Source organism: Phaenicophaeus curvirostris, chromosome 6 (genome assembly GCF_032191515.1).
Source record: "Phaenicophaeus curvirostris isolate KB17595 chromosome 6, BPBGC_Pcur_1.0, whole genome shotgun sequence".
In the NCBI taxonomy this organism is placed as follows: Eukaryota; Metazoa; Chordata; class Aves; order Cuculiformes; family Cuculidae; genus Phaenicophaeus; species Phaenicophaeus curvirostris.
The window spans coordinates 60,422,952-60,495,040 of record NC_091397.1 but is presented as its reverse complement, the minus strand read 5'-3'; the positions used below and the strand labels follow the sequence as shown (position 1 = coordinate 60,495,040).

Below are 72,089 nucleotides of genomic sequence, written 5' to 3'. Positions count from 1 at the left end.
TGCCCAAACCCATGCTCCAACCGTTTCCCACCTAGTTCCAACTGCACAATGTTGATTTTAATAGTGGCACTCAAAAGTTGACTAAAAACACAGTAGAAAGACAGTGTTCAAAGTCTTTATCCATTCATATTATAGTCTTGAATTTCTCCTTTGTCAGTAATAATTCTAGGGGTTGTTTTTAGACCAAATTTTAAATCCAACAACATACACTCTCCTTTTTGCATCCCAGAGGCAGCAGGAGAGAATATGAATGAAAATATGCCAGATTCTAGAAGTTGCACATTCAAGTGTAGTGTCATCCAAGAGAGCTTTCCCAGCTTTAACAGACTGCATGTCACCTCTAATCACGTATAACAAACAAAAAGTAGAATCCCAAAAATAAAGAACTATCGCCACTGGATTACTGAGAGAAGCTTAACATCCAGATACCTCAAAGTAATCTTGTTACTAAAGTAGTAATACTGCCAGTTTCAATAGTCAAATATCAAGAACTGAAGTATAAACTCAAACTGCATGAGTATCAGTTTTTCTACAATGCTCATTAGTGACATTTCACCTCAACACAGACATACATGGTTACTCTAAGTTGATGTACCATGCTGCAAGGAAAGGTCCTGATTTAGTTCAGGAATCTGATATTCCCTGTCACCCTCCCACCATACAACCTGACAGAAGTGCTTACAGTAACAGAAAGCAAACAGAAGGGGAAAACACAACATTTAACAAGTGCATCTATATACATTTTGCACCTTTTCCCTCCTTGCATCTAGAACGAACAGGTCACCATGTTCGCTATACTTTACATGCACACAGTCTCCCCTTCACATAGTACCAGTCCTATTCAAAGGATCTCTGCAAGCATCAACAGCAGCCATTCCACATTAACCCACAAGTGCTTTTATTGCGGAGGCTGAAGTACATTTAAATATTCTGACTGGCCCAGCTGGTAGGTTGTGTTTCCTCCACAGTCCACATACTGGTATCTCTCCTGGGATATTTGCTCAGAGTGGCCAAAGTAAGAAGTTGTCACCGTCACTCTTGAAAAGACAAAACAAAAGATATTTGTTTTGTAAGAGGCTTGAGTTTCCTATTTTCAAGATCAGTGTTTTTACATTAGTAGGATTTTTGAGGAAAGAGCTTTGAAACAAAATAAGTTTTATTTAAAGTTAAAAACAATACTAGTTTTCCATTACAGATTTTCTCCTTGAAAGACATTTGGTTCCCTGAGCACTATTTTATCTAATGAAGATTGTAAAGCTGAGGTTTACTCAATAAAACCTTGCTTTGAGAGGAGAAAGCAAATGATTAAGTGAATGAAGTTACAGCCATAGTTGGTCTGTACCTCCCCGACCCATGCTGCTATTTATACAATCAGTCATGATAAGCAGACTCTGGCAGAGTAACTGCCTGTAACTGCTTCAAGATCTCAAAAATCTTGGCAAGTTTTGAACAGCAGCTGATACACAAACTTATTTCAAAGTATTTGAGACCTGTAGCTCTGCGGCTACAAGCCAACAGCAGAGCAGATACAGTAATAACAGTTCTGCTTATTCAAGTGTCCTTATGCTATCAGAACCTGCCAAGAGACAGTTCAGTTTCAAGAACTATGAAGCTACAATAGAACGTAAGCAGATTTCATTTTATCTATGATACACAGCCCCAGGATTAAGTATTTGTTCTGGTTTGAGTTAAAGTAGGAACAGTTTTATACCTTCAGATAAGTCTCAGGAAATGAAGTTACTGCATGTTTTTCAGACAGTGTTTCTCTCTAAAAGTGGTAACAAGGGGCACTGGTATGCAGAAAGGCCATTGCTTACACTTATTTCTAGAGAAACCAAGGCCATCTTCAAGCTGGTGCACTACCCTCAAAGAGGTGAAAAAGCTCACACGTGCAAGAAGGGGTGAGCAGGACAGGTGACCCCAAATTGACCGATAGAATTTTCCATCCAATATACATCACGCTCTCTACAAAATAGATAGATCGGTTGGACTCAGTGATCCGGTGGGTCTCTTCCAACCTGGTTATTCTGTGATTCTGTGATCATGAGGGTCTCGCTCTCTTCTGTGATGGCCAACATCTGCCGGTTTGGCCCTGATCCCAGATCTGTGTATTCCCGAATCCTTTTCCTGTGTCCAGCCCTCTCCTGCTGCTGACCCCTTCTCCAACTTGTTCTGCAGCATTTGTGGCGACGTATAGTCATTGAGAGGTGGGGTCACAATTTCATATATTTGTATGTATTTTATTATTTTCTTATTATTGCCATTATTATTACTATTTTATTAAAGTTGTTTTAGTTTCATTTTCAACCCACAGGTCTTTTTCCCCCTCTCATTTCTCTTTCTTCTTTCCCTGGGGGTGGGCAGAAAGGAACTGGGAGCCCAACTGCTCAGTTTTAGCTGCTGAAATTGGCTGGGTCTAAACTGTGACGGTATTTCTGAGCGATATTTCAATAAGAATTACATGGCTTTTAAGGTTGTTTCCAACAAATAGGAAGTTTCCATACTTACTGCATCATCACCACTATGTTATGCACTTTGATGGACTCTAAAGTACAGAAGTCACTGCAAAAAAGAAAAACAATTATTAGATTTGCATCGAGCTTTTATAGGTAACTATTTAAAAGGCAAGAATTGTGGCATCAAGTAGAAATTCTGCTATCTGTATATATATAGAGACAGAGTTGCTAGTAATGGCAATCAAAACTTCTTGAAAACACTGCCCGTGCCTGTATACTCACCTAGGTCTACTCTTTTATACATAGCCTTGCTTTCACATGAACTATATTCACATGTGCTTGCTTACAGTGTTCACTCCATCTTTCAGAAGATAACCAAAGTTAACAAGAATCATTACATTTAAGCATGTCAGCATCACTTTGTCACCAATGAAGACTTTTACTATGAAAGGATATAGATATAATTTGCAATTTCGCTTCATGTGAAGTAAGAGATCAACGTTATGCCAACTTCAGCATCTTTTCACATTAAAGCAGCATTTTCTACGGAAAAAAGTCTCACAAGCTTGCTCTGCTATTCTGGCTCAAGAAGTATCAAGAATATAGAAAAGTCCTTCTTTCTTTTTTTTTTTTTTTCATTCATTCACTTCAGTATTATGCAATCGATCTGCAGAGATTTTGAAGTCAGAGTAATTAGAATCATAGAATCAAAGAATAACCCGGTTGGAAGAGACCCACAGGATCACTGAGTCCAACCATTCCCATCAATCACTAACCCATGCCCCTTAGCACCTCGTCCACCCGTGCCTTAAACACCTCCAGGGAAGGTGACTCAACCTCCTCCCTGGGGTTCTGTTCTGTTGCAAAATAGTCTTTTCAGACTTACATCTTCTACACGCACCTACATACCAGCTATACTGAGCACTATGTAAGTGTATACTTTTTTCAACTCCCCTCTTTAAATCAATTGCTCTTGCATGTTATCAGTGCAATTAGACTGCACGGCAGTCATTGCAAGCCATGGTGATTCTTTTCCCTGGCACCAAACCTATGATGAAGTATTAAACCCTGAATGAACACAAGTGATCCAAAGTATATGAACATACAAATAAAACAGTTCGGCATTAGACATTGTTTTATATTGGTATCAGTAGTAATAATTATTTTTATGTTTTCCATAGTTAGACTCTAATGCCAGATATTCTCAGTGACTGTAGTTTTCTAATGCAAAATACAGACAACCTGTAACATACTATAAAACCAGCTCCGTACCCAACAGCACATCCTGCCTGAGAAGCAGAGAGATTTAACGCGCTGGTTTAAGTCCAGATTATTTGGAAATAAACTGTTTAAAAAAACCCAAACAGATCAACTAAACAAAACCCCACAAAAAAACCCAAACACCACACAGCACAAACTGTAGATAGGAAGCTACATTGAGGGCGAACTTCACATTGAGCCAGCTCTCTAAAATAAATGTGTGGAAATGCCCCACATGATGATGATTTCATCATACAGGTCTGCTGAATTCAAGACCTCCTATACTTAACTCAGATGATTTTACAGGACACATACTCTCCAGGATCCAAACAACTAGCTAGTTACAACACAAGACCTCATTTGATTAGAAATTAGCCTCTAATCAAAGGCTAATTGAGTACAAATTCTCTCTGCTGTCAGAGAAATTAAAAGGAATGTCACCAGAGAACTTGCTAGGGAAACACACCTGCACTTCCACCTCTCAAAGCAGCGAGTCCTAGCTATTGCCAAGGCCTGAAACACTGGGATAGAGATACTGAGAACCCGCAACAGCAAGCTACTATATGAAACTATTGGAACAACCCTGCTTTGATATTTTCCAGTACTATTAAACTCCCACAAAGAAAATGCCATAACATCTCTATAAAATGCATTTCTGCAACTGTGAAAAAAGTCAATTTTCACACAACTATAACTTTTAATAAGACCTATGTGATATTTAGAGGTTGGTACACTTACTACATGTAGCTCATGACTGTGGGCACCATATAGTCAATCTGAAAAAAAAAAACCAGCAAAGATGACACAAATGAGTAGATTTACATATCAAGATTAACATCTATTCAACACTGAATATTGTATTTACCTGTTTCATATCCAGAGGACTAATGGTGGTGATGTTGTTTAACCGTGCTTTGCCAATAACTGTTTTTGAAAACTGAACTTGGGCTGTGATATTTGCCACTTCAACAGAATAATAGTTGTTGTTCGTTATATTTAACGTGTTCTGAAAAAAAAACCCACAACAACAAAACAAAACACAAAACGCTAACAGCTATCTATTCTGTGTATCTGATGAGCACATACTTTAAAACTTGTGCCTAAGACAGTCACACCTGAAATTATGCAAGTATATTTTCCTGCCTTCTAGGACTGAGGAGGAGGAGGGGTGTAAGGTACTGTCAGTTTAACCCCTTTCTCAGTTCTTTGTGAATATATTAATCAGCACAAACTTCTACACAATTTCCTTAGTGACCACCCTCCACTGCAAATACTGTATTTATTTCTATCCTCAAGTTATTCTTTCCATGAAATTTAGGCATTATAGGACCTTTTTCTCCCATGGCTGCTTTGCTTTATTTAAAATAAGTAACTCTACTAAAAGTCTTTAGGCAATTCTGTATTGACTGCACTACCAAGAGGTTGAGAAGCATGTGGAAAGAACTAAGTTTTTCCTCAAAACCATTTTGACAAATGCATAAAACCAAGACAGCAATTAATAACATTCTTACAATACACACACTACATTTCATTCATATTCCAAAAATAATGCAGAGAACTCCAAAGTCAGTGTTCTCATGAAGCCAGAAGACACAATGGTTGCATGCAGCTACACCTCCTCTATTAGCTATAGTTACAGTAACCAGCCTCAGTCGGTCCAATGACATTTTTTCAAACCGGTCACTACATCTGCCTGTATTTCTTAAGACACTAAGCTTATCAACTAGACCACAATTTCTATGCATATGAAACTGTCACAGTAGTATCTCCTGTTGCATTTATAGATTACAAATATCCAGATAGCTAGACTTACCGTAATATTTAGATATATTATACGTCTGCCCTCTTCGTAAGAGACATATACTGACTTCACACCAATGTATTCAACATCAATTGAGCGAGGAAACAAGAAGAATACAGCCAGTCCAGAAAGCAGTAAACATACAGTTACAGAAGCAGTCACATAGAGCTTTCTGGAGGGGGGAAAAAAAAAAAAGCCTATTTCAGAGTCAAAAGCACATTAAACAATAGTAGCATGTTATTTTAAGTGATAAGAGGCATGGCAAGACAATACAACTAGTTCAGACTATTTCTAGCTTCCATTAGTTTCCAAAAGGGAAAAAAAACAAACAAAACTATGCTGCACTTCATGTCTATGTGTCTATGTCTCAAACAGAGATGTTACTTTTGCATATGCATCAGGAAACGAAAAGTGGTTAACCCTACATCTATAACTAAAAGGAAGATGGAAGTAGTAAATATTTACTTGCCTTGAAACTTAAGCACTTCCTCTTAAATTTTATTTATAGCAGAACTTTTGTCATTCTGTGGAACTCTTGCACAACACACCCAGAAGAACAACAAAGAACTTGTACGCCTTCCATGGGATTCTTTGTTATAAGAGACTTTCAGAGAAAGTATTAGACTATAATCATGCTATATCAGAATGGTGAATCTGATGATTTTGCTAGCTGCTCAGAGCTTTACAAATTAATTTCTAGGCAACTTATTTGGAGTAGTGGCCCCAAAAAAGCTATCACTTCATTCAGACTTTAACACTGAAGATTTATCTTATTAGATCAATTAAGACGTTACAGAGATTGGTATTGTAGACATTCATATAAATGCTCTATGATCTCTTCATGTAGGTATTACTCAGTTCTGTAAGACATAGTGTGATGGGACTACCGATACTGCTCATGAGCTGGGTCTTTCAATACTGAATGCAAGAAAACATTCCAGTGATTTTTGCTTGATTCTCCTTCACATAATCTTTAAATTGCTGAATTTTAACTAGAAGAGGAAAATTAACCATAGATTCATGTGTCACAACTAACTATTAACTTACGTTCTTCTTGGCCTCAGTCTCTGATCACTATATGGAATTAATGCTACCAGCTGATTTTCCTGCCCTGGAAACAAAAAAACACACTTTCAGAATTCAAACGAACAAGAAATAAGTTTTGTTGCAGTTACTTCAAACAAGAGTGCCCATTATAACTTAATGGCACCAAAGAATAAACACTCAAGAGAAACATTTAAATTCCAGATTAGGACCCAAGTGGAATATTACTACAGCTTGTGTCACACAACAAATTCTGCCTCTCAGTCGCATACGTGCACAGGAGGTGGCACGCCTCTGGCACCGTTTCCTCAAAAGAAACAGAGGCAACTAACAGCTTCCAACTCTCCATGCCAGACAATATAAAGCCACAGGACATTCAGAAGCTCAGGGAGCAAGAAATGATCTAGAAGGTATTCTACACATACTCTTCTGAAAAGCAAAATTTAGGTTTAAAAAAAATCCTTAAACTTATCAATTTGAGTGGCTATGGCAACACTGGTTATACATGTTCTGCACTGTGGAAAACCACTGGTAAATACAACCATTTCTCACAGGACTGAGATGCAGCACCCTGGAAGTCAAAAAAAAGGATCTACTGGAATGTCTCCAAGCGACAAATTACTTTGCTATGAAGCATTTTTTTAAAAGAAGGAATCTTAGCAGTAGAAATAAAAACCAAAGGCACAGATAAGACGTTGAAAATACATGGACTACCCCTGCCTGTACAGCTTTTGCTATTTGCAGTATAGGAAAACAGAATTGAGATTCACCTGTCTGAGATCAGTGAGGCCTCAAGAACAATCACATTTGCATTTTTTAAACCAAATGCAGAATTTGACCAGCATTATTACTTAGCTGATCAACCATTTAGAAGTGATTCCATGATGAATCACTAAGCTGAGCAAAGCATGCTCACTAGTCAGGTCATAGTACGTAACATAAGCCTTCTAAAAAAACCTCTACCAATTTAAAACAGATTTTCATATCAGTTTCAATGAAGCATCTTCAACCTTTGGACAAAACAGCAGTCTTATTTTCATATTTCATCATATTGAAAAGCTAAAGATGTTCAAATAACAGAAAAAAAATAATTCAAGAGTTTACTATACAGTTGAGCTATATACTGTGTTAACAGTCTTCCCTACCACACATGCAGTGATTCTATGAACACTTAATTTTTGTCCTCTCCCCTCAAAAAAACCTAAACATATCTTTTTCTAAAGTAAAGAGGAATAACAAAGCAATAGCCCTAAGTGTTCTAATAACTCATTTAAAGTTCTAGGTTTGATCACATTATTTCATTAGAATGTATTGATAACATGCATATTTAATAGTTACTGCAAAATGGTTAATAAACAAATGCAAGTTAATTATCATTAAGAATTGCATCCAAAAATCCTACAGTCAAAGAAGGTTTTGAACATATAAATCCTCCTATTACTGCATTTTAGCTAGCACTGTTCTGAGTAAAACTTGCTATTGATATTTTCAAGCATTTCAAGCTAGCAAGCTAACACAACAAACTTTCTTCTCCATAGCCCTTCAATTAAAATAATTCTTGGCCGCATAGCTTTCCCACTCTTCAAATTTGCTGAATTCAGAGGTACTCAAAGGATACATCACAGGATAAAGCTGAGCAGCTAAAACACTTACATGTGTAAATCTCTTACAGTACTTGCAACCAATTAGATATCCTGTGCCCCCTGCCACTTATTCACAGGTGAGACAGAATTATTTGTGAACTACACCAGAACCTAATCTGACAGACACACACGTACAAGGGCAGTACAGCACAGACACCATTTTCCCCTAAGTTGCTGGTCTAAATTACTTTTAAGAGCTTTAATATTAAATAATCTATTTTGGATAAGAGCTCTGGCAGCAAAGCAGTCCCAAACATGAAACCTTCTCATCAGTTCCTCCCCCCTGAACAAAGGGAAGATCTTACAGCTGAAGCAGAAGGCTGTACTCTGTCACACTGCATTTGCTGCTCTCTCCTAAGAAGTTTCAGATGTCCTGCATGCTCCTTTCAAAGGCCTCTTACTAAAAAAAACTATTGAGGTGGCTTATTGTATAGGAGAGAAGTTTAATAAAGGAGATTTTTTCATTAAAAGGAAAAGCAAAGGATGAAGACAGCAAGCAAACAAAACTGTTAGGCATGAAGATCAATGCTGTGTAGCCTACTCCTTTCCCAGGGTAGCCAGAGATAGAAACACAGAATCACTAGGTTGTAAAACACCCCCAGGATCATCAAGTCTGACCATTCCTATCCTACCTGCCACTAAACCATGTCTCTGAGCACCTTATCTACCCGCCTTTTAAATACCTCCAGGGATGGTGACTCAACCACCTCCCTGAGTCCTACATATTTTCAGCTCTGAGCTAGGGCCCTCTCCCTAACAGGAACAGATGGGACAAAGGCAGGGCAAGGAAATAAAGGGGAACTGGCAGCATGAAAATTCACTAAAATTTACCAAGGAAACAGCATTTTAGCACAGTTCTAATTTTCACTATCTACATTTGCAGCTATTTTTGTAAAGTTATATATTGATTCAAATATTTTAAAATAGGTAGTATAAGAAATGGCACAAAAATAAAGGCCTGGAAATTCAACTTGTGAGAACTAGGTTATGTGTGAATTTAAAGCTGAGAAGCAGACAAGGGAAGAACCAACAGTTAACAGCCAAAACTGACTCAATTTGTTTTATACATCCAGAGCAACGGTAACAAAATGCTTAGTGCTAAAAAGTCAAAAAGATGAAAAAATGTCATCTGGACAGCCATTTGTTACAGATTATTATAGTTACAACTGCACATGGTTATGAGGTAACTTACAGGATAAAAAAAACCCCAAAACTCACCTCGTGGAATTCTTCCTGTCCCCTGGCAAGTTGGGCAGGTGACACTGTCTCTTCCTGTAAATTCCACATAGGGAAACTGTGATACATCTCCAGGTCGCCCATCTTCATTGTGTGATTCCGAGTGAACCAACCCACTCCTCATGTTATCAGACACTGTGCCTCCATCATAACCATCTTCCTTGCCTGTGTGTATAGGCAGGTGAGAAAGTGATTTTCCCATGTCTAAAATAAAAGACAGAAGGAAGTTTTCAGGGAGAAAAATTCAAACACAACTTGCATTTATTCCTCCACAACCGATAACTGTTAAGTCTCAAGTCATTACTCTGACAAGGGTCTTGTTGCCCTCTGTTCAGACCCCTTAAGACCAGCAAAGCGCTACGGTTCTGTCCAGTTGGAGCCAGTCTCAAGCTGTAAGAACCTGAACTGGGAGCTCTGTTGAGATCCTCCAACATATACACGTAAAAAAGGTGGACGGATGAGAGGCTTTTGAGTTAGAACAGTACAATTGCTGCCAAAAGACTGCAACAGTCTAGTTGTGCATTTCAAAACTTTGTTATCATAAAGACTTTCACACAACACATTGATCTTCATATTAAAAAAAAAATAAAAATCAAGACTTAGGAGCTCTAGAAAGCAAGTTTGCCATTTTCAGTGGATGCTATATACACCACAGACCCAATTCTAATAAGCTTTTTAGATTGGACTTGGTTTGAGAATACAGAATTAGCTACTAGTTTCCATGCCAGAAATGGATAACTCCAGGTGTTTAATCTGATAGAGTCCCTTTAACCCAGAAGAGGGCTGACTCACAGGAAAGTCATGGGGAAAATGGGAGTTACTCTAACAGCTGCTGGCAATATGCAATGTTTATAAACACAAGTTAAAAGGAAAAGTATTAATCACAAAAGCATTTTTGCTACCTATGCAAATTCTAAAATTTTATCATTACTGCAGATTTTCAGCCATGACACTGAAGCTACCTTGAAACAGAGCTGTAAATTGTAATGATTGTGATGAAGTGATGCAACCTTCCTAATTTGCAACAGGGGGAAATCAAAGTCAAAGTTAATAAAAAAAATAATTTGTACAGCAGTAAGCAATCAATTGTTCAGCTTATGCCCATAACCTGCGTGTTACTTGACACACTCAATTCATCAGTGTCTCTGGGAACTGGATGATTTAAAAACAGCATGCAAAACTTCAGGTTTTTTCTATTATAACTGGCATTTTGAATAATCTGCTAGTAATTATCACCCTGGTTCACCGAGAAAAGAAGCCTAAGTGGAAAATTAAGAGAGCACACCAAACAACCACTCAAGACAGAACAGAAAAATCTCTCATATGGTGTTAGCAACATGAGCACAAAATTAATTCACTATATTGCACAAAGGCTAGGTGAATGTACAAGGGGAAAAGTAATTTAAAAAATGCCAGCAAGTCCCAGCTACTGTTCTAGCAAATACGCACCATTATTTTATTCATTTAATTCACTGAAGACTTACAAGTAGGAAAAGTATTGATTCTTATGTTGCTACAGCATTTTTAAAACATTCTAATTCTGTGAACCATTTGTTAATGGAAATTGTTGAATTGAAAATTAGAACTATTGAAAAAAAATCTGATAAAGCTGTTGCCAATTATTCCATGTGGGGCTCGTTTTTTTGCTCACTGTTCTCCTTGTAGCTGACCTACAGACTTTAAGCAAAGAAAATTGAGTCTTACAGCTTAGGCAACAGATGTCATAGTTATAGGTCTGAAAGCTCAGGGATCAATCCCTGGTGCTGTTGTGGTACACCTGTATTCAACCTACCTGCTCTAGCTACAGCAGACTCAGACTATGTCTACATTAACAACTAAACACAGAACAAGCAGTGTCTCCGCAGAAATAAACGGTTATTGAGGATCCAATGTCCACATGTGTTCGCATATTTATTTCATGCTACGTCTTGTCTATGCTGAACGTTGACTAAGAACTGAAGTGCACCTTCTAGTTTTAGCATCTTCCAAAAGGAAGAGTTCATGCACTCCAAGATTACACTGTGACGTGAACCAAAATCATAGACTCACTAGCCTGGAAAGGACCCACAGGATCACTGAGTCCAACCATTCCCATCAATCACTAACCCATGTCCCTCAGCACCTCGTCCACCCGTGCCTTAAACCCCTCCAGGGAAGGTGACTCGACCCCCTCCCTGGGCAGCCTCTGCCAGTGCCCAGTGACCCTTTCCGTGAAATATATTTTCCTGATGTAATATTTTTTCCTGATGCAAATGCAGCAAGCAAGGATGACTGGAATTCATTTCAAGAACACACCCTTTATTTGAATTAAAATTCCAGTGCAATTATGGCATCCAACACCAACTGTACCTGAGCTTCAATAGTTACAATTTATAGTGCTGTTCTACTGCCAGAGACTTAGGAGAGAGAGTTTTTAGTTCAGAAATGAGGAATGAGACAACTACCTGCAGGTGAAATGTGATCCTCTAACACGCACTCACTTCCAAACAAGCACTGATCCTTATTGCAACTGGACAAAGCTGAAGAACACTTTGTCTTTTTATATACATTTATATGCAGAAGAGGCGTTGTATATTCTGAGACAGTATATTCAGAAAATATACTGTCTTCATATGCAACGTGCCTCTGTATAGTCAGTAAAGTCACAAATACCCCACAGCTGTGTTCTGGCCTATTCTCTCCATTGTGACCGATGCAGACACTCCACTCTCCTTGGATTTAACCGGAGCTCCATTGAACTCACACTCTGTACACGGCAGGGGAGTTGGAACTAGATGATGTTTAAGGTCCCATGCAACCCAAACTATTCTGTGATTCTACAAATTAACAAGCGTCACGCTAACCAGCCGTTAATTCCGAGCCCGCCGGCCTGCCGGGCGCTGCGGCCCCACAGCCCCGTGAGCCCCCCGTGCCCCCGCGCACAGACCGCCGGGCACAGCGCTCCCTGACAGCGCCGGGGAGGTTATCTATAAATTCAGCGAAACTTTATAGAGCAAAATTAGATCGCTTTACTCCTCCAAAGAACCGGGGCGTCACCCTTACCCCTTACAGGCAAACACAGAAACCTGACGTTACAAACGACGCCGCAGACTCTCCGGCGCGACCGCCTTCGGCTCAGTCACAACCCCCACGGGCTCCTCCAAACCGGGAGAAGCCGCGGGAGAAGCCGCAGGACGGGGCGATGACTCGGCATCGCGCCCGCGCTCGCGTCCTTTCAGCTCCCCTTTAGAGACGCAGCTCCCGGGCCGGGCCGCGCGCCGCCCCGCCTGCCCTCCCGCACCGAACAGCGCAGGGGGCCGGCAGGGCCCGCTGCCCCGCCCGAGGCCCGGCGAGCTCGGCAGGGGAGGGGAGGGGGGTCGGACCGGGCCCCGCTCGCGGCCCACCTGCAGCGCGCTCCGCCGGGCCCCGCGAGGCCGGAACCGCCGCGGCCGCCCCGGCGCTAACCCCGGATCCAGGCCGCGCGCAGGCGCGGGGCGGGGGCGGAGGGGGCGGCCCCAGGGGCGGGGCCCCGTGGGGGCGGGGCCAGGGGCGCGCGGGAGGCTGTGGGGCCGGGGGCTGTGGGGCCGGGGGCTGTGGGGCCGGGGCCGGGGGCTGTGGGGCCGGGGGCTGTGGGGCCGGGGCCGGGGGGCGCTATTATTTGGTCAGGAACATATCAGTCACTTGCCATGTTGTACCCTGTGTCCTAGCGCTGCTTTGAGTGGCTGCACTAAATAAATAAAGAAATAAAAATGCATATTAAAAAAAAATCCACTGTATTAGTTTGGATTCTTAAAAAGTTCAGGTTTGAAGCATCCTTTTTTTCCCTTGTGAAGGATTGTCTGTCTCAGAATTGATGATCTTAATGGTATTCTGTGGTAAATAGAAGAGGAGGCTGAGGGGAGACCTCATTGCTCTCTACAACTCCCTGAGAGGAGGTTGTGGAGAGGAGGGAGCTGGGCTCTTCTCCCAAGTGACAGGGGACAGGACGAGAGGGAATGGCCTCAAGCTCCGCCAGGGGAGGGTCAGGCTGGACATTAGGAAAAAATTTTTCACAGCAAGGGTCATTGGGCCCTGGCAGAGGCTGCCCAGGGAGGGGGTTGAGTCACCTTCCCTGGAGGGGTTTAAGGCACGGGTGGACGAGGTGCTGAGGGACATGGGTTAGTGATTGATGGGAATGGTTGGACTCGGTGATCCGGTGGGTCTCTTCCAACCTGGTGATTCTATGATTCTATGATTCTATGATTCTATGAAATACTTTTAGACACATTTGATACTTGAATGTAGTTTGTCACAGACCCTTCGTTGCGATGTGCTCTGTGCCGGCGGGGCCTGCGCGCTGGGCCGTGTTCCACGAATAAAACATAAACAGCTTTATCACTGACTTGTTTCTGGCATATTGCACGGCTACTGGTAACTGTCCCTCCTGCAACACAACGCGAGTTGTGCTCTGCGGTTTATGCTTTATAGATTCTCTTTGTTCATTACAGGCGCACAAACCTTAAATTCTGCATTAGTTGACAAATAAATGAGGTTATTTCCTATAAGAACATAATTTTTGCCCATCTCTCTACAGTTCTGATGCCACATAGGAACAGTGGCTCGCTTGCTGCAATACATGCTTCCAATATTTCCTGGGGAAAATAGCTCCTGTTCCTCCTCTTTACATATTCTCACCTTTCTTTAAAAAAAAAAAAATTGAATATTGATGAGGTAAAAATAAAACTGACAACAATCCACAGCTCTAGACAAAGAATAATAAATCTTCTGATCGATTGGGTGAATGACAGAGTGATTACACTTAAATGCCTTTGAATAGCTTTTTTCAGAACAAGGTTTTTACAAGTGAGGTGCAGAAACGTTTGTCTTTCCCGTAGAGAAGCGGCCGTGGGCGGCAGCCATGCCGGCCTTCAGCCACACACATGGACACGGAAAAATACTTCCTGAGCAGCCCCATTGATCTTCGGCTCATCTCATTTGTGTATGATTTGTGCTGCAGCTTCTGATGGAGTAAAATGCAATCAAGGGGATTCCAGCTTTATTATTTGTAATGCGTGGCTTGACTAGCTTTAATCAAACGGGCTATATCCAAAGTTAAAGCTGTTACTGAGAGGCTTTTTCACTTTTACAGCTCCCCAGCGGGAGGCCTTGAACAACCAATGGAACATTTGGCCTTTTGGCATTCAACTTTATTTAACTTAAAGGAATACACTTTTACATACATTTGGGAAAAGTAATGGCATATATATAAATTACATAAACCTCTGAGAATATCTGAGTTCCTGCGTTTGGAAGGTTGTGTGAATGATGATGACGCAGCCTGTCACTGACTTTGTTAACACAGCAGAGATAGTATTTCACAGGGCAATAAATAAATGGGGTTTTCTTATTGTTTTATTTTTATGGAACTTGATCAGCACAAAGAAAATGCACTTATATCATAAAAGTTTTCGTACTCTTTTCCTAAAACGTTTTGGGAGAAATCTGGTATTAAGTCCACTATTTGTCCTTTAGGACTTTCACCTGGTTCAAGGCTCAGGAGTCAATCTCTGCAACCTGGACAGTTTATTCCATCATTTATACACAGAAATTTATTTATGGCATCAGTCCAGTGGATGCATAAAGTACTTTTTTGAGCCACTATTAAAATATGAGAAATGGTACCCGTAAAAGAAAAGTAAAAGATAATAGAAGATGAGGCATCGGGAGCAACAGTGTAAAAGGAAAACATTGAGGAAATTATTTCAGATGCTGAAGCCAGATTGTTCCTGGCTTTTTAGCTTAAATGTTTTTAATTGTATATCTGTCAACAGTAAATAACATATTCATCAGTAACATGTGTTGACACTTCAATAACCTTCCTACTGTAACAAAATGATGGACAGTTTGGACAACATTTAAAATAACTTCAAAATTGTTAGCCTGCCAGATAACCTACTTTGAAGAATATGTGTATTTTTGGACTACTATTCAAAACATTAATCAGTGTGCTGATCTCATCTTTCTAGTCATGTCTAGCCACACTCAGCCCCTTCTGAAAGTTTGCCAGGTAAAGCTGCCAGGAGATGTGATTTTTTATTTCTTGGAAAATGGATAGAGGCAACCAGTTCCCAGCAGTTATTTACATTTTGAGGGGTTTAGTTTCCAAGTGATTACAATTTTTTCTTATTACTGACTAGACCAGAGTCAGAAGCTTTATAAGGGAGCTAAAATTGGTAAGTGTCCTAGATATGAAATACCCTGAATTCCCTCACTTTTCAACAGGGTCTTCCATGCTGATGGGCATTTTTCATTTTTCTGCTTAGCTGACTCTTTAGCTTTAATAGTTTATTTAGTAAACAAAGCTTTCTTTTTTCTATGTCTGTCTTTTATATTAATAAAACCTTTCTTTATATAAACCCCAGCAGTATGGTTTTTGAAGGCAAATAAAAATAACTGAATCTTTTTAAAGTAACAGACAAAGATAGTATTTGGAGGTGCTTTTTCTTTCTTCAGAAAAATACTTTCATAGTAATTTTTAATAAGGATATTTGCTTTGCAAAAGTGCTTCTGGAGACTATGTTTCTGTTGTGATATGTCCTGCAGAATTCTAGTGGATACATATAGATGAGATGGAATTAGAAATTAATATTTTAACTTGTCGTCATCTGAAAAGTAATTTGTCATAAAAAAGATTATCATATAATTGCCTTGCAATTATCATAATGAATATAATCTGTTATGTCTGATTTTTTTGTCCACTTCTGCACTTCTTTGAAATAGGATCATATAACATATTTTTCATTACTGTCATGACAACTGTGTCAAAATATTTTATTGAAAATTTAATCACCCTATTACTGCTTAGTCTCTTATTGCAAAAGTAGTTTGGTCTGAATGGACTTTTTTCAAAGATGATGCTCCTGAAAATACTATTTCTAGTCAGTACACAATGGAAATGTATTTACTCCTATAATACACAACACAATTTTATTATTTTTAAAGGAAGTAGAGAATTCCATTGCAACAAAGACCAATGCCATCTTTAAACAGGATTATATCATATGAAATTATACTTTCATTCTTTGTTGTTGGGTGACACTGTAGAGATTTGAAAATGATAGCCTTAGCTGCTTGAAGATTTAACTAATTTTTCTTTTCATTTTTTTTCTGCAATGGACCAAGCTTCTAAAAGACACGTAGTGTTCACAGGTCTCTCATTCGCGATAGAGTTTGCCACTCTGTGAGGAAAATTGCTTATTAAAATAATGGTTTTGAAAGTTTAATAAAGGGCTGGAATCCTTCAAATTTATATTTGTTTCAGATGAATTAAAATAGGGCCTCATGTTTTGAAGTCAGGGCTAGGTGCACTAATGGTGACAATCTGTATGGAGTCCATAGAGGCCTTTAATTGTGGACACCACCAGGAGAGGTGTGTGACAGTTCTGGATGAATGTTTCTACACAGCCGGTACATATATAATATCTCCGCTCACCCAGTTCACACAGGGGCATGTTTGAAAATAAACCCATATATCATTTCCCTTCTTTTAGCAGAGTTATAGTGTCTTTCATACCTATTTTTCAAATGCCACTGTAGCCCACTTGCACTGAAAGACAGGTCAGTATTCAAACTGTCAAGAAAGAAGATTGATGTTGGTCGTAAGTCCCTATTATCTGTAAGATTTGATGTGGACTTGATTTGGGATACAGCTTTGATCAGTGCTACTTAACTATCATTACTTGATGGCTCATCCATACATGATAGAATGGAGATCAAATTACGCTGAAAAGTACTTATAAGTATGGGTTCTAACTGTGGTGCTACAGTGATAAACAAAGCACCAATTCTGGATGACATGTTATTAGATGTAATTAAGTAGAGCGCTGAGCCCAGCTATAGCAGAGCAGCTATGATTGGCAGAGCCTCGAACTGCACACACAGTTTAGAGCTAGGGAAGAGGCATAATACACCTCCTATTACCTCCCGAAACTGCTCGACTAATAGCCTATTGATATTTTATTAGATTATTGTACATCACGACTGCACAAGCACCCCATAACATTTTCTATCCTGAATTCTAGGCTTATACTTGTCTTACAAGTCAGTCCTTTTTAGAGCAGGTTGTGCAGTATTATGGCTGACTCGTAAATTCCCATGGCACATGAAGGTCTGAGCTTATACTTCTGGAGTATTTTTCCCACTGTAATGAAATAAAAATATTTGAAATAAGCAAGAGACACCTGTGCATGCTCTAGGGTGGCCAGAAGTGGGGTATGGAGTGGCCATGGAGTTGTGGGCGAGCCCAGACCTTCGACCAGTTACAGGGAGCAGAGTACCAGACTCCCGGTACGCCCCATCCTTATTCACACCATAAGTTGTGAGTGCTTTAGCTCAGATTAAAAAGCAGTTTTCACTTCTTCCTTCTCTTCTCAGGACTGGACAGATGTACCTCTCAAAAGACTTACTTACTTACTATGACTTAAGACTTACTACTGTCTATGACCTAGGCAGCCAGTACTGCAGAAGTTGTTTGCACTCTCTCCTTCGCTGTTTCAATAAGCAAAAAATGAGCCCCTGAACGTCCTAGTCCTACAACTGCTTTGTTTTGGTTTTAGTTTAAAACTAAGTATCAAATATATTCATTAAGACATTAATGAATGCATGTGAATTCTCTTTATCCAACTCTCTACTTAGAAACTCCATTAACTGCTGTCGTTTTTTATCAGATTGTGTATCTAAGGCTAAAGCATGTTGGATGCCCGGAAGCATTTCTGTTTTCAGTGAGAACCCCTGTTAACATAACACAATCCCTTTAAAATGCAGGCATGCACTCAGCAAATTTGATAAGCCCTGAGATGAATTTAGATGCACAAAGATGGTGAAGCAGTCTAATCCTTCCTACAGAAGACAATGTTTAAACAAATTTATTTCATTCAATGAAACACCTGGTCAAGCTTATTTAATATACTCTTTGCATTTAATTATCTCTGCTGAAGGGGCACTTGCTATATTTCAAATTGTGATGATTATCTTTTGTATTATTTTAAGAGCCTTGAAGAGAACCCAGAGAGAAATAAGAAAAAGGAGGGCTCTTAATTAACCTGAACCTGAAGTCATATTTTGGAATAGGGAAGTTAGGATATGAGACTGAAAATAAATAGTACTTTAAAAATCAGACTGTCTACATGAATAATGAAGAATAGCTGTTAAACCTGAAAAGAATTCTGAATTAATAAATTGTTGCTAGGCATTAATATCTGAAAGACACACTTCCACATTAACAGGACAAAGGACAAAAAAGGAAAAATAATTCTGTGAAGAACTCAGTATGGTTAAAATTGTTGGCAGAAGTCAACAAAGTGTAAAATTATGATATACCTAGAGAACAGTACAGCCCAGAGTTAGCATCTCAGTTATTTTCTTCTCTCTTCTTTTCTCTTATGAGGTTGGCATAATCAAAGCTGTTCCTTTTGGGAAGAATATATTCTCCAATATATTTCAGGGAAACAATTCTACCAAGAGTGCTCTCATTGCACTATTCAATTACTCTCATACTTGCAAGAGGGAATATCGTGTGTGAAAATAGGAGACTCTCTTCTTCCCACCACAAACTGGAACTGCAATACAAACAGGGTTTAGATGGGTTTTTTATCTAGATAGCAAATTTACTGACTATGGAAACTTACGCATGAGTAATCAGATCACTGCTTTCTTTGCAGCACAAATACTACGTGAAAGGGTATTTGCAACCTGGGTTTGCATAGGGTAAATGTAATTGTATGTTCGTATCATCTAAGAGTTGCTTTGGTTGCCTCGGCACAAGCAAGAGCGGAATTGTCCCCATTTCGGGCAATTATTTAGTACAGTGCTTCCAGGCTCCTCTTGTTTAATCATTTAACATGTTACTTTGCTCCTTGACAGGCTAAATACAGTCTTGCAGAGATAACATTACGTGTGACTTGATCTTCGAAGAAGCCAGACAGCACTTCACAGTAAGATTTGTGTTGTTTTACTCCCTCTAGGAACTGTATGTTCCACGCTATGTAGGTATGAAAAGGTATCATCTTAAAGTTGCTTTGGTTGCCTAGGCACCAGCAAGGTGGGCATTGTGCCTGTTTTAGTCAACTATTTAGGGCTGCCCAGCGGCTGCTCCTGTGCCCACAGTCACCCCCAGCCTGGTTTGTTCCAGCCCTGCGGGAGCCCTGGCACCCAGACAGGAGCCGGGAGCCGCAGCCCCGCATGAGAAACACTTATTCACTGGTAAAATACTGAAAAGGACAAAATCTTTGAAGCAAAGGCAATTATGTTTTTATTTTCCAATTCAGCGCTGAATTGGATGTCCTTCTAAAATTGGCATCCCATCTTACAAAAGCAGGGGGTATATGTACTAGTTTTAGACAAAGAACCGTGTAAGTCCTCAAAGGATGTTTATTTAGGTTATTCAATCACGTCTGGAGAATTCCTTCAGGTTATCTCTTGACCTAAGACAACGACATTTTACAAGACAATTGAGCATTTAATAAATTCTTGCAACTCTAAAAGAACGTTTATTCTTTCAGGTTATTCATCCATGTCTGGAGACTGGAGAACAGGCCTTACGAGGAGTGGCTGAGGGAGCCGGAGTTCTTTAGCCTGGAGAAGAGGAGGCAGAAGTATGCAAAAGTAAACACTGGACAGAAGAGTTTCAGTTTAAACTCCGTTGAATGCAATGGGCCAATTTTCTAATTCCTTTCTTCAAAAGTTTAACTACAGATCATTGTGGCGAGTAATTGCTAAAACCCACTAGCTTTTCAGTTTTTCAGTTTTGCACTGTGCTTTTTTTACTTGAAGTGTCATATTATTGGAATAGTGGGGTATGAAAAGTATTGGTGATGCCGCTAGGCTTTTCTGACTATTGAGATGGTTCAGAGGGAAAGGAATAAAATCTGTTCTGTAACTAACAAAAAGTGAGGTGAATTTGATGAAGGTTGAAGGCAGTTTGGAAAAAGTTATATTTGCTCTTGTTTTAAGCAGGTTAGAAGCTAAATGGAACTTATTACATATGCAGATGCTATCTTCAGTATAGGTTTTGAAATACCCCAGCCTGTGGGGTTGCAAAATACGGGTATAACAGAGGGATAAAGTCGGGCAAGGCTTTCTCTAGGACTGGTTCTCTGTAGCTGGGTGGGTTGCTTAGAAAAGAGTTTTTCCTGCTTACCCTCTTGCTCAAAGAGGGATTGCAATGACAAGGGTCAAGTCTAGCGTAGCTCTGGTGGGCTCAGCTGTGATACTTGTGCGCAATCCCAAGAGGTCTCTGAACACAGGGGTATTGTAAAACGTTTCAGAATGCTTTCAGCATAACCCTTATTCTGGTGAGGCCACTGGTAGCATCTTGTGCTGTGAAGCTTCAGGTCAGATCCCTCCTGTTCATTGGAGCGACGATCTTGCTTATTCTTAAAATTCTGGGAGATGGAAGCACTGACTTATTTCTGGAGATGTTTTCAAGAACAGGGATGCCGAAATGAGCATGTAGTTTTTCTAGGAAGGTATGTAGGAGCCCAGTAAAGACTTAAGTTGATATTACGTCTTAGGAATCAGAAGGCGTCACTAAAGCTGCAGCATTTTTTATTAAATCATTTCTTCTTATCACCTCTTTTCTCACCTGTCATTTCTAGACTGCAGTTACCAAAAGCTTCCCCGTCAGTCCAGCTGTGTCCCTTTGTTCCTTTTCAGTATGTTCCTTTTCAGTTCTGTCTATTCTGCCTAGGGTCCAGAAGCTTCCTTTGTTTTGAGCGTTAAAAGCTTATAATTGAGGAGTGCTCCTAGTGCAGGGAAGCTATTTCACCTGACTGGCAATGTGAAATGGTAGGGCAAATGTGAAGACTAAAATAACACAAATTTCCTATGTACTTAGGTAGCAATCTTGGAAAGCCTCACCAATATTTACCCAAGCTTTGTTTGTTGTCTGTCTTGCAGCAACATGTTATCCAAAATGCAAAAATGGCAGGGAGTGCCTCAGACCTGGAAATTGCAGATGTTCTCCAGGCTGTGAGGGTAGATACTGTCATAAAGGTGAGTAAAACCCAAAGAAGTGATAGCTTGGAAAGACAAGAAGTTTGAAAACATTCAAAATTAATTTGGAATTCCTCAAGTGTGGGATATAATGCATTTTGAAATAATGACCTAAATTCCTTGGACCTCTAACCTTACTGTCAAAAAAAGCATCGCCCAGAGGATCTGCATGCTTGCAGGAGAACGAGGTGGAGTATATGAACAAAAATGTGTCGTGAGAATCTGAGAAAATTTTGTCCTGTGGAAAATACCTTCTTTGAGTGTTACATAAATATTCTGTTCAGCTCTATACAAGACTTTTTCTAAGTAATGTAATGACACGATATGTATAGAGATGTATTTCTGCATTAGGTGCTTCTATAGTATCAGCAGGATGGTAATATCAAGGGCAAGTTGTTAAAGGTATGTGTGGCAATGTATTATTGATAAGTAATGGGAGAAAACTGTTACATTTATGCTTGTGGAAGGTTGCATTTGATTGTACAGAGCAGTAATTATGCCATGTTTCAAAGATGGCACATACCACAATTGATACCAATCATATATCTGGCATAAATAATGCTTCATTAATGAGACCTTCAGGGCTTTGACATATAGAACGGTTCTGGAATGCGGAGGCTTACTTAGATAGTTTGTTTTTGGGGAGGCACTGCTTGACTCTAGTCATAGGTTCATTTGTCAGATTAATATCCCCTTCTCTTCTTCCTCTTGTTGTGTGCAGATCCTGTCAGGTAAGGAAATATGTGAATCCTTGGCCGCGTGTTATCAACTTGCCAGCTGCGGTTTGGCGAGATCAATGAGAACAGGCGTGTTAGTAGTTACTGTAGTGGAGCTGTCGAGCAGCGGTGTCGCTGACAAACAGCTGGTTCACAGCTGGGGAGGGGAGGAGCTGTGCGCAGCATAATCATGTTTGTTGTTACTCTCCGGCTAAATGCTAAACAAGCTTTTAAACACATGCTTAATTTTAACTGCATTGTGAGCTGGCATTTGCAGACGTGGCTCTGTCATCTTCACTCTCTCCGTATGGAACTGTGCCTTGCTCCGAATTGCAGAAATTGTAGTCTTTGCAGATGTGATAAAACAAGCAGATGATGATAGACCAGCTGTTTAAAAATAATTATTTGAAGTCCTACGCTGCTACTGAAATGCACTGCATATGCTGTTCCCCCACAGTTAGCTGTGCAGGAGGCTGTCAGAACGGTGGGGAATGCATCTCTGTCAATGGAGTTGGGAAGTGTCTTTGTGCTTCTGGCTGGACAGGATCAAGATGCCGAGAAGGTGGGTGTCTACATTCACATGCTTTATTTATACCACTTAAATGGTAACAGTCCCTAAGGCCTGTGAACAAGTCCTGAGGGCAGCCTGACCAGAGGGCACTGGAAACAGAAATCATTTGGGAGGTATGTCGTTGAAGTCTCAGCTTTTCATGTTTGCATTCCCAAGAACGAAGTTTTTAGTGCACTCGGTTTGTGCAAAAAGCATTATACAACCCACAAACCGAATTAGACCCTGTCTTTCTCCTGGGGTAAAATTTTGAAGGAACTCTTCTCTCATTTAAAATGGCTGTATTAATTTGCTATTAAGTATGGATAATAAGGTAACATTATCATGGCATGGGTCATTCACAGTACCTTGTGCATTTACATAATGGAAATATTTATATTGCTTAGAAATATAACTGCAATAACAAAAACATTTGAAAAGGATCAAGAGGCCAATAACTGGAAATGTTATTGCATTACTATAGAAATGAAGGACCTCCATTATTGACATATACTCAGATAAAATAGTTTCAAATAATATTTTGCATTGAAGTGTACATCTATCAACATTTAAACCAAAATTCTTAACACAGTATCTATGTATTCAATATCCGTGCTCCTGGAAATGCTGTTAGACCTACACAGTTGAGCATCTGGCCTGGAAGAAAATGCAGTTTGCTATTTTGATTTGTATCATCCTGAATCTTTCATTCTGTCAAAATTCTTTTAGATCAGCTTTACAAATCCTGCTTAGTTACCCACTCTTTTCTTCTAGCAATTTGTCCTAAAGGTTGTCGGAATAATGGGGCTTGTGTGGCTCCTGGGATTTGTAGCTGCCCAGCTGGATGGGTTGGTGGAGGGTGTCACTTAGGTAAATGTCTTCTGACATTTTTCATTTATCCTTTTCTCTACTTGTTTGATTTACCAATACAGTGTTCAAATCTTTAGTGCCCAACAAGGCTGCTAGGAGTATCTTAGAACAGTAAATGAGAACTGCTTCTGCATACTTCGGCTCTTACAAGTATCGTAAGGAATACATGGCTTTTCAATGTGGTCAGAAAGATAGAACTTTTCCACTTTTAGGTAAATTTAGATACAGGTTTTGATTGTCACTGAATTCATTAATTGATATGTCTTATCAGTATTTCTGAAACATTTTCTGTAAACCCCAGTACAAAGAACTGAAAATGGCTGTTAGAGAAACATTATTGCTATTGATGTGGGTTAGGAGCTTCATTAAATTTTATGGACATGGAAAACTGAAACTTGCTTCTCACTTTGAGGATAAGTCGGCAGAATCAACTCTGGGTACTCTTAAAATAGTAAGAGGAAGCCACCTATAATCAGGATTAGTACCTATCGACATTCTTGCTGAACAGCCATTTGCATTTTCCCAAATTTTGATACACAAACCAGGTGATGATTATAAAAACTTCAATCCGCCATTCTCTGGCAGGGCCTTGTATACTTATAACAGGACTGCCCCGATGCTAAAGGCAATAACCCTGAGACCGTCAAAAGGAAAGTTTTTTTGGTTTGCTCTCCCTTTCTTTGAGAGAAAGCTGATTTAAGCCCTGCTTCTGAGCTCAGTATTGTGGGTGGAAAGTCTCAGGATTAAGCCCACTGCATTTGAAATTTTTGTGTGGCTGTGGGAATCTGGATCAGCTAGTTTTAGTTCTTCTGCAATATATATAATCAGGCAAACATTAACAGATAATGCATTCCCATTTGACCAGCAAAATGCTTATCCTTTGTTGTTCATCAGTGTATCGAGATAGAACGTAATATTAAAAGGTAAGTATGGGAGATGCAGAGAGCTTACGAAACGCTTAGGTCTATTTCCTGCATCAGTAATGATGATAGAAGTGTTCAGCCTTTTAATGTCAAAATAATAATTGTTCCCAAACTAGCTAGACCTGCACCCGGTTTGACTTCTGTTGGTGCAGATGATCATAAGCAAATTGCAGCCTCCAGCTTGTTCCCTGAACTGGTGTGCAGCGAGGAGACAACTAAATCTGTGTCCCCTCAGTCCTCCTCTGCCCTTCTTTGGGGGAGCGGGGAGACCGAAGGGCAGTGCGTGAGCAGCACCTTGTACGTGGCAACTATTTTCTCATGGATGTGAATCCAATAATGAGCTTGAATTAGTTTCAGTAGGAATTTTTATTGTTCCTTCACTTTCATGGAGACATCCATCTCAAAAATAGCCTGTGCCTTAAAGAACAACAGGAATTATAGTATTTTAAAAGGAGAATGGCGTATGAATAAGACTAGATGTACTATGGCTGTATTCCAGCAAAGGCCACGATGCCATAAATTGAGAGGCATTGCTTTTCTGTTCTTCCATTATGCTTTTATTTATACTGTCTCAGTGTGGTCACCAGGGAACAATTCTGCTAGCACAGCGAGACAAAAGAAAAATGATCCTGCGTTGTGCTGAAGACGTACTGTGTATCTGGTGTCTCATTTCAGCTGTATGTAAACTACGTTGTCAACATGGAGGAGAGTGCACAGCTCCAAACGTGTGCAGATGTCAACTGCCACACTCTGGTCCACACTGTGCAAAGAAAAGGAAAGAACGAAGCAACTTCAGCAAAGATAAGCTGTATTTTCTTCATGTGACTCTTCATATAGAGATGAAGTCTGCAGCAGTAGGGGACCTTAAAAAAAACCATGGTAACTAATTCGATTTGGATAGCTTTTTGTCTCCAGTATATTAAGTAAATGCTTTTCTGTAGGAAAGAAAACTATTGCTGACTGTAACAAAGCTGTTATAAGTGTCCAAGAGTGTGCAGTGTATGGCACATGTTCTCTTCTGTTCTCATTTTTCTTCATAAGCGCAAGTATTATGCCTTGGTTGATACAGCTGACCTTGAAATATAATTTACTCTCCAAATAAAGTACTTCAGAATAGATCTATGTTCCTCTTTTTGATTTTTTCCCCCTTTGACTAGAATTATTAATGATGTGTTTTTAAGAAGCATACAAAACAAAATGACCTTAATTCTGATCATCAGAAAAGGCTCTGAGTTCAAGTATAATTTGCCTTCAATGAGATTACACAGACACAAGAGGAAACGTGAAGAGTTTGCATTTTTCTGAAATGTCAGCAAACTGCAAAGCCCTTTATTAAAATCCTGGTTATTGCTATATGCATGATCGCCCCCCTTCCTCCCCAGTCAGGTTTAGATCTTGACCAGTTAAGCAGTACTTAAAAATCCAAGACACAGTCCTTGTTCAGACAGTTCCACTGATACTTTCTAAAAGCTTCATCCATGCTGATACTCAGGAGTCCTCATCTTAACTCCTTCCACAATCGTACTGTTGGATCATCTCTCAGCTTACAACTATCTCTTTTCCTTATCCCAGTAAGATAAGGAAATGTGTTCATCTCCTCCCTCCTGGAGAGGTAGACATCGATGATTTGTTCCTGTTCAGCACTGTGTTGTTACAGAACGCCGTGTCTGTCACAAATCACCGGTGAGGAGGATGCTGAGGTTTGTCTTGACACGTTCCAATTTCACCTTATTTAGGTTTTGCAGCCTTTTGAATGGGCTGCAGATCAAACTGAATGAACTACTACGTTCGTTGTTCCACATCTCATCTGTGCTGTTTCTTGAATGCTACAGAAGAGAAAGGTTTTGCCAAACCATGCAAGCCAACTTTCTTAATCATGCCTAAATTGAATTTTTTTTGAGACAGATTGATTTTCTTCTAGGCAAAACTGGAATTTTTGGTGGGAGAATTTTAACTATGCATTACTGTAACCTGTTTGCCTGTGTGATATTTTAATCCATTTGATGGAATAGCTTTCTGTTTGTATATAAGGTCCCTTACCAGAAGATGCAAGTTTCATAAGCAGAGTGACTTTATATGGAATTGTTTCTCCAGAGATTACAAGTCACTGAGCACTGACAAGAAGCAAAGGAAATGGGGTCATCTCGGTTAGGAACCTTTTCTAAAAGAGAGAACCCAAGCATACAGAGGGCAAATGAAAGACAATGCTAGAGTTCATAAGGCTCATGTTTTCTGTTATGAGCAATTGCTCTGTTGTGTATTTTGAGAAACCTTCCTCCTCTCGTGCTCTGGAGGCTGTTACGTTTGGTTCAGATGAATCTACTATGAATATATATTGTACAGGTTTTGTTGCCAGGGGAACGCAATTAAGAGGAGTGTATGTTTTTTGTGCTGCTGTTTCTGTGATACACTGGATATTTTAGATGTGCTGGTGAAAAATGCTGGTTTTTAATGCATGGAACAGGATTATTTCATCAGCAGTTCTGGAGTGAGCTTTATGATGCCAGAATTCTGTGTCTGTGTCACGGTTCACTACAATAATCACACCATTGTTTAGAAACTCAGGAGTTGAGCACCTTAGATAACATACTGCAGGGAATCGAGTGGAAGAAAAATAATTGCCTTAGACACAAGATTCAGAGTGATTGAGCAGGAGTGTTTAAATGCAAAGAGGCATAATAGCCAAGTTTGTTCCTGAAAAGACTGACCTGTACTAATAGAGCCCAAAGTGACAAGAATGGTGATTAGAAGCCAAAAGAGATATTAGCATTGCTAGAAGCACAGACCAGAAGCTGTCACTGAGGGAGACCTGCAATTGGTGTTTCTGAGCAGCCCAGAACAAATGCTAATTTAAACAGTTCTTTATTTAGAAACAAGTGAATTAAGGAAGCAGTTATTTGATGGCACGCAGACTGTCATAGCATAGCAATACTGCTTGAATGTAGCACCATCTGCTGCCTGCAGGTGTTTCTGTTGCGGTCTTTTGGGGTTTAAGAAAAATAATTTAATTTTCCACAATATTTTAAGTGAGTGTAAAAGTGAATTTTCTAATAGTTATTTTAAAGTAGAACAGACTCAGAATGTATTATTAGTGTCAGTCCAGGTCCCCAAATTGTTATTTCCACAGTTCCACATATATTACCTAAAAAAAAACTTGTCAGTATTCCTTGTCTTTTGTTTGTTTCCCGCTCACTGGAGGACTGAACATACTAACTAGTTACAGCATGTGATGTTTGGAGCTAGATGTGTCTTCCCATGAAAATCTATTTATGCACACAGCTCAAAGGTTTAGAAAAATGACACAGAACATGTTACCTCCCTTATTTATTAAGAGGTTTCTCTAACGCCTTATCCAGATGCTCTGATTTTCATTAAAAACAGCTGGAGAAATTGTAGGGATAGTGCACTAGTTGTGGGTTTTATGTTGTGTTTTTAGAGCACGTGTGGAAATGCGAGAAGTGTTTCTTCTTTTTAATTTACTTACATCCACATTTTACCATTTATATTTTTTCTTCAGCTGTACGTGGTCGTAGTAAGAATGGAGTTACTTGGTTTTCTGTAAAATATCCTTTATCAGCTAAACTGAGCCGTGGGTGGAAGGTGAGTAAAATGCCATGCAATTTTCTCTCTTGCAGGAGAAATAATATAAATGTTGTTAGTCATTAGTAAAATTTTCTAACCTCTACATTTGGTTTTATGTCCCCAAGTGTTATGTTTCACTGAGAATTTAAAGTTTGGATTTTCCTATTTAGGCAAGTAGTGGAATGGATACAGGCGATTTGTCAGTAGCTTTCGTATATACTTTAGGGTTTGCGCTGATCCTTATTCATGGGTTTGCTTTTGGTAGGTGGAAATGTTAACTTGCTTTCTACTCTCAGCTATAAGAATAGAGCTTTCCACATGGGGACCACTTTTTTGATGGTTTTTTTTTTCCAAGTCACAGCCAACACTGATATAAATATAGGAAACTGAGTCCTTGCTAAGATCTGTGCTGCCTTCTGTGATAAGAGCCCTTCCTTCAGATAGTTACACTGCATTTTAAAGATCATTTCAAGATCATGGGCAAAAGTCAGTCTGGACTTGGGAAAATTTTTGCTGGCCTACAGAGCAACTTCAGTGCAACCAGATAATAAATGGATGATATACACAAGTACCTTCCAGCACTGTATAGTGTTAAACGATATCATGCAAGAAAATTCAGAGAAGATACCTGAATTCTGAATAATGTGTTAGGAAAAAGATCTTCAGTTTGGTAGAAGTTCCATCGGACTGGAACTGTGGCAGCTCCTGCAGTATGCAGCCCTTCTCGCCCTTCCAAATCCCCAAGCTCTTTTAAGCATAATTCCAGACTGTGTTATGCCATTTTAGAACAATTCTACTGACCTGTGTACGCAAGCCCCCTCTATGCTTCTGCCTCTTGTTAAAACTGAGCAATTTTATCACATTGTTGCAATGTGTTTCCAATTACAGTGAATTCTGTTTGGTGTGTAGGATGGACTATCTATTAAAAAATTAGTTTCAAGCAATTGCATAATTACTGGGCAGTGTTGAAGTAGCTGCCTGTCTTTATGCATGTACTAGAAATTATTCTGCTTCATGTGCTTGCTCCAAAATAGCACAGCTTAGCACTGAGCATTTTTAACTGCCGTGGCAAAACTCTGGATGCGCTTTTGTTTGCACAGCTTGCACCTGGAAAGAGTAAAAGAAATAATTCCTGCCTTTAGAAATACTGAAAACAAGTAGGATATACTAAAAGTTATGATTAAAAAAAACCTCCTCTATTCAGCCTGAAATCCTAGAAAGGCAATAGAGAGAGATTCACTTCTGTGAACGGAGGGTTGCACCAACTCATTAATCAAAGCACCATTAGCAGTGTTCCTGGCAGCTGTCATCTCTCTCCTTACCACAACACTTCTGAAACTGATATGTGAAATGATTGTGTAAGATCAGTGTGTTTGCATTTTAAAAACATTTTCAGAACCTTGTGTATTCAAAACATCATCCTGAGGCATCAGTTCCAACAGCCACTCAACTTTGGTTCATAGAGATCGTTGTGAGATTTGAGAAAGGAAACAGTTCAAGTGGAGTAGGTTTTAAATAATACAACAGTTCCCAGCAGATCAGGCTATCAAACACTGGATGTTCAATTAAAAGAAGCTATGAAAACACTGAAACTTAAAATGCAAGTGGGAAATTTAAAACATTTTTTGAATACACCAGACAGGCACTTGGAAATCCATCAGGTAGCATTCTGGAATGATGCTGAGCTTTCACAATGCCAGCTTACTTTGCTAAATGACTTAGAGAACTATTAAAAGGTGAGGAGAAATCTAGGCACAAAGCTGCCAACAGCTATGATTTGGCAATCAGCATCCCACAGTGGTGGTAAATGGAAATATTAGCTGCATCTTCTTCCCATTCAGGATTAGTGTATGCGAATTGAACATTGCTCGGGAGAACAGGAACTCATGACATTTACTTTTTTTTTTTTAAAAAAAAAAGCAAAACAAAACAGTAAAATTGAATGGTTTAGCTAAAGGGATGTTTGTATCTATTACCAGAGCTCAAGTGGTGGTGGCAGGAACTGAGATGTCTTTTACAGCTCTAGAAGATGGTGCTTCTCTGTAGGAAACTTCAAAAAAAAAAAAAACCAACCAGAATTTTACTTGTTCAAAAGCTATCTGCCAGCCGGTGCATGCTAAGAGTTGATTGGAGCAATAGGTAATAGAAAAACAGCCTCAATGAAGTTTTTACAAATACTTTAAGATTCACATATATGGATGGTATGAGGTACAGCAAATTATTCTTATTACTAGTTCCTATTTTAAGATTCAGCATGCCTAAAAGCATTGTCAAATGTCTAAGAGACTCTGGGGCAAAATTTCCTCATATTACTGAATGCCACCTCAAAACAGTGGCATAAGAGATTGTTACAGACACAGAAATCATTCAGCAGCTGAGTGCTCAGCTGCCTGAGTGGAAGTAACAGAGACATGGGGCAGGGCAGGGTGGGGGGCAGAGGAGGTGAGAAAAGAAGTTGGTATCTGGCTAAAAGGTCTGCCATAGAGAAACCAGAATTATTCTGCATCTGGTTAACTGCTAACAAGACAAGAGGCCATGCCTTCATTGTTAGTAGTCAAGTCTTGCTTTAGGTTCCACTTCCTTCCTCAGTACCAGCTTGTCGTTATAACAGACTGTCACAAATACAAGACAAAGGAGAAAAAAACACCTCTGGTTATCCATCTCTATGCAGCCAAAAATATGTATATAAACAATCTTTAAAAACGGAAGGTACCGTTCACTAGTGAAGAAGTACTGCCTTTATTCCTAGAGACACTTAGCAGCTATTACGATCTTGCACTCACAAAAGAAATCTCATAGTCCAGTTGACTAAATAAACATACTGAAGAATTTTGGGTTTGCATCATTCACCAAAGCTGTGAGCCCAGTGAAGAATCACAGGCTGTGGGATTTGTACATGAGGTAGCAAAAGATTATGGAAATATGTTTTAAACGACTACAAGATCATTCTTTTGAAGCTCTCCAAAATTCATGCCTGTAATTCAAACCTTTTAAAATAACACTTCTGGATATTCCTTTCATTTAAATAAACTCTGTAATTCTTCAATCCTCTTGCAATTTTCAAGTCGTATACATCCATACAGCACAGCGATTTAATTGTTACACTTCTTTGCTTCAACCTTGATGCCTTCGTGCCTTGGAGAGAAAAATAAATAAGCAAATGTGAAAAGAAACTTTAATGACACAGCCTATTTTTATGCTGAAGTTTAAGAAACAATTTTAATGAATCTCTGCTTTCCTGATACACAGAAACACAACGTGAAATTAAATTTGTGTATATAACTTATTTATTCCTTTAGGAAAGTGTGCCATTTTGGTCATAGAATGATACAGCACTGTCTGACTGATCAGCAATGTATTTTTTAGTTTAAAAAGATACTAACATTTTGCAGGATGTATTTATGTAAACATTTAAATCAAAATTGTTCCTTTTTTTAAGTTACATTTTAGAAATCCAAATAGTCTTATCATCATAGCATGTGCAGTTTTTTATTTTCAAAATGTCTATGAGCATTTATTAATTGTTTCAATTTCTTAAATATTTGCCTCATATCTAGCAAGCTATCTGTTATCTGTCTTCCCTGGTTTTTACCCATTTCTTACTAAAAATGCCTAAATGACTGAAATTACTCAAAAGAAAGGAAAGATGGAAAGGTTAGATTATGCAAGTTTGCCTGCAGCAGGAGACTAAAGAACTAAATTGTTTTAAAAAGAAAACATGGTACAAGTGTGAACAGTGGCATATAATTAAAGATGAATGTAAAGGAACAGCACCAACATGCAGTGCTAAGATCAGTTAGGTTATGCCCAAATTCCACCAAAGGAATTCTACTGGCATCAGAAAAGTGTCTATATATGTTGAAATTGAAAGAAGAGAAACATCACAGATGATACAAGAAGAGCAGAATGCTTTCTACTACAGATGTCACAAGCAAAAAACAGTTGTAATGAAATGTTTAATTAAATTACTTCAGTGATTATCAGCACTCCAGCAAACGAATAAACTATAAGACTGCATGACAAAACAGAGAAATGGTCATAATTCACTATAATGCAAAAGAGTAAAGCTATTCCCAAAGTTACAGCTGGGGATAAAACAAGAATGAACTGAGTGACATTGTAGTTAGTTAGTTGAAAAAGATCAGGACTTGACTTGACCAAGCTGAGAAGGTCAGTGGTGGGACTTCCCCAGAATGAGGCCAGGCACTGGAAAAGAGAACAGTGGTTGCTATGAAGTTATCAGTTAATTAGTTACCAGTTCCTGCTGGAGCCACCTTGTGAATGACAAGTGATAACCAGCTTAACTTGAAACAAAGGAAACTTACTTTAGGTGTTAGAACAATTCTGTAAGAATTAGAGCTTGTAAGTTACTGATACAGCTCTTAGGAATGTTAGGAATTTTCCCTCACTGGAGACTGCAAGGAAGAAATTGGACAAACACATTTGGTGCAGTTTGTTCTGCTTCATTTGGCCCAGGTAGACTAGATAATGACTCCCAAATCTCTGTATGCGTGATGGTGTCTTGACTCTGCATGTACCTGAATTTTCTTCCCACAGAGGACTCCAGTGTAGCCAGGACGACAGGAGCATACGTTAGGCAATACACACTTGCCTCCAAACAGACACTTCTGGTTGCACACAGCTAAAACAAGAGATACATTTGTGGCTTTATTCATGAAAACAACTTGATGAGAGAGAAGTGACCATCTCTGTATGCTTATTCTCCCAGCTAATAGGAGATGAAAACCTGGTAGCTATTTTCACAGGGCAAAACCCCTCAGAGGAAGGAGACCTCACAATCACATGGAGCCAACGATGTGCTTTTATGCCAATCCCACCCCGCTTTCTGCAAAGATGCAAATTTGATATGGAACCCACTGAGGGCATGAAAGAAACAGAGACAAGCAAGAGGTTTCAGGTGACATCATTCTTACGTGTTTGACACTGGATTCCTTCCCACTGTGGAGGACAATGACACATACTCGGTCCGATACACTCCCCACCATTCTTACATTCCTGAAGGCAGATTGCTGCACAGACATAATCACCAAGTTCGGTTATATCCCACGTGAGTACTTCTACTTACTATTTACACTTCATGATGCCCACAGGAGGTTGAGTACTTTCCCTACACAAGAGCCATATCTTCACTGAAAATCCATCTAAGATCAGCAGGATAGTCACAGAATCATAGAATAGTTTGGGTTGGAGGAGACCTTAAAGATCTAGTTCCAATCCCCCCTATTAAAGAAGACAACCAACTAGACACAAAAAGCACTACAGCCAAAGCATGCATCGAGATGTTCTGATGCATCAAAGACTGCTACAAAAGCCCAAAATACTGAATTAAGTCAGCACCATTAAATAGCTTTGTTTTTTTCCAAATTTACCTTTCTAGACCCAACACTTTACTGGCAGCTCTTTTGTCATCATACAGTTTAACACACGGTGAGTCAACTCATGAGCATTTGATCTGAAGTTATTTTTTAATGGCTCATTTTTCTGCACATTGATCCCTGCCTATTAAGCCATGATCTAAACATTATTATCTCTCATTGCTTAACTGACTAGTTGATAATCAAATCTCCCTTCCACAGTGTCCAAGAATAGCTCACCCCATCAATATAGGTAATATTTTTTTCAATAAAGCTTTCCAATAATTACAGGAAGTAATACAGGGAAAATTGGTTTTATTCCATGCCATTAGTGAGCTCATTGGCCATATATCTGAATATCAATACCTGAACCTCAGGTGGGTACTATGACAGACACTAACACACTTGGAAATCTATTGGATTTCTACCACCCATCCTCATGCTGATTTTCGTGCAGACTGTGCTTTTATCCACATGACCACATTTTATTGATGCACTATCAATATCTTCATTAAGACACAATGTGACCCACAGCTGTACTACCATGACAGTCTTATTTCTACCTTTCTGAAAGAGCTTGTGCCCTTTGTATCTTCTATTCCAAACATTTTCCACTGTGTTTCCACAGTTTTCCAGTTTTTCAATGTACTTCTTTTCTATCACATCTGCTTTTATGTCCTACAGCACAAATTGAAATTCTTTTACTTCATTGACTTAGCTCTTTGCAGATATGCAGATGTGTCTTATTTAGACAAGAAAGAAACAGTTACTACTTGCTATACAAGAATTTAAAGGTAATTTGGTCTCATGATTTAGCCTAAGAGCTTTGTGGTATTAGTTCTCACTGTAAATTTTGCTGCCAAGTTATAGATTGTTATTTTTTCAATGTCTGTATATTCTTGAGTTCTTTGGCACTGACTTCATATTACTTGTGTAGACAGAGTTGTCAATTAGTCATATATTACATTTAAGGTAAGGTTCTCCTGTTAGTTACAAGATACTTACGAGTGTTACATCTTTTTCCTCTCCATCCTGAAGGACAAGAGCAAAAATTTGGCCCTACGCATCTTCCTCCATTCATGCACCTTGGCTCACAGACACCTTAAAATCAAAACCACCTGCTGTTTAACACATTTAACTGTTTACAGAATGATTTACTGGTTACTTGAGGATCCTGGAAGGATTTTGACACTGGCTTACTTTTTTCACATCTTCTGCCTGTGTACCCATCAGGACAAGTACAGACATTGTTTCTCATGCAGTAACCACCGTTCTTACAAGGTGGGCTGCAGATAGCTAAAAGATACAAACAGGAGGAAAAGGCGTCAGTTTTCATTTTGTTTGACTTTAGTGAGTCTTTGAAACAAAAGTGCCGCACTAAAATTCTGACAGCATATACAGACATTCGGCACTATCAGGCCTGTCTCGCAAAAATCAAATTAACGTGGATTGGTGCCTACATCAATAATAAAGACAAAATCACATAAAAGGGGTCAAGGTTGACAACTATATGCGCACACAAGTAAGCAGACTACATACTGTACAATGGAACTGAACTCTGAACACTGCTCAAAAGTTGAGTGTAAGACAAAGCAAGTTTTGAGTCTCCCTTCTCCTTGGATGTTCACTGAATCAACCATAAAAAATAATGTAATCTATGTTTTGCACCACTTCTCAGGTACGTGACTTGATTGTGAATTTTGCATCTTAAGATAACAGGGTTTTCTTACTGATTCCTCATAATAGCAGCAAAGAGGGGAAGGGAGGGGAAAAAAAAAGCAAAGCTTACCATTCTGACACTGGGCACCAAAGAATCCACGTGGACAGAGGCAAACATTTGGCTTAGTACAGGAAGCACCATTGAGACACACAGGGTCACACATTGCTGCAGAAACAGGGTCAGGAAGAATGACATCCAAACAAAGTCTATAAAAAATATGTGCTTCTGTTGCAAGGACGGGAACTAAACACCCAGGAGAGCTGCAGGTAAACCTATTCACATAAAACCTTTACCCAAAATGTTAGGATCAGTCTTAGACTTCCTAGAGGTGCTGTCAGCAGCAGAACTAACACGCAGAGCCAAGAGGGAGCGCGGGGTCTCTGGGACAGTAAGCAGCCACCCACCACTGCTGTCTGACCCATGCAGTTCCAAATTTCAAATTATGGGAGGTCCTACAAACACTCTCCCAGGAACACGGAAGTTGCAGGAGTGTTACCTGTACTGCAGGTAGGTCCATACCACCCAGGTTTACACTGGCAGACGTCTGGAGTAAGACATTCCCCACCATTTTCACAGTGTCTGTTGCAAACCACTACCATCCAAGAAGTTGGGCAAAAACAAAGTGAGGGGGAGGAGACAATTGTGGGAAGAGAGAGGAAGAGATATGTTACAAATTGTATTTGATTAATTTTTCAGACCATGCAATTCCGCTAGTTGAAGAAGAACTGTTGAATTGATTAATCCACTCTCAAACCATAAAAAGCTATCACCAGATTACAAGGGTAAATAAATTGTGTTTCCATTCCATTATCCATGGTCTGGTTATATTCAGCAATAAAAATCTAGAAAATTTCAAATAAATTCTAAAAAAATCAGAAATTCAATAGTAAGAAACAAATGACCCTGTTACATGATTTGATAGACTCCAAGAGAGTTCACTCAAGTGTCCTCTATGACTTCAACAAGGGCAGCTGAATACACAAGAGTGTTATGAGACAAAAAAACTAAGAATATTGAAATACCATGGCTATGGAAAACTACAAATTGCTTCTTTAAGACAAGATCTCCTTCTCTTTAGTACTGCTTAACAAAGAACAGCTTTTTTTGTGTGTGTCACAGTTGAAACTAGAACAAGAAAAACAGAGAATGTAAAGTGTTGGAATGTGAGGAGGAAACAAAGACATTCGGGGTCAATAATGCAGTGGCACATTCAGATGAATTATATATAAACAGCACGTCTAAATTTAGATTCTCTGAATGATAATAATTACTAGTATGAAATCTACCCAAAATTAGGAGTTGCCAATAAAAAATTTGTAAAATTTGATATGTAAAAGATGATTAATGTGAGACTAATTCCAATTTTTCACCTATGATCACAGTAAATTTTCCAATTTTCATGCCAGGTAAAAAAAAAGAAGAAAAGGATTCCATAATGTGGTTCTGAATTCAGTTTTCTTGTATCCCAGTTTTTCTGACCTGCCATTCACTGATACAAACCTCTGAATGTACTGCAGCATCTAACCAACTTAAGACGATAGAAGTTTAAAAGCTGGTTTTGTTCTAAAGGTGCAACATGTGCAACACACTGAATGCTTTCATGTTCACGAAGGATAAACTATTTGCAGTTTTTATAGTACAATATGTTTTCAAAGTTATGTGCAAATACTATCTAACTAAAGTTCAAAAAGCCCACGTATGGGAGCCTTTAAAGAGGCACAGGTATTATGTCCTGTGCTAGCATTAGACAGAGTACATAAGAAATATAAACCATAATTTGCTTCTTTCCTCTTGAAGAACATCAGTAATGTTCCATGTTCTTCCCTGTTGCACTTTTTGCTTACTTGTATCACATCTTGGTCCCACAAAGCCATATGGACAGGTGCAGAGATTTCTGGCCAAGCATGTGCCTCCGTTTTGACACAGTGGTTTACAATGTGCTGCAGATATAGAATTAAGTTGTTCAAGAAATGACTTCTAAAACGATGCATGGATTGGTCATGCTTTAGAGGAAGGGACATGTTAATAATTGACAGCGAACAAAGAACTGGAAATAAAATAAGGAGATACATGAAATGTCTTTTGACAAGAATAGGTAACAATAAGAACTTAATTCCAACAGAGTATACAGTCCCAACACTAGTGGTCACTCTGAAGAAAAGAAATCTGAGACAACTTCCAGATCAGACTTCCTGCCCTTTGGGATTGTTTAGCTCAGAGGCATCTACATTGACTGGTGAACTTCTCTACTTAGTGTGAAAGCTAAATTTAGGAATATCCAATCACAAGCAACACTTAGAGCATGTATCAAAAAAGCAGAGTATGTGCCAACATGTTACTCGGAAGAGTTCTGTTAAAGTAAAAGGAGCACACCTCTTTGCTGACAGAATGAACAGTCATGGAAGTAATTTACTGCATCCTTTGGATAGTTATGGATTCAAAAGTGAAAAATATTCTATTTACCTTCCTCACAAGCAGAGCCACTATATCCTGGTAGACATTCACAGACATTGGGCTTAATGCACTTCCCATGGTTTTTGCAATCAGGCCTACATAAAGCTGTACAAAAAAAATCAACAATTATCTTCAACTCATTAATTTGTGGATATGAATTACTACGAGCTAAATCACAATGCCATACACACCGGTCTGACAGTGATAACCAGCATAACCAGGCTTGCATTTGCAAATATTGGGTGCCACACACTCCATATTTTTGCCACATGTTTGTCTACATCTCACTGAAAGGCAATGGAGAAAACAAAGAAAGGAATAAGGAAAATTAAAGTGGCATTTCAGCACAACTATGTTGTGCCTAACATAATGAACAGATCACATAGAATCCATTACATTCTTCCCTGTAAGTGGTGAGCCTGAGATACATTAGAAAGATATTTTTAAATGTACCCATACAACTAAAACCTGTAGGCTTTGCCAATATTAATAATGAAAATGAGAAAATTCAATACTCTCTGCATTTCATCGATCACACAGTAACAATGTACTTTCAAGTTATAAAGGTGTCACACAATTCTTTTTCTGCAAAGCATTTACTGCAGTTATTTGTAATACCTCTGCAAGTGAAGCCATCTCCATAATAACCATAAGGACAACGACCACACTTGATGCTTCCATCCCAACGTGGCTCGCAAGGTACACCAGGAAAACAGGGTAAATCTGTACAGGTTACTGCTTCAGGAATCACTATCTCACTCAGTTCTTCAGGAAGCACTTTTGGTGGGACAGTGGCTTCAACAAGGACAAAAGGTAAGGGACTCGTTTTATGCTTGGCTAATAGGTGCTGAACTCCACAAGAATTTTCACCTTTGAATACTTCGCACGGCAAAGAAAACCCTTTGCTTATGTTTGTTCTACTGCTAGCAGAAGTCTTCCTGGTGGTCTCAAAATAGCTGTAGGCCTCAGCTTGTGCCCTTGTTTTCTTCTCAGGTGATACTGCATGGCTCCTTGAAGATGTGGTCATCACAGCATGTTCTGAAGAACTGTCTTCCACGTTAGCAAAGTGACCACTGATGATGCTGAGAGCATGAGCAATGTTTCCAGTAACAGCAGGTTTTACAGAAACACTTCTCTGACGATTAAGTGACTTCCAATTGGCAATTGCTTTTACTGTGGAAGCTGCTGAAGTGCTGCTACTGACTGTTTCTGTAGAGCTAAATCTCTCAGGGACATCTGTAGAACTGGGAACATAGCTTGAGATGCTTAAAACAGTCTCAAAGGTTGATTGTTGAAAACCTACAGCATGTTGGAAGGAAAGGGTGGAAGAAAGTACAGGAATCTTATGAGACTTTTTTTCTTCTGAGGGTAGGAAATGTCTTCTGAACAGAAAAATGTACAGCCCTTTCATTCTGTGCTTCAGGAAACCTCTCCATGTGCTACATCAGAATATACGTATATTGTAGAACCTAACTCTTAACTGGCAGGACTGGAGAAGACCAAGGTAATTGGGCTACACCCTTTCCCACCCTTACCATGGCCTTTTCTTGGCTGGAAGATAAGGAGAAAGCACCATATATTATACATAAGGCAGACAGCAGAAATTTTCCTACACGGGGTCAATAAATAGCTTTACTGTCAGAGCAAAATATCATATCCGTACACAGCTTCCAACTAGATAACTGAAACATATTTTAAAGCAAAGATGCTGCTTATGGTTATGTATGCCTAGAAATAAGCCTAGAGTCTAGACGCAGAGATTTAATCACAAGTATGCATGTGCTTATACTTACTGATGCACCGTGGACAGCATTTTAGATGAATAATCCACCACCTCGTAGCAAAAGTATTACCATGTTTTACACTCCAAACTTTATCAACTTTCTTAAAGTTTCTGCATGAGTTCTATTAGTGGGATGTTTCATGTGTTTTATAAACAACAGAGACTGACTCATACTCTTTGTGGAAAGAAGTGCAACGTGTACAAAAAGTACTTTATATTCTGCCCAGGAAAAGCAGGTGGTGGGTTGTGGGAGGGAGTATGGCACTGTAACCCCAGAACGGCAGAATGTTGTACAAGGGCTTTTAGCATTACGGGGCAGAGGAGGAATCAAACTGCAAGAGATTATCCAGCCCAACTTAAGCTCTGTACCTAAGCACATTTAGAATGGTACTAGTAAATGGTCTACAAAATGTTAAACTTCACTGACTCTTATCAGAGCACTGTCTCTCACTGCTGAAAAGCAAACCATTTAGCAGCCAGTGAATAACTATCCAGCACTGGCAGCAGAGTGAGAGTTTTCCTCCTCCTCCACTGACAATTCAGAGATAAAGAGAAAAGACATATGAAAATTCCCCGAAAAGGAAGCCCCAGCAGGCACAGAACTGGAAATGCCAGCAATAGCATTCACAGAGTTTTGGAATTAAGACATTCACTTGCCATATCCTTCACCTTCCCTTTCAGTTAAAGTAGGAAAATGCCATTCAACATAATGGCACAAACTTTTGCTTATCTCATGTAACAGATGTCCCCATCCCCCTGTTAACTATTTTCTGACAGTGGTTAGTCACAAAAACAAAAGGCAATGGTAAGAATGCCATACATCACACTGTCAATAAAATGACTTGACTGACCTAAGGGATTTGTTGATATTGAAGTTTCAGTCTCATTTTTCAGAACAGAATAAAACTCCACTAATGAATTAAATTGAGTCAAACTGAAAAATTAAAGTGAATAACATAAAACTGACTAGAAACTGTATTTGCCAGCTGTATTCTTATCAGTATGTGAATCACAAATACCATTTTTTTCACAAAAAAAAATCACCTTTATTCCCTCCAATTTCTCCTGTTAAATCCTTTCCTCCAACACTAGTGTCTTCAAAGCTTTCTAAAAACAAAAGATGTGAAGATGCATTAGTAGTTACTTTTGTTTCAACTGCAAGTAAATTACAGAGTTAAAGTTTTAGTACATAAAAATAACTTAAAATTCAGAAAACAGATAAAGAGTAAAATTGTTTCTTAATAGTTTTCAATACAGTATTTTAAAAATACAAGTTATTCAGTAACTGCATTGTAAATAAATGTTTGGGCTCCTTATTTGGCAAGTAAATAGTTCTACATTAAGCAATCTTATGGAAAAATGTTTTGTCAATAATTGCTCATATTATGAAAGTAATGCAGAAAAAAACATGTTTGATTGTGTTCCACCTTGATATGAAAGAATTGAGGTATTTTGTATTTACATTTTCCAGTCATCCAAAGAAGTGTTTTACAACTATGTGACTTGGTGCAGTCTAATGTTGTCATCAAATGAGATTCTGTCCCAGCCACCAACAGGCAGAGACACAGTCCTGTTTTGCTGACTGCCGAAGAGTTCTAAGTTACTGTCAGAAACATTAATCACAAACAAAGATATTTTGTCTGAATGACAATAAGATAATAGTATTCTTCTGAAAAACAAGTGATTTTACCGTAACATGACTTCCCATCTCCTTGCAGATTATTTGGGCACGGACCACAATAGTAAGAACCAAAAGTATTGAAGCAAAATACTCCAGGGAAGCAAGGGCTGGATACACATTCATCTACATCATCTTGACAATTTGTACCTGCATTGAAATAGATTTTTTTTTTTTTTGTAATATTATGTCACTGGACTATGACAGTGTTTATAAAAGAAGAATGTATGCAGGTGCTGAAATAGAAAAGGGGAACCTATAAAGTCCAACAAAGCATTTCAGTACATCTAATAAGTACTGCTGACTAGGTTTGCTATTCACATTTTTTTATCTTCTATCAAGTATCTTGCTTATTGCGGAATATGAGGAAGATGGTCTGTGGGGACTACATGTTTATCTGCAGGCATAGGAAGAATTACACTCTCCTATGATTCACCATGTTGCTGAGTTTACCTTTGTGGAGGAAAGCAATAGAAATCTGCTCTCATAATATAAACTATCTTCATACTCATGAAAGAAAAAATTTGAGGTATATAATGTAATTTTATCACAAGACCATAAAATTTCTTCATGCTCTAACCATAAGGTATTTACAGTCAAAATTTTAAAACAAAAATGCAGACATAAAATCAGAAACTCCTTTTTATCAACAAATGTGATAAATGTGTGTAAATAAAGCAGCAATTTACCTTGAAGTTCAGGCGGACATTCACAGTAATAGCTGTTTATTCCATCCACACATCTGCCAATACCACACTGGTTAAGTTTACAGTCATCAGTATTCACTTGGCACAGGTCACCTTCAAATCCAGCTACACACACACAAAGATATCTTCCACTTCCAGGTGGGAAATTAATGTTTGTCACACATGAGCCATTATTTAGACAATCACACGATTTTACACTGACCTACAAGAAATGCCCAACAAGACAGTTTTCTTTTTTTTAATGAACTGATAATGAGATTTGTAATTAGATATCTTAAACGTCTTACTAGTAGGTGTCGTATTACTGTAATATTCATTACCTCTATTTCTACCATAGCCTTCGCATTGCAGTCATCTGTCAAAGAAAATGTTAATTTATGGAGATTCAGTGACACAGCTTTCCATAGAAGGAGACCTGATGGGGAAAGACTGGCACCTTCTGGACCAGATTCCAATGTGAAATGAATAGCAGAGCCCTCTGGATCTGAGGCCAAAAACTGATACACAAAATCTTCTCCATAAAAAGTCTGTAGCATATCCTGAGAAATTTGAAGCACTGGAGGCTGGTTGTCTGTAAAAAGGAGATATTTTTATCTTTTAAGCAAAAGTTGAAATACATTTATAAAAATTAAAAGGAGCATATGTTTCTATTAAGGAAGTCACACATAATTATTTCTCTTAGATTCTCATGTCATCAGAATGACGCAGGAAAAACAGTAGGTATTTTCATTGTAACAACACAACCAAGAAATTACTTCTACTATGCAAGAACTTGGAAAAGCTTGTGTTCTCCTCTTGTTTGGTATCAGGGTCCTTTGTTGGAAAGTATTTTTTATTCTTATATATTTAAGACAAACATTTGTGGATGTAGCTGTGCCAAATATTAAAAGACTTCAAAGTGCCAATTAGGCTGACAACTGTTAATTTTCATTAGCTATTTGTAATGACTACTGCCGCAGGGCAGGACAAGAGGGAAGAAAAAAACCCAAAAATAACAACCTGACTTTTACATGTATGGTCTGGAAAACAAAATATCATTTTCAAAAATTTGGAGAAATGTCAGATGAAAACCAAGCTCAAATTACAGGCTAAAGTAGTGGGTACTAAGCTTTACATGAAAACTTAACTAGTTAAACTTAAAACTTATTTCCATAAATATAAAAACTTGGTAGATTTTCAACTTCTTGCTATTTAAAAAAATACTTGGAACTTACTTTCAACAACTGACCAAGTTAACTTTGATATGTCAGGTCTGCAGAGTAAGCAAGGGCTGGTTGGATTTGTGTCACCTTCACCGTAACAGAGTCCATCTATGTTGCATGTTTTCTCCTTTTAGAGAAAGCACAATGTGATTCATTAATTTTTCGTTATCAAATAGTAAATTTGGATGAATTTGTAAAGTGTCAATTAAAATATAACATATTCTGCACTTCCACTAAACAATGAAGGTTATGTTTGATTTTATTCAGTAATTATATTAAGTGCATTTGGTTTGATTTTTTTTAATTCAAAATTGCCTCATACCAGCTTCTCTTCTGTGCTTATCATTTTTGTGTATGGAAAATCCATGCTGTAAACAAGAACAGCATATGTTATGCTGATTTTTCAATATTTTCTTTCTGTCTAAAAAGATACGTATTTTCATAGTTAACAGAGAGTAATGAAATACATACCTTTAATGTACATAACCCAGATTCTTGTGGTTCACACATTTGACAGGCTCCATCATATAATATCATTGTTTTAGAGTTGCTATAAACGAATCCATCATTAGTAATCTGCAAGATGAACAGTAAAAATGGATTAACCCATACAGGTATCAATGTATCACCAGTGTGGACCGCTAGCATGAGCTTCAGCTCATTGACAGACACTTGTTTACTATCTCATAATAGTCATCAGAAATCTAATCAATCCTGCCAATAAGTCTAGGCAGATATCTGACTAATCACATTTAGATGTCTACTTTAGGGTAAATTGAATAGCGCATATGCTCTAATGACCTCATTGACTCAATCTGTCTGAGAACTCAAACAGCTACCTCACACAGGGATTCATAGACGTAGACTGGGCTCAACTCAATTTTCTCTTAAATGTGCTTAATGAAATTTGAAATGCTGTAGGGTAACTACCTTGCCTTTAATTTCTACTCCTGAAGAACACGAGTCTGTGTAGGTCCTATGTTGTATTTACCAGTCCCCTTGCAGGAGAACACTCTCAAATGGCACTCCACGCTTAAGCTTAGGGGATGAAACTGAGATGCCAAGTTACACAACCTGAGTTCCACCTTTAGTAGCATTAAAAAAAGACTATCTCTGCAATATAGTTCCATATTCATAGGAATAACTGTAAGTGAATATTTGAAATCTCTGTGAGTACCTTTATTTGCCACCAGGCAATGGGTTTATCATCAACCAGATCCATGACATCAGACTGCTGGAAATCATTGGGTAACTGGCAGTCAACAGTCTTGGCACTTCTGAAGGCAGCTGGCATAATCAGGGGTTCTCCAGGAATCCATTGCCTATCACTATACTAAGCGTTAAGACAGAAAATTTGTTTTTCAGTGAAACACATTAAGAAAATATTTTTATCAGAGAAAAAAATATGTATTGTACAATGTTTGAATAAGTCTAAAGTTTTTGGATTAGAACACAATGGGAAATATTAAATGCCATTATTTTCACACATAATTTTTTAAGTAAGACCGGTACTGTGGAGGAAAATCCAGAAGTCTTTCCTGCTGCATAGCCCTTTGGCACTGCATTGCAAGGACAAACAGTTTTTCCAGCTGGAGAATACTGGGAGGGCTAAGCAGTGGGTGATCCTCTAACAGCACTGATCTGATGTATAAGTGCCTCTCCATGTCTGCTCCCATGACAGGACAAGCTTTAGCCAAAGGAACAGATGAGGTTTTTGGCAGGACTCAGGTATCGCTCTGGGTGCTTGGGAAATACTGGCAGCTGGCCATAACATCCTTGCCCAAGCCAATAGATTACACCATTAACCCTCTAGATTTTTCTTCCATCCTTGCCCAAGCCAATAGATTACACCATTAACCCTCTAGATTTTTCTTCTAAACAGTGTGGGCAAGTCATCCAAGAGTATCATGAGAGTTCAAGGTAGCAGAATAGGGATGATAACACTGCTTGACAGAAGTACCGATGTGGAAGCAGGGATAAGCATACCAAAAATAAAGTCAGATGGAAGTAAGAATCCAAACAGACTAAGAATCAAGAAAACAGCAAGATCAACATAATTTTGAGCTTGACTAGGTTTTACTGAGCTGGCACATTTTTTCAGCTACCGGAGCCAATCCAGACATTTATTCAGTCCCAATCCTGACATGGGCAGTCGTCTGTTAAACAGGCCTTGCATATTTATTTAAAAAAACCAAAAAAAACCAGAAAAATAAAAACTCTCGCTGATAAGACATATGAGCTATCTTTGTTCAGACCAACCATTTTGGTTTTATTTCACCCTACAGTTAGTTGAGGAATTCACAGCAAGAGTGAATACAAGTCTAACAGCTAAATAATTCCAAATCCATCATTTTGAGTGCATTTAGTACCATAACCTTTTGTTATTAGCTGGAGGCAAGCTCAGATTTTTCAGGAACGTATTAGCCTTTCAAGAATCAATTAAAAACCTTCAGAACTACTTGCTCATTATTTTCATAGAAAAATTTACTTCTGCAGTTCAAAGTAAATAAGAAGGAACTAAAACCGTATTATCATTTTTAGAGGGCTAAACACACTCTCATCCCAAACAAAAATCTTAGAAATCCTGGATCTGTGAAATCATAGGTTTCTTGGCTATGGCCCACCCAAACCCCTAGAGATTTCCAGTCCTCCATCTTTGAAGTACTTCAATACAGAATTCTCTGAATCACTTTTTAGCATCATGCATGAGACACGCATCCTTCCTAATATGCTAGGACTGCCCACAGAAAATGAATTTGATTTAACCTTTCAAAAATTAAAATCAAAAAAATAAGATATTCAGTGTGTATCAGCTCTAAATTGTGTCAAAATGCCTCTTCTATGAAGTTTTGATCATTTAAGTTTAATCTTAAAATACTTTGCATTCTATACCAAGTCCACTGACGTTTGAATAAACTCACTATTTCTCCAGCCTGAAAATTAAGCAAACAAAAATAAACTAAATGAAATTCCTGAACATCTTTTCTTTTGTATTTTCAAGTAAAACATTCTCAGCTTCCTCCTCCACTAGAGATAGCAGCAGTAGTGTTCGTTTTCTAATCTGGCTCTTATCAGTGAGAAGATCATCAAAAGAAGTGGTTAAATAGCAAGTTTTTGTAGTTGGGAGCCAATTACACCACCATAGAGTGTTATGTCAGAATATCTTGCCATGAGTTAAAACTGAGACATTTCAAACTGTGATAAGTGAACTCCCAATAATTGCCTCGCTGTGAGCTTAGTCTAAAAGTCTTTTAACCTAATAGAGCATAAACTTATTCTCAACTTTATCATTTCAAGCCAACTTGCAGATGAGTGCATACATGTGGTGTTTAAGAGAAATCTATAACCAGCACTGCTTAATTTGTCAAAATAATTTTAGCATCTTCTGGAACTAGCTAAGGAAAACTTTCGCCTCAAGAACAAAATTTTCCCATGGAATAGTTGCTCTTTCACTTCTTCCCCTCCTCTCCTCCTCCTTATTACATCAATAAAACCAAATGTTAATCTGAAGTCTTTTTTACTCTTGTGTCTAACATGAGACAAAAACTTGTAATTATCGATTGCTTATTCCAGGCTAACACTTTATAAACTGCTTGTAAATTTGAATGAATTCTAGGTCTGAATAACAACAGTCTCTCTACAGATGCCTCATAGTTTACAGTGCAACATTTTCAAACTCCAGTTCAAAACTGGGATACAGAGCTAACACACATCATTAAATAGCTGTGGTGTTCTACCCCAGGGAAATGGACAACACATCAAAAATGCCTTTCTGTTTTCGTAACAGACATAATATGTTTATAAAAGGGCTATTTCAAGCATTTGATTTGAGACAAATCTAGTAATGTCTTTAACCTTGCTGTCATTTTTCAAAGAAGTGGTACTTCAATTCCTCTCCATAAGCACTTAAAAAGCTGAACAACAATGTACTGGTTTTTACTAATAAAACCAGGAAAGGCTGCCCTTTCCCTTTCCTGATGGATAGCTGCTCTATGCTGTTATCTTCCTCTCGGCTGCTGAACATTCCCATTATGTTTTGTATTTCTCTTATCATGAAGGAAATGGCAATCCTGCAAAGACTTGAGTGTCTGCTGCAAAGTGCTGAGTGCCTTTGCTTTTAGCTTCTACTGAAGAAATGCATTGTACCCACATCTATAAATAACGTTAGACATTTTTTCCCTTGCTCCCTGAGAAGTTTAAAATGTAACTATTACTATTCAGGGAGACCTACCTGTAATTTGATAATTTCACATTTCAGATTCAATGACTCCCTGAAGCCACGTCCAAAAGCTCTCACTGATGTGCAGTCAAACTGTCGAATATCACACAGCCCAGCATTTTCCAGCTCTGTAATTTCTGGAGCCTGGTCTTCAAAGTAGAGATTAGACAAGGAATGTCAGTATATTAATTCATTCATACGCATTTACATTAAGCAATACATTTATTTATCTATCCAACTACAAAAACTATATAAACATTGAAATCTGGACCCAGCTGAAAAAAGGCGCAACCGGAAGTATCTTTTGTTGTTAAAACGAATCTTAATTTTAAAGCTAGGTTTTTATTTTCTCTGGGAATTTGAACATTATGAAGCAGAGAAAATATTAATCTGTAAACAAACACCTGTGAATATGTGTTTTGCTTTTTCATCTATGGTTCTTTACATCACACTTGCAGAAAAAAATCTAAATGGAACCCAGGCCCCAATAGTGGGAATTGGAAAGGTTACAGTTATGGAATGATTTATAATGGGATTTTTTTGTTTAAAGACTAAACAAAAACATTTCAGATGGAAGTTATTTCAGGAAATATGCTGACAGAGATTAGAACACTCAAAAATAGCTTTAATGAAGCAAACCCAACTTATTTGACTTCAAGAGGAATAAAATATTTTTTATTATTATCAACTTCTTTCTCTATTTGATTTTAAATAGGTCACTGAAAAAAAAAAACACCATTGCAAAATAAAACATTAACAGGTTTTGTTTTAAAAGAGTTTTAACCCTTGTAATGTACATGCTTAACTAAACTTTTAGTGAATGTCTTATTTACTAAACACCGCCCACACAGCTCTATTTGCTGTACCTCTTCTTTCTCCACGATCAATTCTGCTCCCACCACATGTAACATACAGCTTCCAGAAATGTAACATGACCAAAGAGAAAACCATCCCTCTTACAGTTAATAAACAGGATCACGTAGACTGTAAAAAAAAGTAGGGGATGGATGGATGTGGCAGACCCTTCCTAAAGAAGTCAGCACATGGAAAACATTTTTAATTTCTTGGGGCAATACTCTGTATTGCAAACTCACTAGTAATTTTTTAAAATCTGACATATCAACAACTAAGCCCATGTTTTCCCTTTAGAAACAAGGCAGCTAGATAGAAAACAATTACAGTTGCATTAAGCTGCAACTAAATTGCTGGATAACAAACAGGGCCACTGTGGAGAATCTTTGTCAGTGTACAAAAGCAGGAGACAAAGGCAGCAAAATAAATGTATGTTGCACAAACATTAAGAACATTATTTAAGTAAACCTTTTTTCCCCCTCTGCTTACCAGACAGTATGCTGCAGTCATATGAGCTGTAGCTTTGAAAACATGCACAGCCCCATTCTGTACATTCTCCATTACCACTGCAGAGGTTGGGGCACTTTAAGGCAATAAGTAGGCTCTCAACCGACCCTTCCAGTTCCTGTGGGTTGTAATTTATTTCTTCTAAAAGTCTTTTCTCACATTCATTCTCTAGAAGAGCTAAGGAAGCTTCTACCCAACTGAGGTCATCTTTCAGCAGCAAATCTTTAACACACATATTGATCGCATCCTCTATTCGCCGGCCAAGAAGGCCACCACAAGATCTTCCTATATTGGAATTAGCTATTGCCTGCTGGCATAGCAACAAAGCGCTAGACTCGGTGAGGCCAGAAGGTGTGGGCCAAGAAGGAAGAAACTTGTCTGTGTCAGTAGCATGGTCCTCTGGGAAAAAATAACTATACCCCTCTAAGTCTGTTTGACTAAGACTTTGGAATAGAAATACTGGTTGGTATTCATAATAATTTTGGCGCTTCCCTCTACTCGTAACAGATTGACTTTTGTGAAGATGACTGCTGTAACGAAAAGAACTTTTTCTAATGCCTGAACTTGAAGTTCCTTCTCTTTCTACACCAGTATTACCCACTGAGGTTGCAGCCACACGTGTGTTTACTAATGACGTTTTGTGAAGTTTGGTTTGATTATCTTCCCTCTGCAGAACTGTAGATGAATCCATTTCATGTGCAGATGAACGTTTCTTTAAGCTTCTGACGAAATCAACAGGATTGAGATACTCAGCAGTGACATCCAGTCCTGGTATCAAAGAAAGAAATCTTCCGTTTTCACTTTCTTTACAAGACAGAGGAAGTCCTGACTGAGAAATTGTCTCTAGTTTATTCACCGATTGATATAATACAGCATCTTCAGACGTGCAGTCACAGAAGACCATTTTTCTAGAAGACGTTAAAGAAGCAGGTGTCTTGTCAAACAAGCTATCTCCTGGTGAAATTCTAGAGAAAAAGAAAGATGAAACTGTGTCTGTTTTAGCAGAGCACTAACATTTGTTTTGCTTTTTGTAATTTCATACTTCTACAGCATAGATCACAGAATCTGCAGCGTACAGTTATATTTAAAGAGCAGCTAAAACCAGAAAACTATGAGTCACTTAGAAGAACTGAGAAGAGTGGATGTTCTCTGAATACTTTGTTGAAAATCTGCTTGAACTAATCTTACATCATACTACTTATATAGTAATTTGGCATGTCAATTTTAATTTTCTCTAAAATTAATTATGGAATGTAATGATGGCATTCTAACATTACCTTAAAAAACAGAAGATTTTTAAAAAATATTTTAACAAGTTTCAAGAATGCGAAGAAAAGGCTGAAACAAAAATGATAATATTTGACTGAAACGTAAGTATTTTGTTACCTCCATTCCTTAATGAAAGAAAAAGGAACATTAGCATGGTTTGGGATTTCCACCCCACTTGCAGTGTGATAGTCATTCTCTGCAATTCCATCAAAGGTGCCGCAGAGTCCCATTGTATGTCTGTAATCTGAACTGGGTGCCCTAAGTGTTATGCTCATTCCCCATTCACTCACATCAGCACGAACAAAAGCTCCAGAAGAGAACAAAACCTAAAGAGATTGATTGCATCATCATGAGAAACATGACTTTTATTTTACCTAATAAAACCAGGTATGTTTGTTGGCAAAGAATAATTGGAAAAGGCCAGGCATACAAAGACATCACATTAAATTCTTGCTTTAACTATTTCTGGATCAGACAAATTTTTTTTATTTCTTCTTCTTGTGAAACCCTGTAAATAAAAATCCTATATATCTCAACCTTAGCAGGCAGCTAGATACTGCACTAGAGGTCCATAAACTTCATACCTCGTTAACAGGTATACTGTGGAAGGTCAGTGACAGCAAAACCAAAGGGAATAAAAAATTGGCTGGTCTGCTCACTCTTCACATGCTAGGATATGGAAAGAGATGATTCAGGTAATACGAATAGACTCTTTAGCAGCACCTTTCTCAAGTTTCTTTTTGTCAGCTACATGGTTCCCTGTGATAGCAGCTTAATACAGAATCAATTTATACCTACAAAGCTTATCCTAAATATTCTAGATACCTCAGAATAGTCTCAAATATTTACTATTTCTTTTTAGGCAACTCCACAATCTCTTGAAAAAAATACTAGAAGCCTCAAGAACAAAATACACTGCAAGTTTAAATGCTGTTTCTGTTATTAACTTACTGTACAAATCTGAGCAATTAACTTTTTATTTTTCTGTTCCTCAGTATCCCTTTAGTTTCTCTATTGCCTAAAGTTGTCTTAATATTTCATATCTGAGATCTTCAGATAAAGTGCTTTATCTAAAAGTTAAATATTTACAACAGTCTTATGCCAATACCAAACCCAAGTTGAAAAGGCACATCTGTTTTTATGGCTTGCCTTCCAGACCAACTTAGTGACTATAGAGCAGTTGAGGGCTTCATTTTTACATTCTGCTTCATTTGATGTTCAGTGGAGTCCTACAGCAATTTTGTCTACAAAAGAAAAGCCACAGGAAATTACAAAAGCAAATGCGAATGTTTTATGTGAGGGTTGCATTCTCCAGAGAAACCATCTACACTTCTAATTCTGTGGACACCATTTGGCATACTTAATTATCTTGAGTGTGCAGCCTTCCTATGACACTGGCATAAGCGAAACAGAGCATGCAGAGATCTCATTTCGGAACATAAGGGCTGCTAAAGAAGTGCATGATAAATCTGGAAACTGCACCTTCCACACATGAGTTGTATACTGTGACTGACATCACGATTCTATAAAGGTATACATGTTGACACATCCTTCTTTTTGAGGGCAACATCCTTCACTTACAAGCAAAACACAGGCCAAAGGACTACAACTGTAGAATAAACATTAGACTATTGCTTAATTGCAGAAAACAAAACATGTTTTAGTTCTGAAGTTGGTGAATTGATAAAAACAATTGCTGAGATAACAATTATGTCCACAAGCAATTACCTACTACTTACTGTTACTTTTCTTCCTAGGTAGGATTCAGTGATCCTGACATTGTTTCTTGTTGTGTCTCTATTTATCACAGACAAATAAGGCTGTGACTCAGGTCGCTGACCACTGCACATGTCAAATGCAATTATATCTCTTCCTTCTCTGGCAACAAAGCCACAGTTACAGGATGATGGGTAGTGAAGACTTCCACACTCCCACTGGCGAACGTGAACTTCAAAATCTCGAGATGTACTCTTGTAGAGAACAAATGTTCCTGTTTTAAAGTTGTCATAGAATCTGGAATCAAAAGAGCAGCATGTGATATCAGTTTGGTTATAAAATAACTGTATCACCACATGTCAGCAACTATCTTAAAATAGATTTCTAATACTTGGTGAACGTTGATTCTGCAACTTATTTTCCTGCATCAGAAAATACAGCCCACAAACAAACACACAACTTTGTTCAGAACAAACACCATCATATCTTTGTCTGTGCAGCTCTAAATCAAAACAAATAAACCTGTTTTACAGCAGAAAAATAAGTAATTAAAGAAGGATCACAAGTGGAGTATACATAGACAATGGTTGTGAATGGAAACATAACCATGCTACTCTTTGATGGGTTTTTTTAACAGTTCTAACAGGGTACTGGAGGGTACTTCTGAATCTTTTTGTTTCTAGAGCAGTACACCTATGCAATAAGAGAAATGAGATGTACAGCAGTGTGCTTGTGGGGACCAGCAGCTAAAAACTGCTTAAGTACCCTTGACAAAATGATTTAGGAAGTCATATACTTTAAAAAGGTCTGTTTTATCAAGATGGAGATGAGGAGTGTTTATTCCCAAAGATTTCAAAATTAGTTAAGATGAAAATCATAAATAGCAACTTCTTTTTTTTCCCCTTAGGGTTAGCCATCTTTTCCCTGAAGCAGGGTTAAAATAGCCAATTTAATGATTCAGCAGTGAGTAGGCTGAAAAAAAGAAAAGTAAGAAAAAATCCCAAACTTTTGCTGCCAGTTTAACAGCCTCTTGGCTATAAATAGCATTTGTCAGTTAATGGCAGAATGGTGATTTGCTTTATGTATAATGGGCCAGCAGACAAATCACAGATGGCTACCCCACTGAGGCTGCAAAGCATTGCCTGTGATTCAGTAAGGATAGTTTCTTTTCTATTATTTCCTCAATTTGTAAAATAAAGTACCACCAGACTTCATCTTTAAAAAAAAAAGTTCTTTCCTTGTAGCACCATGCTTTCTGCCATACCACATCAGAGTGAATCATTGCTTCATAAGAAAGCTTGATTACAATGGTTAATATGTCCAGTGAAGCCATCCCTATAATTTCCACAGGAGGAGGGACTGCAAGACCAGGATAATTCCAGTGACTTTATTATTATTATTACTAGTCATGGCGCTATCAGAAAAAAAAAATTACAACTTGTGTTTTCCCCTCCAATATCAAGTTTCCAAGAAAAGTGGGGTTGTGACATGAACATCCTTACTTGGAGGCAACATATCATCTTATTCTCATGCTGCCACCTGAAGAAGCGTGCTTCTGCTGAGCAGAGAGTCTAGAAGTCCTAGGTGTGGAAATTGAGTTCGTTTTGACACCTTCCATGAAGTAGAAACACTTTGAAAGACAGAAGCGTACCAAAAACATGCCAGCTGTGGCAAAGGAAGCTCTGCACTTTATGAAGAAGGTCAGTGACATGCAAGTAATGACAGTAATGACTAAGTCACTTTCACTGTCATTAATGAACTCAGCACAACGTTACACAGATAGCAGGTAGCTTCCAGAAGCTTGACCCTTACAAGGATTCAGATGCTGACACGCAGCAATATGGAAACCATGCTCTAGATCAGAAATACCTTAGCATTAAAGGATTTTTGCCTAATCAACCATAGAATTATTGTTCATGTTCATAACACTTTATGTCTCATAGCCAACAGACGGTACAGCAACCACTCCTCTCTTGGCAACTCCTCTAAAATGGAAAATAGTCCACTAGCCTCACCCTTTCACCACAACCTCAAAAATTGCATTTAAAAATGAAAATATTACAAACATCATCATGACTGGCAAGTTTTACTAGCTAAAGCACGTTTGTCCTTATTATCCAAGAAAGAATGTAAAATACAGGCTGCAGTTGTGGAAAATGACAGCTAACTTGTATTATTAGCACAGACTGAATATAAGTAAAGAAAGAAAGCAAGCAACCCCACAAAAATACCCCACAAAAAATCCCAACACGCTTAAAATTAAGAGCAGCAATCCAGTGATTACCTTCCATCAAATGTAATTATATGAGGGTCCGTAAATGAGTAGCAGTAAGCCGTGGGTAGATCCTTTACTGTAATCTTCAAAACAAAGAAGCACGGAGTAAACTATGTCAGATTAGGAAATAAACAGTCCCAGGCACATTATTTATCATATGATACTAGTTCACGTTCTAATAAATATATTATACTTTTTACTCAATATGAGTACTTATATCAATATTAAAATAGAAAGAAAAACATAATTCAAATGAAAATGCAACATTTCAATGAAAACAAAACAATGGAAAATTGTCCACTTAGAAATCTTGGTGTGAGTCAGCAAGTTACAACTGAACTAGAAGCTTTAATAACATCAGCAACATTTCTTGCCAGTTTACAGAGGTTAATATGAAGGTTTTCAACCTGTGTGCTTTCTGGAACATAACCATTCCACAAGAAATTCCCACTGGATATAGGTTCGACTGCAATTCTGGTAATTCTGTCTCCATCCTGCATAAAGTCTGTCACAGCAGTGTAGTAAATTACAGCTTGACTACAGATTCCGTTATTGCAAGGTTTCTGGAGAAGATCCACATGACAAGAAGAGAGAGCCAAGTTTAAAACTAACTGCTCTTTACCTGTTTTAATGAAAACACATCATTAGTGAGTTTTCTTCTAAATAAATCACATTTTGTTTACTACTGTTAATACAGATACTAACTTATTTACAAACATTTTCATAAATTAAAATAATCATGCATTTTTCTCAGGTTTGGTCAGGCAAAACCCCCTATTTACATCTTTATACAAACATCAGATAAAACTGGTTTGAAGTTTTTGGTTTGACAGACAAAAGGAAATTATGGTAGACTTGCTAATGTGACATAAAACCAGTTGCCTGCACAGACAAGGCTGCTCCCAGGACTTGTGTTTGAGAAAGTACTACACAAAACAGTAATTAACAGTAGAAGACGAAGATGTCACAACTGCATATACAATACCTGCAACATCAACGGTGAACAAAATGAACTGAATTACAAACTTTGCAAGTATTAGGATATTCTGTCTATTCAGCTTAAATAATACGGCTCTGATATCTATAGCTGCCCAAACCACCTGCTAATGTCAACAAGTAATGGATTGTGAACACATTCCTCCATACTTTCAGCAGGAGTACATACAGCCTGTGCATGTTTTGTTTTAACACTTTAGAAAGTACTTTACAATGTACCAGCTTCTCCAAAGGAGATCAGTGGAAATATTTAGAAAAACACTACTATTAAACATACAAAATGTAAAAAAAGTAAGAATACTACTTACCTTCATCAACAGTATTTACTGTTAGTGAGATTTTGCAGTCACTTTCAAGTCGGCTAAACTCAGGACAAGGAATAGGAATGCTACTTTGTATTGCCAGTCCATATTCCTTCCCATCTTCTGCTATATGATATGTTTCAGGAAGTAGCTAGCACAGAAGAAATGGTATTTAAAATGTAAACTTTCTGAGTAAACTACAGCACTGCTTACTAACCAGTTACCAGTACCGTATTAAAAAAACAAAAAGAGATGCAATGGTACAGTATGTGGCCTCCTCCACTTGATCACGCCTAATTATTTTATCAGCACTATACTGGGGAGAAGATGAGGACACAGCAGCAGGGGCCTTGAAAAGGTGGGAACTTCTGGAAACTAAAATAAAAACAGCTTGGTGTACTGTTTGGGGGCATGGGAGGGAGAAGATACCTAGAGGTAAAATGCCCAGAAAGAATTCGGAGAATTTGGAATCCTGGGATTCCTCTCTGCAAACTTAGAACACAGCTCACTGTAGATGCATAATGAAAAACGCAACTGGAGATCAGTAACTAAGCACTACACGTTGGGTGAAATCCTGAATGCAGACTCACAGGAAAAAAACAAGAATAACGCATTCACACTTTGCAGCGTGCACGTACAGGAAATAAATCTAGGCCCTGATCCTGCAGAAACATAAGTTCAGGCTTAACTTTATGAGGAGCAAATTCTTAAATCAACGGGACGATTTCCAACATGCAATGACATGCTTGATGTCCTTCTGGGATTGAGGTCCCATTCCCGGCCAGCAAATGGGTCCCTACAGCTATACCCACAGGAGGAACTAAACTGAATTTGGAGCTTGGCCTCTGACCAAGTGGCATGGCTCATGTCCCACTTCTTCCTCTCTAAGCCCAGACCAGACTGGCCTCACTCTTTCTGGCCCCTATGGACAGCTGGGAACAGGCCCTGGCCCCGGCTACCCCAAGAGCCACGTGCTGGAAGAGCCTGTTGGCAAAGGCCAGAATCACGTCAGAAAAGCCAGCAGCCACTAAACGCAACGGAGAACAATGTACCGAGGCTTAGGTCTGAGTCGTGGCCCTCCCTGATTACAAACGCAGCATCAGAGTCAACCCTAGCTGCTGGAAATCGAAGCTTTCACTACAGGTGTGAGTTGCTGATTCAGCCTTCCTGCACCTTTAGTACCCGGGAAGCATAAAACAACTTTAAATCTTCTGCTTTTTGACAAATTTAAGTTCACTACAGCCAAAAACATACCGTGCTAATTCATATTAATTTTGAGTGCCTTCTAGTTAGAAGACTGACTGTCGTAGAACATCCAGAAAGATTTCTACTACAATAAAGTAAAACATGTTTTTCTTTCAAAATTACCTTAATGCCAGCAAAAAATTCCTTGCTCTCAACGGAAGAACTTTGTACATCTGGCTTCTCCATGAAAAAGGCAGAACTGCTACAGTAGACCTGTAGGGCAAAACCAGCATAATAGAATACCTTTTGGAATAGAGTGGTCACGTCAAGACAAACCCCAACCATCATGGTTTTGATGGATTCATTGCATCCAGTCTTCTGTTTCATCAGAGATTATGAAATACCAGTGATGCTGCTGAAGAAAAACACAGAAACAGATCGAGCATCCTAAGACCTTTCCCGGCATACTGCACCAGTGGTGCAGAGACTTTGTGAATTAAAGGTCACATAAAAACCGTAACGTTTAACAAGCACTAAACTCTCCGTGGATTTAAAAAATCTTCTGGAACATTCCTGCACCCCATAACATCTTGTGGAAATGCATTCTATACTTTATTACACATTATTTACTTCTTTTTGTCCATTTCATATTTTTTTGCCTTTTAATTTTGTTTAGACCCCACTGGATCTTAGGTTATGCAGAACAACCATATCTTCCTCCTACTCTTCTTACTACACTCTTTTCCAGATATTATGAGCCTGGATAATCATTTTCAAACTAAATAATTTCCTGTGATTTCCCTCCACTGAACTAGTTCCATGCTTGCATTTTTCCTTTGTTTATTTTGCTCTGCCCCTTTTCACATGTGTTGACTACACATGTGATTTTTCAGATCCTGCAAAAACGAAGGATTCATAATAGCAGCAGGTAGTTTAAGACTGTCCCTTTCCTTTTGACTCTCACTGAGATACCAGAGTCAGGCAACTATTCATGAAGTCCCCAAAGGACTTTGGAGGATTAGCAATTGCTATGGTTGTCCATAAGCCATCTAAGTAGCCTGGCTTTGCCTTAATACACATGCATATACACACCAGCCATATGCTTTTTTTTTATTTTGACCAAGAAAAATTAGCCAGCATTTTGGTATATTCAGGTAGGAAGCTTGTTGATTTTCCAATGCTTAATCTTCTAAAAGTTACCATGAGAGCCCACATCTTGATTCTGCTACCGTAGAAGGTAATGCAGGTACTCTTCTGCTTTTGACAGCTGACATTAAACCATTTAAATTTGATCCTAGAGACAAAACCATCAATAAGAGGCTCATTATAGATTCAGAGAAAAGAAATCTGTCTAATGAATCAAGAACACAGCTTCTCATAACTCCTGGTTCTTACAGCCTTTCACTTAAGACACAGTTGCATCCCAAAATCCTCTTAATTTACAATATCAAACAAAATCACAGTAGAGGGTAAAAAAGATGCAACTTGAATAAACATTTATCTCCTGAAGGCACACTATACTGTACTGAGACAGACAGTCTCAAAACCACAATGGCAATTACTGATATATTCTGTGATCATTTCCACATTCCTATGGGCATTGTTGGCGTGAACAACAACCAGAGGCTGTATGCTTCTGCCAAGAAAAATTATACAGCAAGGTGCTGGACCTTTGTCTCTAATAACCGTTAATGTCTACTGAGCCACATTTACAAAGACACAAAGAGATTATAATTATGTTGTAACATACTCTGTCTCCAAGTCTCACGTTTATCCCATCTAATTCAAGAAGAGAGAAGGTATGAACTGCTGTTTCATGTTTCACTTCTTCTTTGATACCTTCAGGAGAAAGTCTTGACCAAGTTACAATGAATCCGAGTGAGCTGTTTGCAAAAGGAATGCCAAAGGTACATCTTAGGTAAGTGTTGCCTTTGATCAACTCTGCTACAACTTCAGGAATGGTTGGTAGTGGTGGTGACACAGATGGAGATAATGAAGGAGCCGGGTTACCTAGTCAAACAGAAGTGTGGTTTGTGCTTTTTATTCTGCACAAAAACAATACTGGATGAAGTAACACTAACATATATTCTGGCAATACAGCAATAATATTTACCTTTTTTAAAACGTGGAACTATTACATAATTGCTTAGAGAATCAGGGAAATGTGTATGTTCTTTTTATTAATTATTAAAAGAAGAAAAAACTCTTTATCAGCCTTGATTATATTCTAGCTGATAACAAAGTGTTGAAGAGAGGAAAAAAAATTAAAAAAAGGGAATCAAATGCAATTAATTATTTTATCAGACAGGAGAGGGCAATATGCAAAGGAATCTGCCAGACAGAAGAGTACCTTCTCTAATTATGAGGAAAGGGGGACGAAAAAAGCAAAAATTAAAAAAACAGGCTACGTAAGAAGGAACAGAATAAGCAACAGCATGACTCCTAGATTCATCTTGTATTTGACTCCCAAAGAATCAAAGTATTCGTTAAATCAATGAAGCTGGTGAAGGGTCTGGAGCAAAAGTTTTACGAGGAGCAGCTGAGGGAACTGGGGTTTGTATAGCCTACAAAAAATGGAGGCTGGAGCAGAGACCTTATTGCTCTCTACAACTACCTAAGAGGAGGCTGTAGCAAGGTGGGTGTTGGTCTCTTCTCCCAAGGAACAAGTGATAGGACAAGAGGAAATGGCCTTCAGTTGCACCACAGGAGGTTTAAACTAAATATTAGGAAATCTTACTTCAGTGGAAGGGCTGTCAAGTATTGGAACAGGCTGCCCAGAGAAGTGGTGGAGTCACTATCCCAGAAGCGTTTAAAAGATGCTTAGAGACATGGTTTAGTGGTGGACTTGGCAGAGTCAGGTTTATGGTTGGGCTTGATGTTCTTAGAGGTCTTTTCCAACCTAAATGATTCTGTGATTTTATGATTATTAAAATTATGTTTTAACATTCTGGTACTTATTCTGAACATTATGCTGAGAAAGTACTTGTGTGATCCAAGGTCTGAAATTACCTCCAAACTGCTCATTTTGAAATAGATCAAGCAATACTGTTAATAAGAGGAACACGTTTTTATTCAAGACAGGATATGACTAAATGTTGACATTATTGGTTCACAGATGCACAGAAAATCTTGAAAAATCAAACCAAAATACTCACTGCTGCAGATGCCTGGAATTTCCATTCCCTCAGGATCACAAGTCTGTGGCTTTGATTCTGGAACAACTACAAATTGTTCTTAAATTTACACATGTACAGGATATGTACATGAATGCTTTTAAATTATGGTCTATGTCACTAATTGAAGCGTAAATAAGTAGAACAGAAGCAATTGTGTAATCCAATCCATATGTAATTACAGTAGCAGTCAGTACAAAGCCTTGCATTGGAAATCACAAGGAGATTGGCTACATCTAGGAGGAAGGGTACAGAACATTCTATCACCTCTACATCTTTAACAGCAGATGCACCCAGCCAACACTTTTAGATGTTGTTAGTCAATAAAAGGAACAGTGAATAATGAATAAAAAGGAACTAAACTATTCTCTTGAATACAGAGTTTGTCTCCCCAGATCCAAACGGCCAAATTCAGTGCCGACCTGCTTTGAAAAAAAATCATCTTTTCTACAGAGGCCTAAGAAAAAGTGCTTGTGCAGTGCTATTGTTTGGTACTTTGAATGCAGTAAAAAGAGAAAAAAGTGGAACATTTATTAAACATTAAAATACCAGTGCATTTGTTACTGAAGAAGAGGTTAGTCACTCCACTCAAACTAAGTCAAAATGAGAGCAGCAACACTGAAGATCCTCATGACCAAAAAGAATGAAGAGTGGATTTTGTTGTTCCGTGCTTCAATGATACAACGTTTGAATTCCTTAGCATGTAGAGGAGAGACTGTTCAAAAATTTACATCAAGTGTTTATAGTTATCAAGTGTTAAAGAGAAAACACAGTAGGCTTGGTAACCTAGATAGAAGAAGCAGCACAAGAGCACAAAGCACTTCTTATAAACACATCATCTTAAAAGAAGGCTTTTAAACTCAAAAGATGTTTCAGATTTACAGTATTCAGCAGAGCCAAAAGAGTTACGTTTCTTGCCTACTTTGTTCTGAAGCAGTAAAAAGCTGCTTGTTCACTGCCTATGGTTTTTATATCCTCTTCATAAGAAATCATCCAAACAGCAAATGCAAAGTCCTGCAGTGCAGTTCTTTGTTGCTTCAGTCACTTGCATGCTGAAAATTTCCATTTATAGTATTTTTGTTTTCTGTCAATAAAACCTTAGAGAATTCCTCAACAATCGGACATAAAGGTATAACTGGCCATGAAAGCACCAGAAAACCCACTGATAGTTTTGCTATTATGATCTCGCAAGCAGTCAGTAATAAAGAATATGATTGAGCGCATTACACCAAGTGTTTTATATCAGCTAATAAGAATATCCTGCTACATTGATTTGTCACTATTTCATAGTGTTTATAACTGTAGGGATTTAACCACCCCTTCCTTAAATTATCTAAAACACCTGGCATAAATAATGAATGACTGAAATTTTGAGCGGTCAACACCAACACACTTGTGCGCACAACGGTGCAAGACAATGTGACACATCACAAAAGGACTTCAGTTCCTTCTCATAAAACTGATAAAGTGTGTATCAGTAAAGCATTTCTGTGTTGAATTTACAACAACATGTATACTCTCCAGAAATAAGATAGAAGTGTTACCGTAAGGAAAATATTCCTAACAGTACTAAATAATAACTGATAAATACAGTTGGGTCAAGCTCTTAAACAAATTTACTCTGACACAAAATTCAATGCATATTCAGTGATGGGTATTTGCAGAGTACAAGTGCCATTGTACGTACTATGAATTCTGACTGCTGGACTTGCCATATCTCCACCTCTTTATATGGAAAATTTCAATTCTTAAGTTTCTGGGCTTCGAACAATACTTGAAAAACTAAATGCAAGTTAAAATGGGGTGGTGTGAACCCACCCTACCATATAAAACCATTTTTGTATTGAATCAGTATTAAAAGTAAGGATCACAGGAAACTTTAGCATGCATAACCATATCCAGACATTTCCACTCAGCCAAATAGCAGAGAAACACACTTACTGAAAAAAACCACACTTATCTGAGTTAGAGCATGCATTTTCTCACCTTCTGCACAATACCCCATGCATCCTTGGGTGGGCTGCAGTAAGTAAACAAAGAAATCTCCACAGTTCCTTACACTGACAGGAATCCGGAAAAGACAGCAGTCTTTCAAAGCGCTGAAGAAAAACTGCCATGTAGCACAAGCTGTTAACTGTTTGATCTCACCAGGTCGAGGCATCGATTCTGACTCCGTCATAGACAACCAGACAGGAGCTTGAGTACCACAATGATTCAGCTTCAGCACCAGAGAAAAACATTAGAAAATGGTTAATGCTATATCAAACTGTTGTTGTGCTTTAGTCAGAGGTGCATATGTTTTCAATTAATTTCCTGCATGAGCTTTTAGAAAAATTTAGACAGTATAACTGAGGGCTTGCTTACTTCCCCCAACCCCTGCAAGGCTGAACACAAATACACACAAGAGACTTTAAGTCCTTTGAGTCTAATGAATCTGTGTTTCTAAAGACAGGCTAAAATTCAGTGCATGCAGAACTTAACTGAGCGCCACACCCAAGTGTTTGGCCCCCCAAAAAACTAAAACTTTTGTTACGGCTTAATAAGTTTGTCTACACCCCTTAATTTAGAGTCACTGACTGTGTGAATGCAACTGAAGCACAGCAAATAGGGTAGAACATATATATACTGAGTATTAACTACAGGTGTTAAAAGTGACAGATTTTATCTGCCCTTTGCTGTAGGCTGAAGGCTCAGCTAACCTCCTGTATTTCATCTAATGGATATGGCCAGCTGATGCAAGGATACTGACTTATAACCTCAGTCAAAAATGCATGACACCTGATAAGCCCTGTTTATCTTTCAATTCCCCACCTTTAGATGTAGATAAGCTTGTCGCATCCCTGTAATATCCACAGCAGCTTTGCATCAACTCTAAATCCTTTGGTGTTTACAAAGCAGTGGGTTTCACAAGGTCTGCAGTTCAGATGCTGATTTGATAGGTGATTTAAGAGAGCTGTGGTTCCCTCTCTTCCAAACAAAGACTTGTTCAGTACTTTTCCTCACGGAGTGAGAAGTGTGCCGTGGAATCGTTAGTTCCCCTTCACTCCTCACCATTGTGGCTATGTGAGGGCTTCAGGTCAAGGAAGCTGCCACGTAGGTCACAATTTAACAGTAGCACCAATCATAGTAAGTAACCCAAGTGTAAATCTGATTTAGCAGACCCCCGAGTTTAACAGTGGAATATAGAAAAATGAATCCTGAGAAAATGAGACAAAGAAGGAATCTGGTACATGGATTACCAGAATGAGTTAAAAGATCACCTCCCTTCTTTCATGTGCTGCAGAAAACAAACTGAGGAGGAATATCTTGAAGGGCACAGCGTGTTAAAGCCACCATTTGAAAAATATTTATATGAAAACTGCAAATCTGAACTTGAGAGATTCTGAGAACCTCTTCTCCATACATCCCCTCAAGTATTCCTTTCTTTGACAACATAGTGAAACAAGGTCTCAGTTCATCTCATCTTTAGACTTCATGGTCTAAAGACTAATGCAGACTCACTGAGCCATTACTCATGTTAAAGTTTGGTTTTTTTTTCCTTAATCTAGAATATCTGAGCCCACCATTGATTCGTAAGACCAACAGAATTAATAAGCAGTAGACAGAAATAGGATGGATTGTTTAACAGATTCAGAATCTTTGACAAGGATTAAATATAGCTATAATAAAAGTTCTCCTAGAGGGAAAGACGGGAGGAAAGTTCCCAAACGAGACATCCATTTTAGTTTGGTTTTAATGTTTTCAAAACAATTGTCTTGTTTTTGTCAACAGAGGAAAAGAAGCAGATGTCAATGCATAAATTCCATTTGCTGAATAAGTTTTGAATCAATCTCCAACTGCAACTACCTGGATCCCTCTGTATTAGGATGGTAGCCTATTTTTACCAAATATTTACTAAGCACTGAAAACTCTGGTCAGAAATCCAAAAATTTTCCCAGATGGTCTGGAAAATACATTGTTTTCTTTTCCCTGGTTTATCATGCTGGCTCTTTGCATAAAAGGATCCCTTTTGAGAAAATATATTTTGAGAGTTAGTTTATTTGTTTGTATTAAAGTTAACCGAAAGAAATTCCTTCAAGAATCATAATTATTTTTTGTCACTATAAAAGCCTGGATAACAACAGCTTCTGCAACACAACCCTTTGAGTCCTGGAGTCAGCTGTACATTAAAGGTATTTTATAATGACGTAGAACTTGAATAAAAACCTAAATAAACAAATAGAAATAAAAGAGGATGTTATGAACCTCATTTTATTACTATGCTTTAATGGCTTTGTACTTCTCTGAAAGTCTTTCACTGTTGAGCTTTTTTTCTTTCTTTTTTTAAGAGTGTGTGACCAAGCAGCTTCATCAGAAAAATCACAGTTAAAATATTGTAATGACATTTTTATTTTTTTAAACAAGGAAATGTTTTAAAATAGGAAACTACAAAGATATACTCCCTAGAATATAAGTATTACAGAGATGTTGGAACAACTCCAAAACCAAGCTAAATCCAAGTCTAAAGTATTAAACATTCCAAGTAATTCTTGAGTCTTAGGGGGCTTGCAGATGACAAGGCAACTAACCTTCAATTAGCTCTGTTAGTTCAAGTCATCTTAGAAATAACCTCTTCTAAAATGATGACTTTAAAAGCTCCACAATTACTGAGTTCGTGTGTCTGCAAATCTTTACACTGCTTTCCCGTGGCCCTCGTAACAGACTAACCATCACATAGTTGCAGTTTTATACAATGACATGCCTGCTATGTTGCCACTGAGAAAATAGTCTTTAGCAGTGACTCTGAATAACAGTTTCTGAGTGCTTTAAAAGAGATGTAATTTATCACCCTCTGCTACTGCCTATTCAGTGTAACGTTTTCATGACACACGACTCTATTGTCCAGTTAACATATTTCAACACTCAAGTACTTAAAGAGAAAAGGTGCTCTGCATTTTTCCATATTAGTCTCCATAATTGTATTAATTTCTTATACCTATCCTCCTGAAAACTTTTTTACGAAAACTATGTATTTCTCATAAACAAGTGAATTGTAACTATACCTCCACACACTGAGTTGGCATCACAGCAGGCTTATCAAAAATCATAAAGCGATACCATCCTGGCGTCAGGGAGTGGTCACATATTAAACTCTGAATAGCTGATTGCTGGAGGAGGGATGAATCAAAATCAACACTTCGGTAAGGGTTCTGCAGGATCTGATGTCCATCAGGAGAGCATTCAAGAACTGTGGAGCAGAAGTATTTTGAGTATCAAGATGGAATGTCCAATAAGCGTGTTAGAAAAGATGTTAAGTATTTTTAACTGGAACATACGGAGATATTGCAATACAATTTAAGAATACTTTTACTGAAAGCCAAATTAATTTAAGTCTTAGGAACAACAAATAGGTGTGTTAGCACTCTAAAATGTAATAGAATTTATCATGTGCCAAATAAATGCAAATTAGTAACCAAGCTAGGCATTTATTCCAGACGTAAAAACACAGGAATACGTTTATACTTTCTCTCTGGATTCTGACTTCCTACTTCTACTGTTTATGAAGCCTCAGAACCTAAATAAAAATCGGGTGTCATACATATGAGAGGATCTAAATCTTACCTCAGGAGGAGTTAATCTTAACTCTTGACTCTGCTGTGTTATTAATGACTTTAAAAAATGCAACCATAAGCAAAGCCCTGTAATCTTACATTTTTAATATTACTAGGCTGGTCTTCAGTTCTCACTCCCAGTTGTTTTTTGTATTTGTTCCGTATGTTGCATATGGTAATTGCATTACTGATTACAAGCTTATTTTGGTTCAATAATGCAATATTGCACTATCTTCAACATTTTTCTTATCACTGTTCAGACAACCACTATTATAAAACAGTTTTGAAATGAGGTAATTCCCCTCTTGAAAAGGAGAAGATGCCCCAGTGAAAAACTCATCTCTTTAAAGCACAGTAGGAGAAACCTATAGTCTTTCAAAGGCTGAAGATTTAATCCGATATGGCTTCAGGCTACCCAGGCGGGTAACAATAGCTTTATCTTCTATCCTCTAAGGGCAGATGGAAGTCAATGTGATTGACTGTGCCACCACTGTGCCTCTGAGTGCTTGTAGTAGCCTGTAGGCTATTTGCGTCCATACAAGTTGACCTTACTGAGAATTTATCCTTCATTGGAATTTGAAGAAAAGCCCTTGAAGACTCACAGGTCAGTCATGTGTGTTATTGAAATGTTTTCCAAGCAAGCTTCAGCGCAAGCAGTTTATGAACCGTGGTGAAACTTTCTTCCTGTCTTCCACTTATTATTGGAATTCTCCCTTTCATACAGCACCCTCGTTAGCTTCCTCTCCTGTAACTGAATCACTCCTGAAACAATTAATATCTGTTACCTTTCCCATTAATAAATCAAGCTAGACATAAAACAAGTCTTTATTTTCTTTTCCTCCACAGTTTAATTAGATCATTGTTTGATGGATCTTTAAAACAGCTGACTGTACTCACTTGTAATAGGGTTATAAATCCTACTAAAAATCAAATTATGTATTTCTTATTATTATGCACATCACTTTAAATGTCACACAGCTCTTCGTGTATTCTTTCTTCCTTTTTGGAAGTATGCTAGTGTTTCCATAGTTATTGCTTGTAAATTTCATGTTGCCTAACAGTGGTTGATTGTTTTGTCTTTCATTTTCTTTACAACTCTGCAAACAGCTGAAAATAACTACCATCATGAATAATACAAATTAAAGTATTTTATTACACATTTGAATGTGTTACTGATGTGTTGTCTAACTCTAGCAACAGCAGAAACAAGTAAAACTGTTGTATTTATGGACACATCCACAATACTGACCCTTGGATTCTCTGTGAAAATATTACCCCTGCAGATCAGACCCACTCAAGTCACAGGCACATAAGAGGGGAGCTGGCTAAATTTTCAACTGAGATAATAATTTCCTTATTCGGGTTTTATAAAATAGAAGATATTTGGATATAAGCACCCTTTCAAACAACACCCAAAAATTTTCAACCTAGTGAGTCAAGTCTGACAAAATAATAAGGAACTGAAAACAGGGTTTGCTGCTTGGAAGTGCTAAGGAAACTTAACTGCAGAGCAAACTTATCTACTACCTGTGCCTAGTATGCAAAGAATATTAAAGTATGATAAGGCATATATGCTACTGTTGACTTACAGCATCTTCTTCCACAGTCACAAAACATTCTGACATGTTCTGATGCAAAATGGAAAACTCATGTTAGTTTGAACAGAATTAACATTTTAAGAATGATTATTCTTGATGGAAATCTTTCTATACGTATGGGAATGTTACTTCTAATTTTTTTCTTTTAGGACCTGTATTAGTGATGTAGTAACTTTAAATTTAAATATTTGCTTTAGAACAATGAAATTAAATGTCTAATTACAAAGAACACAAATGAACACTTTGTGTGAAATTCAGCCTCTTTGTCAGATCATGCACCATTGGTTCAATTAACCTTGCGGAGACACACACCACAGGCTACGAGGAGAGACTTATTTCTAGGAAGTCCGACTCTCCCATTTTGTTTGGAGGTCCAAATACTACATACTGTCTGCTAGAAACACAATCTATATGCAGCTGTTTCCCTAGAAACTGACCTTATTTATTTATTTAGTGCTTCTTTCCCCAAACATCCTATATACTGTCTAAAGGCTATTTACTATTCTTTAACTGAGGTCTCTGCATGCCAGGAAGAATTTGATTCCAAATTTGCTTTTTCCTGGTTATCATCAGTATTAATACAGGGAGCTGGAACCATCCCAGACCTACCTGGTGCTGCCAAATACACAGAATGTGACCCTAAGCCACAAAAGAATCCAACTTTTGTAACATTATAAACACAAGCATGGCATACACTAGTAGAATATTTGCTACCAGTTTTCAATAGAATATGCTATCATAGCAACTTTTGATGTGGATTTTCTCTCAGAAATGTGAAGCACTACAGAGGTGGGTTTGCAGAGGTCCAGGTGAGGGTAGAGAGCATAAGGAAGAGGAGGAGGGAGAATTAAGACTCCCGGTCTTCCATTTTCACTTGCAGGTTTCCCCTGCAGGTGAGGTGCGCTGTGCCAGTAGCAATTCCGCTTTTCATAGAATCACAGAATGATTCAGGTAGGAAGGGGCCTTAAAGATCACTCAGTTCCAGCCCCCCTGCCCTGAGCGCGGGCACCTCCCAGCAGCCCAGGCCGCCCAGGGCCCCTCCAGGGCGGGGGCAGCCACAGCTCCCCTGGGCAGCCTGGGCCGGGGCCTCCCCACCCTCACGGGGAAGAGATTCCTCCTTACGTCTAGTCTAAATCTGCCCCCTCCAATGTCACTTCATGCAGTTAAACCTCTTCCAGCAGAACAAGTTACGTGTTAATTACCGGCCCGGAGATGAAGCGGCTGTGCGGGCGCAGGGAAGGGCTCAAGGGCTCCCCGGGGCCGGCCAGGACGCGCTGCAGCCCAGGGGCGGCCGCGAACGCAGCCGGGACCCGACCCGCAGCGCCCTCCCGCTCGCCTCACGCCGGGGACACCCCGCTCGCAGCCCGAGCCCTCTCTCTTCAGCCCCTCGCCCCGTCTCGCACATCCTCGCATCCCCTCGCCGCCTCTCGCCATCCCTCGCATCACAGAATCACAGAATAACCAGGTTGGAAGAGACCCACCGGATCATCGAGTCCAACCATTCCCATCAAACACTAAACCATATCCCTCAGCACTTCATCCACCCGTGCCTTAAACACCTCCAGGGAAGGTGACTCAACCACCTCCCTGGGCAGCCTGTTCCAGTGCCCAATGACCCTTTCTGTAAAGAATTTTTTCCTAACGCCGCCTCTCGCCATCCCTCGCATCCTCTCTCCTCGTCTCGCGCTCCCCTCGCCCCTTCTTGCCCCCTCTCCCCGTCCTTCGCCCCCTCTCTCAGTCTCTCGCCCCGTCTCGCACCCCCTTACCCGTCGCCCCCTTCCCCTCTCTCCCCGCTCACCTCCCCGCCGTGGCCCCGCCGCAGCCCGGCCGGCCAGGAGGGCGGCGCAGATCCAGAGGGCGGCGGGGGCGGCCCCGGCCATGGCTGCCCCGGCCATGGCTCCCCCGGCCCCGCTCGGCTCCCGGCGCTCGGCCCGCCTCTCCGGGGAGATGCCGGCGAGGGGTTCCCGTCGGGAGCTGGAGGAAGAGGCTCCTCGGTGTCCCCGGCGGCCCCGGAGCCGGGCGGCGTCCTGCTCTCCTCCCACCTGCAACTCCGTTTGTTTCCTAACACGCAGTAAAGTACTGCGAAAGAGCCAGCGTCAAATTGTTTACCGTGAATGCTTTGGTCATTTCCTTAGCTCGCAAGAATGTTTTATACCTTTGCTTTAGTAATAGAATCATAGAACGGTTTGGGTCGGAAGGGCCCTTAAAGGCCAGCCAGTCGCACCCCCCGGCCTGGCCAGGGGCCCCCCCGTTAGCTCAGGCCGCCCAGGGTCCCTCCGGCGCGGGGGCAGCCACAGCTCCGCTGGGCAGCCTGGGCCAGGCCCTCCCCACCCTCCTTGGGAAGAAATTCTTCCTTATGTCTAGCCTAAATCTGCCCCTTTCCAATTTATACCCCTTGCCTCTAGTCCCATCACCACGTGCCCTTGTAATTAGTCCCTCCCCAGCTTTCTTGCAGGCCGCCTTCAGGTACCGGAATCGTTAAGGTTGGAAAAGGCCTCTAAAATCATGAAGTCCGACCCTCGGTCCAGCACCGCTGTGCTAACTAAACCGTGTCCCACAGTGCCGTGTCTGCACATTTTTTGAACACCTCCAGGGACGGTGACTTCACCGCTTTCCCTGGGCAGCCTGTTCCAATGCTTCACCAATTTTTTGGTAAAGAAATTTTTCCTAATATCCAATCCAAACTTCCCCTGGTGCAACTTGATGCTGTTTCTTCTCATCCTGTCACTACTCACTCATGAGAAGAGACCAGCACTCACCTTGCTTTCAGGTAGTTGTAGACACCAATAAGGTCTCCCCTCACCCTCCTCCCGTAATCTAATAATTACAATGCTCTCCAATAATTACAGCCTACTGTAATTGGTACCATTAATGCAGAATGAGCTTAGCAAATTTCTGACAGTTTCAAGCACCCAGGTTTCAAGGGCTGGTGGGAGATCATAGAATCATAGAACAATTTGGGTTGGAAGGGACCTTAAAGATCATCCAGTTCCAACCCCCCTGTCATGGGCAGGGACATCGCACTAGATCAGGCTGCCCAGGGCCCATCCAACCTGGCCCTGGAGAGATGCTCCTCTTGGGAAATGTCTGGCAGAGGATAAAGAAGACAAATCTCAGCATTTAAAACTTGGCAGTGCTGGTGTTTTCCTTTGTAGGGCTGAGGTTGTGCCAAGAACTGAACTATTTTGCACACCAAGGGTCTACAGCAGTCCACAGAAATGTTTCATGTTACCAGAGATGATAAACTTCTATCCTGGAAAGCTGCATACATCTGAAATTAGTTTGGGTTTTGTTTTTCATTTTTCCCAAAGTGTGTGTTTATAAAGAAGACAAAAGGAAAGATGTATTTTAGAAAACAGGGACCTGGAAAGAAGAATGTGAGAAGCTTTGGCAAAATTTAAACACTGAGCTACTTCTTTGACCCCTGCTAAACATGATAGAGTGGTGTTTACAGGAGGATTAATACCTTTCTCAGGGACCATGCAGGAGACCAAAAGAGGGGGCCATAACAGCTGCTGTGGTAAAGACAGCTTTTATCTTTCTGTACTGGTTTTCATCCACCAGCTCCTTCTGCTATTATCATCAGCCTCATAGCCTCTTATAGTGATCAAGAGCATATTGTGGTTGAAAGAGCTGACACCTTGCCAAAAGCCGTACTTGGTGTTCATGGTGACAGGAGTGTGTCAGTGACCGCAAACATATGAAATATAAAAATAATTCTAGAGGAGTCTTATGCTTATGATAGGATTAAAAGTCTTTCCAGCAGACTGCAATTTCAGGAATTTAGAGACAGTAATTTACATAGTTTTCATTAAGCAAATCATAAGCTATGTAAAATAGATTTGCACTACTGAAAACACCACTTTCACTCACAATGGAATATGAAGTCAAACTACAGTCTTGTGTCTGTGTATTATTCAGTAGAAGGATGTTTGGAGGAAAACTCAAGGCTCTGAATTTAAGATACTAAAAATTATTATGTAGTCCAAATTATTACTGTTGTAAACAGTTTAAAGTTTGACTAAAAACACAACACAGAGCAATAGTATCAGCACTGGGGAGCATTTAGGCATTGCAGCACAGAGCAGCATTTACCAGAAGTGTATTTTATTAATAATTATGATGAAAGAGAGATGTAAGGTTGGTTCTGGGTAAGTTATTTCAGGGCTAACTTCCACCTTTTTTTAGTAATCTCAGTCTGTTGAGTTAAGCTTTTAAACATATATGTAGTTTAAGGTGGACTCCTAGATTTCATCTATGCATGAACTTAACTATTTGCTAGAACAAAACCGGAGCAGAAATGCTTTTGCTGACTCAGGACTGACTTCTTAGGAATGGAAGAGCATAGTGATAAATCGGAGAAAACAGATGTGTTGGATGACAAGGAGCAGGGACTCGGGCAATGCTGAAAACAGAGCTCTTGCAGAAGTTTTAAAATTCAGATGATAAAGAAGGTGACTCTGATGATGCTAAGTCCTTGGTACTGCAACTAGATTGTAATGGCTTAATGATTAGCTGCCTACACTCATGGCTGTACAGTTCTGGCACGTGTTATATGCATAACTAGAAGAAAAATGTGAAAGAGAAAAAAGGAAACTTTCTCATAAGTACAGCCAACATAGCAACTTCTTACTTCATCTGTAATGTCTACTGACAACAGAATAGTGTCTTCTACATAACAGCGAACCTTAGATCATAGACTCAATATATATGAAAAACACATCTTATACAGTATTTAACAAGATGGTGTTATCTCAAATTGCATTTGGGGGAACAGTCTGGAGCGAACAGCAGGCAAGTGGATAGCAGGCTAACTGATAAAAGGGTAATAGTCTTAAGTATTTTAGGTATCTAAGTCAGGAAGAAGAATTATCAGCGTGTGCCAAAATGTGTGTATTCACAAATGTGTGCATAGCTGTTCAGATGTGAAGTGGAAATAAGAAATCACCTTTGAGAAAAAGCCATGAATATTTTCTGTAATTGTATCCAAGAGAACTTGAAGGTAAATAATGATATCTTCCAGGAAAAAAAGGCTGTGCTTGTAGTAGGCTCCTTGGGATAACAGTTCATTACCATGAATGCTGGTGCACAGGACAGGGGAAGCAGGGACTGGGAGCTGAGGGCATGGCAGCTGTGTGGGTGGATGTTGTCCTGTGCAATGAATCCCCAGCTCCACCACTTAGACGTTCTTAGCGAGAGTTTGTAAATAAAGGTAAACAATTGGAGGATAATCTGATTAAGTTAAGCGAAAATTACCTACTATATCTGATTTATTTGAAGTTGTTTCTTTCAAATTGAGTAGCTAAAAGCATGAATGGAAGTCTTTCTTAAATGAATCCTCTGTGCTGTACCATTAAGCCTGTCTCCTGTTGTAGGCAAGGTAGATTTGCTGTATCTGTT

The 72,089-nt window shown here is 38.9% G+C and overlaps 3 protein-coding genes across 3 annotated transcripts in view; 1 reads left to right on the top strand and 2 right to left on the bottom strand.

The window, feature by feature from the left end:
• Positions 1–12,899, bottom strand: part of TMEM106B (transmembrane protein 106B) — a 17,466-nt gene extending 4,567 nt beyond the window's left edge. The window contains exons 1-8 of the mRNA XM_069860371.1: positions 12,824–12,899; positions 9,423–9,644; positions 6,565–6,628; positions 5,530–5,689; positions 4,582–4,722; positions 4,455–4,492; positions 2,509–2,562; positions 1–1,037 (exon numbers count right to left, since the gene is read on the bottom strand). The exon at positions 1–1,037 is cut by the window's left edge and continues 4,567 nt beyond it. Of these exons, the coding sequence (XP_069716472.1) occupies positions 899–1,037; positions 2,509–2,562; positions 4,455–4,492; positions 4,582–4,722; positions 5,530–5,689; positions 6,565–6,628; positions 9,423–9,642 (816 nt within the window). The 5' untranslated portion in view covers positions 9,643–9,644; positions 12,824–12,899 and the 3' untranslated portion in view covers positions 1–898. The remainder of the gene's footprint in view (positions 1,038–2,508; positions 2,563–4,454; positions 4,493–4,581; positions 4,723–5,529; positions 5,690–6,564; positions 6,629–9,422; positions 9,645–12,823) is intronic.
• A 4,783-nt stretch (positions 12,900–17,682) lies between these two features.
• LOC138722345 (wnt inhibitory factor 1-like) lies at positions 17,683–25,552 on the top strand. Its single transcript, XM_069860406.1, has 6 exons — positions 17,683–17,744; positions 19,958–20,103; positions 21,354–21,449; positions 22,623–22,727; positions 23,487–23,582; positions 25,181–25,552. The coding sequence occupies exons 1-6, from the start codon at positions 17,683–17,685 to the stop codon at positions 25,390–25,392; spliced, it is 717 nt and encodes a 238-aa protein (XP_069716507.1). The 3' UTR covers positions 25,393–25,552.
• Positions 25,553–32,219: 6,667 nt separating this feature from the next.
• VWDE (von Willebrand factor D and EGF domains) lies at positions 32,220–68,569 on the bottom strand. The gene is made up of 31 exons (XM_069860370.1): positions 68,488–68,569; positions 64,543–64,727; positions 61,487–61,718; positions 59,483–59,548; positions 58,078–58,337; positions 56,511–56,600; positions 55,149–55,293; positions 54,252–54,466; positions 53,854–53,927; positions 51,593–51,866; positions 49,971–50,179; positions 48,567–49,549; positions 47,238–47,374; positions 44,184–44,339; positions 43,478–43,582; positions 43,019–43,133; positions 42,125–42,375; positions 41,787–42,006; positions 41,110–41,247; positions 40,464–40,526; positions 38,255–38,935; positions 37,828–37,923; positions 37,646–37,741; positions 37,027–37,122; positions 35,679–35,774; positions 35,252–35,347; positions 34,663–34,758; positions 34,468–34,563; positions 33,022–33,117; positions 32,626–32,729; positions 32,220–32,502 (listed from the first exon to the last, which is right to left on the bottom strand). The coding sequence occupies exons 1-31, from the start codon at positions 68,567–68,569 to the stop codon at positions 32,479–32,481; spliced, it is 5,577 nt and encodes a 1,858-aa protein (XP_069716471.1). The 3' UTR covers positions 32,220–32,478.
• Positions 68,570–72,089: the final 3,520 nt, after the last annotated feature.

Excerpts from the sequence above, each read along its gene's own strand:
- LOC138722345 (XM_069860406.1), top strand. The coding sequence starts at position 17,683 with ATGGAGTTGTGGGCGAGCCCAGACCTTCGACCAGTTACAGGGAGCAGA. Across the intron at positions 21,450-22,622 it reads GGGTAGATACTGTCATAAAG|TTAGCTGTGCAGGAGGCTGT; the intron begins GTGAGTAAAACC and ends GTTCCCCCACAG. Across the intron at positions 22,728-23,486 it reads AGGATCAAGATGCCGAGAAG|CAATTTGTCCTAAAGGTTGT; the intron begins GTGGGTGTCTAC and ends CTTTTCTTCTAG.
- VWDE (XM_069860370.1), bottom strand. The coding sequence starts at position 68,569 with ATGGCCGGGGCCGCCCCCGCCGCCCTCTGGATCTGCGCCGCCCTCCTG. Across the intron at positions 56,601-58,077 it reads ACGTGAGACTTGGAGACAGA|GTCTACTGTAGCAGTTCTGC; the intron begins GTATGTTACAAC and ends TTTGCCCTACAG. Across the intron at positions 51,867-53,853 it reads ATAATTACATTTGATGGAAG|ATTCTATGACAACTTTAAAA; the intron begins GTAATCACTGGA and ends TTTTGATTCCAG.